Source organism: Ursus americanus, chromosome 9 (genome assembly GCF_024610735.1).
Source record: "Ursus americanus isolate L20-20 chromosome 9, mUrsAme1.1.p, whole genome shotgun sequence".
Classification (NCBI taxonomy): Eukaryota; Metazoa; Chordata; class Mammalia; order Carnivora; family Ursidae; genus Ursus; species Ursus americanus.
The window spans coordinates 56,089,061-56,161,149 of NC_142135.1; the positions used below are offsets into that span (position 1 = coordinate 56,089,061).

The 72,089-nt window shown below is 36.4% G+C and overlaps 1 protein-coding gene across 1 annotated transcript; it reads right to left on the reverse strand.

The window, feature by feature from the left end:
* Positions 1 to 4,367: 4,367 nt before the first annotated feature.
* PI15 (peptidase inhibitor 15) lies at positions 4,368 to 36,169 on the reverse strand. Its single transcript, XM_045810176.2, has 6 exons — positions 36,002 to 36,169; positions 35,109 to 35,449; positions 16,104 to 16,222; positions 14,529 to 14,661; positions 14,293 to 14,408; positions 4,368 to 10,372 (listed from the first exon to the last, which is right to left on the reverse strand). The coding sequence occupies exons 2-6, from the start codon at positions 35,379 to 35,381 to the stop codon at positions 10,237 to 10,239; spliced, it is 777 nt and encodes a 258-aa protein (XP_045666132.1). The 5' UTR covers positions 35,382 to 35,449; positions 36,002 to 36,169; the 3' UTR covers positions 4,368 to 10,236.
* Between the last annotated feature and the right edge of the window lie 35,920 nt (positions 36,170 to 72,089).

Genomic DNA, 72,089 nt, shown 5'->3' on the forward strand with positions numbered 1-72,089 from the left:
GTAATGCAATTAGCAGATCTTAGCTCAGTTATCATAGTGGTAGCTCTGTGGAGGCAAAAATAAAAAGGCAGAGTTAGAGAGTGATGGGGGTGGGAAAATTGTCAGTGGGGAGGGGAGTGTGGGGCAGATTGAAGGGATAAGAAAAAAGCCACATGACTATCTGGGGGGATGTCCCAGTCGGAAGGAAGAACACGTGAAAAAGCCAAAAGACTAGATGAATTTGCGAAAGCAAGCCTGAGTGGGCTGCCGGAGAGAAGTAGAGTAGTGTGGAGAATGAGGCGGAAGCCAGCCCGGTAGAAGGAAGTTATGGTAACGCCCTGGATGCACTGCACAGGAAAGTCATTGAATGTGCTTTACTTTCAAAAAGATCAATCCAGAAGCTGTATGGTGGTGGACTGTGAAAGAGCAAAAGTGGAAGCAGAGAAATACGTGGCGAAGCTGCCAGTGTTTTGACCTGTCGCCTTTAAACTTTTTGGTGTGTACCCTTACTCGTAAGAAGTTTTGGATCTTGCACACTCGCTGTATATAATATAAGTGATACCACATGCTAGTATACATTAGACATTATACCATGCACTGGTATATTGTGTTTGTGAAATAGAAATAACAAATAAAATATTTAGAATAAAATTTTTAAAAGTCTTCAAAAATATCTTATTTCATCGGTTTTTTAAAAACATTTGCCTTCACCAAAATATTATTTGCTATTTCTATTATTTTAATTTTAAACTTTATTAGTATTTACAATTTCTATCAGAGCAATATGACAACACAGGCTCAATCATTTTGAAAAGTTTTATTAAGTACAGCACTTCAAGCACAATTTTCATTTACGTCGGTTTAAAAATGTTTGCTAATTATGATAGCTTTGCTGTCACCAGCTAACATACCAAAGCAAATGTTCATTAATGAATATTTAATAGCATGGTCACTGATGTGGTTTTGGAATATAGGCGAGGTTCAATCGGGTGGAGTCTGGAGCCAATGACCAAGAAAGAATTCTTGAGGCGTCTTTGGTGCAAAATGGTGGTTTATTAAAGCACGGGGACAGGACCCGTGGGCAGAAAGAGCTGCTGACCAGGGGTAGCGAGGGGTGGCTGATTATATACTATGGGGTTGGGGGAGGTAAGGAAAAAGGGAGGTTGAGAAAGTACTTTCATATGTTAAAGAAGACTCATGGGATACCCAGGACTTTGCCAATGTCAAGTTAAGGTTGTTTTTCCCTCCAGCAAGGCATTAACATGAAGATAGTTGGGAACTTCCTGGAAGAATGTCACACATGTCCCACCCAGGAGTGGGGAGTGGGGGAAGGTTGCACGGTGTCAGCTTATGCTTTGTCTTCAGCTTGCCTTCTGTTCCCTCATGAGTCAGCATTCCAAATAGTCGTGAAAGTTTTTAACTCTTTGACCAATCTGTCACATGTGATTGGATCATGATTTTTCCTCATTATGTGGTTGACAGAAAGCTTGTTATCATAAGCATGGTAATTATGACTGTTAAACTTCCTTAGGGTTAACTTGTGCTTTCATTACTTAATTATTTTAAACCTTGGGGTTCTGCTGGAATTTTCTAAGAATATTCGTCAATGTTCAGTAAAATCTGGATTTCTCTTAGCTGAATCACTAAAATGTACTATGTGCAAAAGCTCTAAAAGCACACAGCTGCATGAGGAACATGGTAAGGCTGCCATGAACAGCTCACCAGTCCTTCAGGACACCCCACTCACCTCTGGAGACATGCTGCCCTTAGATCTGTGTGGGTTCAGGGGGGAGGGGCTGTCAACCCATTATCCTATAGAAAATCATAATAACTTTTTTTCTTTAGATAAAATTAAATAGAAGTAGGAGTTCTTGTTTTTTTTAAGCATTTTTCTTAATGGTTCTTCTTGTGTATCCTCTGGGAGCGCAAATTCCACGTTGGACACCATTAATCTATGTGAGAAACAACAGTGGCTTGGATTAGGCTGCTGGCGGCTGAGGTGATGTCAAGCAGTACTTCCAGTGGTGAATGGTATCAGATAACAATCTGGGCAATAAATGCACTTATTGTTATCGGATTGCCATAGCCCCTAGGGCTTTTTACCATTCAAAGCTGAACATATTAATTTTCAAAAAGAAGATATCTTGAGGTAATAATTCATATTTAATATTTCAAATTCATATTTACTATATTAGTGTTACTTAACTTTTTTGGAAATTATGCTTCTTTTCCCTTGCATTAGAAAACCTCGGTTCCTAAAAAGAGTACCCTAATTACTTATTTGCATTATTCTTCCTCCTCTTTTCCTCCCTAATACTACTACAGAGAGTCAACTGAATAAAGTTAAGTGTTTCTTTGTAGCTCTGGCTTTACAAGATATTCACTGAGGATATACACTCATTGTGTTTCAGAGTTATTTGAAATATTGTTATCCCCTCATCCAGTTCCCTTCTTACTCTCACAGGTAATCATTTTTATTCTTTTAAATTTATGATTCTACATCTCTTTTTGCAAATAAAAACAAATATATATTATAACTGCATGTGTGTTATTTCCACTAATATTTCTTACAAGGGGAACATTCTAGTTATATACTTGTGTACCATGCTTTTTCACTTAGTATCGTATCCAGGGAGACCACTCTCTACCAGTGTACCAAGATTTTTCCTGTCCTGTTTTTCATTTGCATAGTATTCCCTTATGGACAACCATTAAGCCAATTCCCTTTGTAACTTTCCAAACATGTGGATAGGAAACTGGAGGCTTGAAAGATGAGGGAGTGAAGTGAAAAGGGAGGACTAGTAGGAGAAAGAGAAGCAATTGGCAAGACCCCCAGGGCTCCTGGGAAGACCCTCTGAAAAGGTTCGGGTTAGGGAGGCTTTCTTCTCTTGGGTGAAATATGGTAAATTGGTTGTGGTAGCAATTCCAGTGTGTGTGTGTGTGTGTGTGTGTGTGTGTGTGTGTGTGTTTCAGGGGCTAGGGAACTTCTCACAGATCACCAAGCAATTCTCACACAGGCAGAGTGTCCCGGAATTCAACTCAATTCTGACACTATCTATGCAAAGATAGCATCAGATTCCACAGGTCTAGATTCAGTCCTACAAGACTGCTGCCCACCTCGGATGCCAGCCGCATGCCCAGGTTATTGGCTGTGCTTACCACCAGCTATAGATTGGGGTTCCCATGACTCCCTCCTTGGAGTTCAGATGCCAGTCACAGGTCTGGGTTTTACCTGTACTTCTGAGCAACTGCCTATAAATCAGAGGTTCCCACCACTTCCTCCTTGGACTCAATGAATTTGCTAGAGCAGCTCACAGAACCCAGAGAAACATTTTACTTATTAGATTACCAGTTTATTATAAAAGGATGTAACTCAGGAACAGACAGATGTAAGAGGTACACAAAGCAAGGTATGTGGCAAGGGCAAGAACTTCCATGCTCCCTCCTGGTGCCCCACTCTCCTACACCTCTGTGTGTTCACCAACCCCAAAGCTTTCAGAACCCTGTGGGTTTTGTTTATTTATGGAGGCTGCAATAGATAGGCATGACTGATTGTATCATTGATCACTGCCTATTGATTCAATCTCCAGCCCCTCCCTCCTCCCCGGAGATCAGATGGTGGGACTGAAAATTCCAAGCCTCTAATCACACGGTTGGCTCCATTGACAACCGGCCCCCATTCTTAAGTGCTTTCCAAAAGTCACCTCATTAGCATAACAAAACACACCTTTCTCACTCTCAGTCAACGCTTAGAAATTCCAAAGGTTTGGGGAGCTGTGAGCCAGAAACTGGAGGAAAACCAGATGTGTATTCCTAAAAAAAAAATCATGATATCACATCTGGTAAGGAGTCCTAGATTGAGATCCTTCTCAGTGCACTGGCCTGTGAGATCTCCATTTCACCAGAGAGAAAGGAATTACTCTTCTACAAGTCAGAACCACCCTATGAATCACTGTCCTTGGGCCGACAAGTGGCCTGAGGTGTGCCTCTCCCCCAGGAACATCTGTAGTTTCTCTTCAGGCTCTCTATGTGGGGAAGCACGAAAATACTTATACTCAACTGCTGCAACTTTCCTCAGCCAGAACTTCTTGAGACATTGATCTTTTCCTCTTCCTCCATGGGAATGTCTTTTATATTTGTACTTCAAAATATTTTTTGGAATTGCATAGAAAAAGAAGGAAAAAGGAAAGAATGAGGCAGGGAAGGGAAGAAAGAGAGGGGAAAAAAGGAAAATAGATTTTTGATGTATTTCAGTGATGCATTAAAGATATAATCATTGTTGCTTTAGAAAAATGGTTCATCATACCTCATCAAAATTATCCTGCCATCTAGTTCTAAGTCTGCTTGAAAACTCTATTGAAAATAGATATAATTTTAAAACAAAACAATTAATTATAATATTTTATTGAAAGAAAGAAAATACAGCAGAGTTCAAAAAGCTGCACTTGTTATGCTTTATAAGGACAGAGGTCTACACAGGTTTTACGTATGTACACATTCATGTCATTATATCGCAGAGCACCTTTCACTGCCACAGTGTTAGGTAAGGAATAAAACTTATCCAACTTAATCTTTAAAAAAATCTAAAACGATATAGTATATTTTAGGATTATGTACATATTCAAAATATTTAGATATTTTAAAAACGCATGATTTTCATATGTGCACCACAATTATCTCCAATTCTCAAACTACTCTGGTACCAAAATTCTGTTTGTCAAATAACAAAACACAAGATCCTGTAATCTATCTCCAAGCACCAGTTAAAGTCAGCATTTAATTCTTCATCAAACCAGAAGCTTCTAACACATGTAAAGTGAAGTGAGTATTGAAATCATTTAGTCCCTCAAATTTTTTTCTTGCATTAATTACCTGATTATTTTAAGAAAAATGGGGGAAGGGGAGCTGGATGTTTTAGATCAATATTTTTCTGTTTGATGGAATCCTAGGGCTCTCAGAAGAAACTTCCCGCGTGCTGGGGAAGGTTTGGGGTATGACCAGATGCATTTTGTTTGTAGTATATGTTAGAGCTTAGAGCTTTATATATAATTGCGATCATAAAAAGTGTTCTCTTGCTTTAAAGTCAGTTTGAAAATACTAATGTGGAAAACTGCTTCAAAATATATTTCATTTGGTTATGCTAACATAGTTAAACATTTCCGTCAAAACAGATGATCACAATTAGGTGATACATACACATAATGTCAATGACATACATCAACTGGAAATTTACCTAAGAATTTCGTCTTTATGAGTTATAGCAGCTGATATAATTCTAAGTTTTTATGTACATTTGTTAGGCTAGAAGGACTTTGAATGGCATAACACAATTTTATCATTAGCTAAATAATATGACCAAAGAACATTATCAAATTTTAGACCAACAAGTAAAAATGGAGAGGTAATCCTTTTATATGAAATTAATTATTTTAACGTATCTCCTTTTAATCTTACGTACTATGTTAAATAAAAATAATCACTTCTGAAAATGAGACACACGATTCTATTTGCTAATTTTAATTCTAATCGTATTTATGATGTAAACCAAATGAAAAATATGCTTTAGTGATACCTAGTTAAAAAAAACCAAACACTTCGATAAGCACCTTAGAACTAAAATATTACAAAAACATTATTATTTCGGAAAGTGGATGCCAAGACGTAATCCCTTTCTTATCCTCTTTGAAAATTACGTCAATAGAGTCAAGCATTTTCAAATGATGTCAGATTTAAGGAGTACCCAAGAGTTCCAATATCGAGGAACTTAATTTTTTTGGAATAAAAGAAACGGCTTTTTTTGCAGGCCAAGCAGCCACCAAAAATTTATTTTCACAATCACCAGAGGGCGCCAGTGCCCGTAGCATGGTTGGTGTAAGTGTACTCCAGCCTTCCGGTGGTAATGAGTTTGGACATTGCCACGCTAAAAAATGCCTTAAAAAAAGAAAACTGATAACCTCTAAAAAATATATTTACATTCTGTAACATCTAAATAATGTTGGACTGTTAGACAAAAAAGGGAGTTCACTGGCCTATTTCTGGGTAAGATTAATTTAACAGGATTTTTATTAATGTTTCTGAACCAGGAACTGAGGATATCACTTTTAACAACGAATAAAAAGAGCATTACTAAAGCTATTAACACTAACAATTCATTTAGCACCACATATTTAGCACCAGAATCCATACTGATAGTTCACACTTAGTAAAAACTTCAACTGAAAAGAAACCTCGAAATTGTAGCAAGGATATTATGGTTGTTGTAATGCATTTTCAGCACCATCAGCGAGTGAATTAAGTTTTTGATTGACCTCTTATAAGTCAAAATTATATCATGGCATAATTTTTAAAAATCATTTTGCGTGTGTTTAAATATGCCTTTCCCCACGCATATACTGATAATACTATATATATATGTATATATATATGTATGTATATATGTATGAAGTCAAATATACTGTTAGGCACTGATAGAAATCTAACTTTATTCTCTCTGCACACTTTGGTAGGTAAAAGCTTCCATTTCTGTCAAAATTTGCATCCTGTGATACTGAGGAACGTAGGGAGCGGTGTTACACAAAGGGAAAGACATAGACCACAGCCTGAGCTTTGCTTTTCCTTCCTGGACACATTCAAATGATCTGTTTAGCTTATATATTCATTTAATAAGCTGGGTATGAACACAAAACACTTCAGCTGGTCTAAATGTGTACATGTCTGTTTATGTGGGTGTTATAAGTTGATTCAACGGAAGCATGTATAATGAGAAGAATGCACGCTGTTTCAGTTCAAATAGTCTGAGTGAATTGTATTGGGTGCACCTGCCTTCGTGTTTGGTCAGCTCTGTGCTACAGCAGCACGGAGCTTTCGAATAAATGGTTCCACAAAGGTTTCAAGTGAACGTTAGGGCGCGGCTGCCAAAGGAAGCCGGTAGGGAAACCCCGATGGACCCCAGAAATCACGTTGCGTAGGCTACCGAACAGAAGCAAAAATGGTAAGAATAAAAATTGTTTCCACCACATTGTAAAAGCAAGCTTATCTGTCATAACCAGCAACATTAAGACTGTGCCTACACAACTTAAATACATTTCTATAAAGAAACCCATCAGTTTAACAGCTAAAATTGTAATTTTTCCAGTCTTCTGACGACGTGGAAGCAAAGCAAACTAAAGTGTTGTATTGTGACAGTAGTGTTTTACTTTTTTACTGAATAAAGGGTGATCTGAAAACTCCATGCTGTAGAGAGAGAATCAGTGCCGTGGAATATGGAGAATATGGAAAATACACTTTCTTTTGAATGATATGTTTTGAAATGAAAACCTCAATATTGACTGTTTTTAGCTGCTCTTAAGAAATATCTGATACCCAGCCAGACTCTTTCTGCCCCTGGGAATTACAGTGAGAAGTAGCTATCCTAGCACCATGGTTGAATGCTGTGAAAAACAGGACACACTGATATCAGCAAATTTTCATTTGCTTTAGCCTGGAAAATGAAACATTTCACATGCCTACCTTATATTACTAACTTTAAAAAGTACACATAGCATAACAAAAATACCCGTTATATTTTCAGGTGAGTAGTTAAGTTATAAATAAATGCATAGCTCTAGTTGTGATTTGGAAAGGACTGTGGTGTAAGTTATTTGTGGCTAGATCCTAGTCTTAATCTGATATGTTTGATGATTTATCAGGATTTTTGATGCATTCAGAGCTTTATATTTAAGAGATTTTTGTCTTAATAAACATGGAAAGGTGGGACTCCTCTAAATTGTTACAATTCTAGACTTTTTAGTTAATTCTAAAAATATATTCATAGACACATGTATTGAGCACTCTGCATTACAGCCACTATATAAGAAGCTGGGATGAATGCAAAGAATCAGACAGAGTTTCTGCCAAAGAGAAGCTCATAAAACTTAATTTTTTCCCAAATAAGTTTCACAACATTAATGATGCATTTAATATTCATAAAGTGCTATTAATATGGTAACTCTAGCCTCATAGGAACCTCTGTGAAATATGTAGCAACTACTATTATTCTTTTTTGGCACTGAGAAACCAAGCCACACAAGCAATCCAGCAACAGGGCTGGAACTGAGAACAATCATCTCTGCTTAATAGTACTTTTGCCGCTTCCATAGAATGAGTCTAGGAAAATGAAAGTTGGAACTACTTTCTAGAGAAATCAAGTAAACATTCCACTAATGAGTTTTCTCCTCAATTGCCCACAGTTAGATAAAAGACTGGGGCCCCGATCTTACAATGACTTCTGTTCTCCAGTTTAGTCCCCCCAAATACTTATTTTTTTATACAGTCTATTTATGTGCCCACAAAAGCAGAGTAGTATGATACCAAAACATTTGGTCACCATATTCAGTTTGTAAAAGGAATCAGTCCAATTGTTTGTCATCATGTCAACCTAAACTCCAGATGGTAGATTTTTCCCTCATTGACTGGATTTAATTAACTGTCATCTTTCAGTGTATCCACCCTAAGAAACTGCAAATGTGTAGAGAATTTTAAACAAGTAGCTTCCTTCTGTTATTTGCACTCTGGAACTAACACTGTTTGCTTATTCTGTAACTCTATGGAAGCATTACATAACTTGTGGACACTCTCTTTCATTCTCTCTCTCTCTCTTTTTCACTCACACGCAAACACAAAACATAATATAAGTGTCTTGACCCAGATGTTGACTTTTCCTCTCTAATAGCAATTTCCCGAAGGAGGAAATGTTGCATTTCCAAAATCACACGAGTGAAATTTTCATAGTGACTTTGATTTGACTTCCACAATCAAACTTAATGGAAAACTGAAGATTATTCTCCTACATAGACATGGAAATAAGATTTGCTAATTAGTCCTTAGCAGATCATCTGAAGAAGGCCACTTTGCCAAACCCTACCTGCGGTGTGCACGCACCATCTTTAATGCGATGCTCAGAGGCTCATGATGATGATTGGGTGGACGCTCACCAAATAATGGTGGGAAGAGACGGAAGTGTCCTCAACATCTCACGTGTCTCTTTCTGGCATCCTTTACCCTCTGTTGCCAGGCCTCAAGATATACCAGACTCTCAGGATAGACCCTTCTGAAGCTCTCCCCTGTAATTTTTTGTGCGGTAACCCTATTTCTATGGCTCTTCATACCTGTCTCCTAAATCTTAATTCTCCTGGGCCTTGTCAGGTTTTTTTAGTGTCTTGCTTTCTGCTTACCAAACTCACAACTATTTACTCTAATACAGTAATCCCTGGGCAGTTAATTCTTTTCGGCTTCTCTTAGTTCCAAGTGGTGTCCCTACATTTTCATGCTAACCAGAAGCCTTACGTGTTACCCAGTGTCCTCATCACCTATTTCACCTATAAGGGGCCATTATGGCAGCCATTTCCTCAAACTTACATTAAAACCAATTTGTCAAAAAACTGTAATTTTGCAGCAAAATCTTAAACTGCATTATTTCCTGAATATTTTTGTGAGCTTCTTGAAGGCAGGAACCGTATCTCATTATCTTGGCATTATCAGAACACAACTAGCAGAGTGCCTTACACATAGTAACCACTCAACACATGATTACTAATTCAATAAAAGAGATGAAGCAAAAGGCATGACTTGAACCTTCCATAAGTTGAGCATATCCTTTGGTGAACCCAAATAAGACAAAACACCTCCAGAATGAAATCCTTCGTTGCTTAATTAAATTATTATGTCCAGATATCACTGAGTGTTATTTTGCAAACTCTCATTTTGTAGGTATTACAGAAATGGGTGCTGAAGATGTCCCACCACCTCAAACATATTTCAAAATAGTATATTTTTAAATTCCCCTCAAGCTAACTACTGAATCACAATATTGTCTGTGTTACATCATCTGTTATATGTTTGCGCATGTACATATACATACACACATATGTGTATATATATCTACATACACACACATTAATTACAGGTCACATATATATTTTATTCCTCACAAATGTAGCAAAATTCCTTTGGAAAGCAAGGTTTAGAATTGGCTGCATCAACTATGTCAATACTATGTATCCAACATTTTAACTTGGGCTTAGAGGTCAGACGATAGAAATGGATGTTTTGATGACCTCAAAGATGAAAGAAACATACTAGACAAACACTAATTTATACAAGGAATAATAAAAGGAAAACAAGATTATTATAAAATATGTATAATATGTGCAAAACTCAATATATATATACGCCTATGATTCCCAGAAACCATTCTATTTCCTGGAGGAGAAGATAAGCTTATTTAAACCAGTATAGGTAGTTTGACGTTACTCCTGGAAAACAAAGATTATCAGTACAAGATCCTCCGTAACTTGGAGGGCAAGCTGAACATGGTACCCCTACTTTATAGGGTGCTTCTCCAATCCAATTGCCCCTAGAAAGAAAAAAAAAGTACAAAGGTCACATCAGTGCTACATTAATGCCCATTTAAAGAAATTTGGTTGTCCTCAATCACATGATCCCGTGGACTGAGATGTAATGATCCTTTTGAGAGTTTGTCAATTTAGAAAGGCACTGAAAATTATATCTATTTCTTTTTTGAAGATTTTATTTATTTATTTGAGAGAGGGAGAGAGCACATGAGGAAGCATGAGCTGGGGGGGGAAGGGGCAGAGGGAGAGGGAGAAGCAGATGCCCTGTGGAACAGGGAGCCCTCAGCTAGATCCCAGGACCCTGACACCATGACCTGAGCTGAAGGGAGACGCTTAACCCACTGAGCCACCCAGGCACCCCTCCATTTCTTATTTATAGATTAACTTATTATTCTATATATCTTACTTTTTAAATATTTCTCTCTGCAACAGTTAATATTATCTTTATTTACAGATAAGATGTGAAGCACTATGATGAACGGTGACATAATTAGTCATCTGATGCCAGGCTCGATGCTCATTCGGTCACACATCTGTCTCTGTCCTATAACTAACTGCCTTTAGACCACATTGGCACGACACATTCCCATTCTTAAACCTTCTGCTAATGCTAAGGACGGTAATATATACATGTGCTTAATATTTTCTGGGAGGCTTAGAAATGATGAAATGAGCAAGAAGTTGTCATAAGTGGTCATGGTAAGAGACTAAGGGGAAGCAATTAAAGGTGATTTCAAAACCTTTACCCATGCGTAAGCTCAGAGCTTTTGTTTCTAGTAATACTATTTGTTTTTTTGATAATGCTAAACACATTAAACTGAATTATTTTGTGTCATCAATATTTTTATCTGTTTTGATGGCCACGATCATAATACTACATCAAATTCATCGTTTACAGTAGTTGGAAATAGCCACAATGCCTTACTGTTCAATTATGAAGAAGATAATAGAGGTATTTTTAGTAGCATGATGATTAGGACTTAGAGTACTAAGAAATAGCAACAGAGCCAGCAGTTTGAAGGAAATTGAATGGTCAGGAGGAAATTTGGTTGTCAGTAGTAAAAAGTCAGGGTTGAAGATAAGACAACAGTAGGTAAGAGGCTAAAATATGAAACAGGTGGTTCTCATCTTCTTTAAGACCTGAAGAAAACAAGCAGTGGCTCTTCAAGTGTATCTACATAAAATATCTGCTTAGATCAGCCAGTTAAAAATTCAGGGTTTGGGGCACCTGGGTGGCTCAGTTGGTTAAGCAACTGCCTTGGGCTCAGTTCAGGATCCCAGGGGATCCTGCTCAGTGGGGAGCCTGCTTCTCCCTCTCCTTCCGCCTGACGCTCCCCCTGCTTGTGCTCTCTCACTGTCACTCTCTCTTAAATAAATAAATGAGTAAATAAATAAATAAATAAAATCTTTATAAAAATTCAGGCTTTGATCTATGAAATATTTATAGAGGAAAATCTACCTATAAAAATGAAAAACATGCTGATTAGCGATTCATGTTACAAAATGTCATCAGATTCCAAGAACGGACGTGCACCTCTATTTAGTTCACTCTATACTCTGCCCTCTGGATAAGCTTCCTCAAACGTAACTTGGATAATGACACATGCTTACCCCAAAACACACAAGGAGGCCCGTTCTCTTATGAGAGTAGCTCACTCCTGTACCCTAATCTCTCCTATTCTATATTCATCATCTTATTTCCCTCTATATCTTCATCTAAAGCTGTAAGTGTTAACTCACAACTCATGCTATTTTAATTTCATATTTTTCTATTTATTCTACCTAACTTTTTGAAATTACACAGCACATATTTTTGGCAACATAAACTTAGAAAAACAATTTTATTGTATGTAAAAAGTATTACATATTACATTACAAACTTTTACACAAATCGCAGATTCTTACTGAATAGAGGATAATTACATTCAAAAGTAAATCAGTCAACTAATAAAGTTACATTATTCATCCTTCCATTTTTTGTTCTATTCCATCTAATTAAATTCTCCCTCCCTACCTCTTTCTCTCTCTCCACTTCTCTCTTTTTCCCCCCTAAGAAACAGTTAGGCTTGAGCTAACTCTATATTGGCATTGGAAAATTCACACTCAAATATCAGTCAAGATTTTAAAACTTTTTTTCATTGCCTAGGTTTCAAAATAATGGTTCTTTTTTTTTTATAACAAATAAAGCATATTAACACAGTACCTTCATCTCTTGCATAAAACAATCAGATATCTCATCGATAATATTAGGAAATTCAAATCAGTGTTTAAAAACAAAACAGCTAAACAAATGAAATAAAAATCTCTTTCACCATTCAAGTACTACTTGGCCTATTTATGTCAGGAGGAAGGGTAAAGGCTTAACAGGAAAATATGAAGTATGAAACTGAAAATACCAAATAAATGCACAGTTTTAATGCTTTCTGTAATGCAGACACATTCTACTTTCCAAACCTTACTATTCTAATAATTATGAAGGGGGACCATGGGGAAAATCGCTATTTTTCTAACTTTGCAAAAACACTGCCACTGGCATACTACCATATAAATGAGTAATGTGGTTATTTGTGAAACGTTTTCTCATTCCCTCCCCATATTGGCAAAGCTGGGGAAAAATCTTTGTTTGGGACTTACTTTGGAAGACACCAAGAGTGTCATAAATCCTTTGCACATTTTGCTATTTACTCCAAATGGGAACAGACTCATGTATAAATATTGGAACATTTTATCATCTCAAGAATTATTGTTATCAAGAAGGCATTTTATCAAATGTTAACAAATGCTTATTTATACTCATAAAGAATATTTATAAATATGCTATTTTTATAATCTTTGCTCAATTTTCACAGTACATTTTTATGTATGCCATAAAATGGAACTAATGAAAAAAAATTCTGTTTTATTTTTATTTTTTTAAAGATTTATTTATTTGAGAGAGATACGGAGAGAGAGAGAGCACATGTGCACACACATACATGAGGGGGAGGGGCAGAGGTAGAGGGACAGGGCTAATCTCAAGCAGACTCCCTGATGAGCAGAGCCCCATCCTGAGATCGTGACCTGAGCCAAAATCAAGAGGGGGACTCTAAATCAATTGAGCCACCCGGTTGCCCCTGGTGAAAAACTTTTAAATTTTCAATACTGAAACTTAAATCACGGCAAAGGTTTAATTTAAAAAGAAATCATAGTGGGGCACCTGGGTGGCTCAGATAGTTAAGCGTCTGCCTTCAGCTCAGGTCATGATCTCCAGGTCCTGGGATCAAGCTCCAAGTCCTGCTCCCAGCTCAGCAGGGAGTCTGCTTCTCCCTCTCCCTCTGCCTCTTCCCCTGCTTGGGTGTTCTCTGTCTCTCTCTCTGTCTCTCTCAAATGAATAAATAAAATCTTAAAATAAATAAATATAAAAAGAAGTCATAGCATTTAAATTTTCCCCTCTGGTGATTAATGACTCCTTAGCCATCCATAAAATTAGAAAACTTTAACTTTTAGCTTTACTCTTAAAAAAAAGAAGGAAGAAGGACCCTGTTTTGTTTTCCCCATGAAAAAAATAAGCCAATATTCTAGTACTGATTGATGGGAACATTGCAGTGTTGATAAATTCTCTACAAGATTCTTTTCTGATAACTTTTATAGAACTATGAAAAACCTGAAAGTACAATGTTTATTTTACAATTATCGTGACTAAAGAAAGGTGAAGGAAATGTAGTGAATTTCTGTATCTCAAATTGGTTTGCCCACAATTTTAGCCCCAAATACTCTCTTTGTGAAAAATAACTGTTCATCTCATTATTTTTCGGGTATATGGGGTCATGGGAGATTTGAGGATTAGAGTCTATTGTAATTAAATCTTATTCACATTAAAATAACTACCAGACTGGAGATATTTAATAGGGTTCCAGGAAGTATAATCCAGCCTCGTACTTACTTTGGGGCATAGTTGCATACCAGGTAAACTGCACGTTGCCACACAGCTCCCCAGACATTCATGTTTTGGCAAGTATGAATTGCACATCCTATCCGATTGGAGGTGGCCCAAACCATCTGCAAAAATAAGCCAATACATCATTATTGAAGTTAAAGCTAAGAAAATGCATATTCCCCAAAATAGTAAGAGCATTTTTAAAACTATGAATCAAAAATTAACAAGACAAGTGAAATAACCTGCGTATAATGTGTGCACATGGGGCCAAAACATCTCATAGGACATCTGGGGTTGCAATCCTGAGGATATGGAAAAGCATAATCTTTCACTTCATCATACCATGGCTTGACCAACTGGAGAATAGAGCGATATCTAGATATCAAGAAAAACAATGAGAACTTAGAGTACAACAGTGGTAATTTATAGTGGAGTCATATTAAATTGTAAGTTAACAGTTCTTTTTGCAGGTTATTCATGATGAATCAAGAGCAAATCCATGCCTCACAATCACCATCATCACCTATTCCTCCAAGTAGGGCCAAGCATGAAAATGCCTGGGACTAAAGCAAGTGAGCCTAAATTAGTTTAAGTATATGTCTGGTTGTTTCAAAAAGAGAAATGCAAATATTTCAAGAACCTTCATCTTTATCTTGTTTTATCTTATCAAAAATTTCTCCTGCCAGAATCATATACACAGTAAAAATTAAATATGTAAATTATAGTTGTGATACTAGAACTCAGTGTGTTTTTTCCCTTAAACTTGAATCACTTTAATTTGAATAATAGCACACCTGATTTTTCTCCTGTATATGGAAGAGAATAGGTCTTTGGAATGTTGGATGATGACATTCCTCAGTGGTGGAAAAATTATCCTATCACTGAGAATGGCCTTTCCATAGTTGCACATACTTTGCATATTTATGTGTGTGTGTGTTTGTGTATGTGTGTGTGCGTGTATACACATATATGTAAATATATAACTCACACAGACATATATAGATATACATATATGCAACCATGAGAAAGTTACATAAACATAAGAATAGCTTCTGACACATTGAAAAAATTTTCCTGAGGTGGGAGAATCAGGATATAGGATATAACATACACCTAACACTTTCAAAGGCTAAGAGACGGTGTTCCAAGGGTGAAAGGGGAAACTGGTCTTATTAGGACCTTTTTTTAAAAAAAATTATTTATTTATTTATATATTTTTTTATTATGTTATGTTAGTCACCATACAGTACTTCATTAGTTTCTGATGTAGTGTTCCACGATTCATTGTTCGCATATAACACAGTGCTCATTGCAATACATGCCCTCCTTAATACCCATCACCAGACTAACCCATCCTCCTACCCCCCTCCCCTCTGAAACCCTCAGTTTGTTTCCTGCAGTCCATAGTATCTCATGGTTTGCGTCCCCCTCTAATTTCCCCCCCTTCATTTTCCCCTTCCTTCTCCTAATGTCCTCCATTCTATTCCTTATGTTCCACATATATGTGAAACCATATGATAATTGTCTTTCTCTGCTTGGCTTATTTCATTTAGCATAATCCCCTCCAGTTCTATCATGTCGATGCAAATGGTGGATATTCATCATTTCTGATGGCTGAGTAATATTAGGACCTTTTAACCAATTAAATAATCCTTGAAGACATCTGAAACAGTCACAGACCAAGCATCATTGCCTGACACATAGTGAGCACTCAATAAATATTTGCTGATATTATTTGAAAGTGGTGTCACTCCCGCCTTGGGATCCATAAGTAATAAAGTGTGTGGATGAACAGTATCATCGAAACTGCTTCTTACCTTCCAGTTCGTACAGATAGATTTTGGCCCAAAAATCTCAGTAAGTAAGAAGGTCCATGGTCCCAAATGCAAGTAGCTGCCCAAGCCTCTGCAGATTTTGCAAGATTTTCATCCCAAACCTGTGAAGGGGAAAAAACCTTCAGCTTTACCAATTTTGTTAGTAACTGACAAAAAGTAAGAGGAAGAAATGGTACTACTATTTCCTAAAGTTCTTTCAATTCTGGTTCCTTAGACTATTTTAACTAAAGAAAGCAAATTCAGACCATTGATATTGAAAGTTCTCTAATATAATATCACAGAAAACATTTCTGTTTTTACAGTGTCATCCAAATCTGAAGTCCAAACATCAGTTTAAAGGTAGGCTAACAAAAATACCACATCTAGATGGCTTGAGGACACCTCATACTGACTACTGAATTTTCAATCCACCCAAGTCAATTGATTTTCCTAGAGGTCATCTTCATAGCAACAAGGAGTCATGCTATTAGTATATCTTAAAAACTAATATCATCAAATTATTTATTCAAATCGATTTACCAAAATTAATAATGTCTAATATTACATTGCAATTTTTAAAAGTCAAACTATATTGTAGTATAATAACTCCCAAGGAAACTTCATATTTTTTAACATTTGAATCTTTGGTAGTAATAATAATAATAATATGAGAATTAAGTTTTAGTGGGTATGAACTAAATACCCACTAAAACATATCATATTATGGTTTAAAACATGGCATATTATGGTTCAATTAAATAAATTAAGAAAAATAGTAATTGTTCTCAAAAAAGGAAGGTGTTTAAATTGATAAGGATATTATTGACCTATAATAAATTTTCTTTAATTGAAAAAAACTGTGGGACAAAATTTGAATGAGCCTTAGATTTAATAGATATTTATATTAATTACCATACAGATTGACATTTTCATCTCTGAAGCTGTATGGGGAAATGAAGCCAAGCATTTGTGGACCTGCTGATAATAAATCAACCTAAAATGGTGATCTATTTTATAACAAGTTTCAAGGTACAAAAATGCAAAATAGAGAGTATTTACAATTCTTGTAAACCAATATAGAAAAAAATGCATTCAAAAATTTCCCCTAGTAAAAATATAATTTAGTGGAGTATTTTTCTTTTGTATGGAATGGCTTTAATTGAATTTTATAGTTTGTATCATGACATTATTTCCTAAGTTATTTAAATATTATTCCAGCTCTCTGAAAAAAAATTATTTGAATTTTGACTAGACAGTAGTATATTTTAGAAGGTAAGAACTTACATGAAAAAGTAAGTGCCAATTTTATAATTACTCAAATTCACATGAACATAGATGTTCTTCTACTGATCATTGTTTTCCTGTTTTCATAGTCTCCTTATTTTATCATTCTTTTGGTGACTTTCTCCTCTACCAGGTTGTATGGAGCTAAGAAAACTCACCTACATTAGGGTTGATGGCCCTGAGTTCACTGTGAGTTATAAACTTTCAAGCTAACTCATGAGACTGCTTGACTACAACACTAAGAGGGTAATTTTCCACAAGCATGATGGGATACATATATTAATATAACAACGTTTTTAAGTGGAGAGAAATTATTTTAATGACTTTGAAGTAAAATAGGCAAAAACCAAAATAATAGATAAATTCTTCCAGAGACACTTTCATCCCATGAGGCCATGGCAGCCACCTTCAACAGAAATTTGTTAGTTACTCCAAAGTTGTTTTAAATTAGGAAAACAAAGTCATCTTACATAAACTCATCTTGAATTACATTAAAATAAACTTACAAAGTTTGTATAAAATGAGAATTGTTTAGAAAGGATCTGGAGTAATTCTATGGTGACAATGGCCACATCTTCTTAAGGAGATATAGCAAGACACACTTTTCTTAGTTATCCAGAATATCATCTGCCAATTTTGAGGATTAAATGGAATGTGACAAAACATTACATAATGCCACTTTAATCGGTGAGTAATCAATGTTAAATACAGTATCAAAAATGTAAAACACTCTATCATAAGAGATTTTGTACTACGGTTTTCACAGTTACTTAGGTCAGACATAAATTTTATGAATTATTGTTTCAAACTTCTCCTTTATTTTATCTGCAAAAATTTGAGCAAAGTGTATTAACAGTATGAAATAAATTTATAATGAAAGTCGTAATATCCTAGGACTGGAATTAACTTTTAAAAGCATTGGGGTGCCTGGGTGGCTCAGTCGGTTGAGCATGGGAATCAATTTCAGCTCAGGTTATGATCTCAGTCTTGACATCAAGCCTCAAGTCAGGCTCCACACTCAGTGGGGAGTCTGCTTGTCCCTCTCCCTCCCCCTTGCCCTCGCCCCCACTCTCTTTTTCCCTCTCTCTCTCTCTCTAAAATAAATAAATAAAATAAAATAAAATAAAATAAAATAAAAGGTATTTATTTGGCTGATAATGGATTTATCTAGTATTTATTCTTTTGATGTTTTTTCAATGAAATATGGATTTATGAAATATAAATTACAGTTCACTGAAGTACAAAATAGCATAATTAATTCACAGAGGAATTCCAGATGGAATGGCATCAAAAAATTATGTCCCCTGATGGGTTCTTAATTAATTGTAATCACTTGGGGGAAAGAATGCATCTAAGTATTATTTACATATTGAACTAGAATGTAAGCTCAGATCAATAACTGCTAAAAACACTTTATTATAGTCTTGTCCTAAAATACAAGCACAGCATGCCACAAAGAACACTGATCTGAAAATAAAAACCTTGTGTTCTAACCCTAATTCTGCTGCTAAGATCGTCTGTGACTGAAGACATTTCAATTATTCTTTCCCCTATTTAATTCATCTGTAAAATACGATTGGATGAGGTCATTTCTAGGGTACCTTTCATATTCACTTCTCGTGATTTAATATACCTGAGTACTGACAGCTTCAAAGCCAGTAAGTTGTATGTTATATTGGTCTATGACTTGCTCAATTCTAGCCCTTTCCATTCCATAGAGAGAATAAAACTAGATTCTTTTCAAAATAATTAACAATATTTAAAGCTGTTAAGAATTTAGAAGTAAATTAGCATATATAATTCTATCTTTATACTCGTTCATATATTTTAAAACTTAATATTGCATATGTTAAAAAGATAAACCATATATTGTTCATATACAAGATATAGATTGGTAGATTGATACAGACGTATTTAAATCTCAATCTATATTTATCTGAAATATTTCCATCAAAACATCAGTTTGGATATACAGATTAATCCTTTATGTATGGCTAAAAGTATTTTTACTTAATTAAAATGTTGGTTACAATTGGGGGGGAAAAAAAGAGAAACCAAAAAGTTCATGCCTGAAAAAATATCTTATATGAACATACCTTGTTAACCATGATAAGGGATTTTGATAAGAAGACAATGTATTTGTTACTGATGTCTACATTTGTAGGCATGAGTTTCTATGTATAAATATTACAATGAAAATTTTGGGGAGGATGGTTATGGAGGAGAAGGGATAATTACTTTCTTTCTCTCTCCATGTTTACTTTTAGGGAACTGATGGGAGGGATTTCTGCCTGTCTCTATGTTCCTGGAGGAAGATACTGGAGAGACTGATGAGCATCAGCTAAGTCCCCCCCCCCCCCCCGAGAGCTGGTCATTTTGACTCCCTGTGGGAGACATGGTCCACTCTCCCTCTGATACCCACTGTAGAGGATGTCAAAGGTACTATACTCTTTCTTGCCTCTGTCCTCAGGCAAGGCTCACACTCATCCTGTAGAAAGGAAGACCCAGCTTGAATAGGGAGCTCTGAAATTTAGGAATTACATCAATAACATCTACTGGTAAAGTTAAGAGCTGCATTTGCTGTCTTTCTCCATTGGTTACAACTTCCAGGAGAAAATGGGTATATTATTTATCCCCTCAATATCCAGCGGTATTTAAATTTATTAATATGGTGAGAGGTCTTTGAGGTTTGAAAATAGCAAGCAATGATAACTTTATTTAATAACAATAGGAGATTTCAACAAAAAATTGGAGGCTGTAGGGAGTGGTCCAATATGATCTATTTTTTCCTATTCAGAAGCTCTAAATTGCAATGAATGTGGCCAGTGCAACCATGTGAAAGAATTTTTACAATTTATAAAGTTCAGGAAGTGAAAATGTAAATTGCTTAAGCATTTAACTTAACATATACATTTCTGGATGCTTGATAGGCAATCTATCTGTTGAATTTTTCTAAGTATGTGTAGCATTTATTTGAAATAATTTTATTTTATTTTTTAAAAGTTTTATTTGTTTATTTGACAGAGAGAAAGAGAGAGAGAGAGAAGCAGAGAGGAAGAAGCAGACTTCTTCGCTGAGCAGGGAGGCCAACGTGGGACTCGATCCCAGCACCCAGGGATCATGACCTGAGCTGAAGGCAGACATTTAACCGACTGAGCCACCCAAGGTGCTCAGCAATAATTTTAATATTGGATCTTACAAATATAGCAACAGAAAAGGGCATACCTGTGCATCCTATGGAATGCCTAGTAAATATGAAACACTATTTATTACCTTTTGTTGAAAAACTAAATATCTGATACTTACTTAGCTTTTATTCAACCAGCTTGAATATTCTGTATTTCTGGTTTTTGCCCTTCTAAATAGGTAAGATGAGTTCACAAAAAATTTAGTTGTGAACACCTAAAGGGAACACCTAAAATTTGACCTTGCCTCCTAAAAGTGAGGCAAAAATTAGGAATATTATGCATGGATACCCAAAAACATTTAGAAGACACACTAGAACTTAAATAGTATGATTAAATTAGATAGTTCACAGAATAAAGATGGTTTAAAACAGTGTTAGAGCATTCTTATGCTTGTAGGTGTGCCCTATTGCTCCAACTGGTTTTCTTCCAGTCCTTGTTGTTTGAGCCATTTAGTTTGTCAGCTTATAAAAGGATTGATTTATCTTTGTACTAAAATGTTCACCATGAACTATTATTCTACTTGTAAATAAAGTTAGCATCTTGTCTGTGGAAACCACATAGTTGGACTAAGCCCTGAGAGATATCCAAAATTCAAACTGATGTCATTTAAATATCTAGAAGAGTTGTGGCTCCAAGAAATAGGAGGAGTATGAAAGGAATGTAGATTCCCATCAAGTTTAGTAGTCTTTAGAACTTGAGCCAAAGAAATACCAAATCAAATCAAAGAATGTTGCAGTATGGGAGAAGTTCGCTGACTTTGATAAGCAGACAGAAGAATTGGATAGCGCTACGAGACAGTCTAAGGATGAGGCTGTTTTGCCAGCCATCCGTAAGTTTTGGTATCCACAACACAGAGACAGCCAGAATCATGAAGCACATTGACATCTGAAGCACCCATCTTAAATTCCAGTCAACATCTTGGATAAGAAATGTACTCAGACTGGAAGGCAAACCTAAAAATTACTTGGGAATACATCCTCAACATTGTTTGAAATGGAATAACATTGAAATGGAATAGTGCTTTTTAAAAAATGGGTAAGATCTTTTAATTCCACATGTAAGATTTAAATGTTGGAGTGTTTGAAAGAATCACATTGAAGGTATTAGAAAAGAATTTACCTGTATACACTTGATATTAAAATTAGTAATGGTTAAGAAAATGTGTCTATTAAAGCAACAGATTAGCCTTGTAATTTCAATGTAAGCATGTCAGTGAATAATTATTTACCTCGCGATTTCAAGTTGAAAATTACAAGAAAATCTTAAATTTTTAAAATAGTGTTGCAAAATTTAGAACTTAAGAGTCACTGTATTTCTTAGAATTTTAAGACAATTTAATATATGAAAATTATTTCAATAAATCAACTGAAATACTTTTAAAACTCAAATCTATTAAATGTATACATGGAGCTTAGGAAATTTAATTAATTAAATCTGCTGGCAATAAATATGAAACAAACGTGTTTGTCAGAATCCTGGATTCATGAATAGAACAAAAGATTCATCAATAGCAGCTAAATTAAGGAAGAACCAGGAATATTAATTTCGGCCTCTTGAAAAATCTATTCTGCTCATGGATATTATCTTCAAAGACATAAGATGATAAAAATAAAAATTTCACACTTTGAATTTTTAGAGACACATTTCTAAATTGGTTATTGTCATGGACACTATGGTTAATGATGCCATTGGAGACAGTGCGGCATCTCCCATAGACATGTATTCTTTTTTTTTTTGACATTTATGTTGTCGTTTCTTGTATATTCTGATAAAAAGTAAAATGAATTTAGATAAACAAGTTTTGAGGTTTTAAAGAAATAAGTTAGCTAAGACTGTTTGATCTTTTCCTCAGTTGGTCAAATTAGAAAAGGAGTACTGACTTACAAAAGTGAGAACCATTACAAAGAAATTAAGTGATGACAAAATTATTTCCTCTGAGGGCAGCCAAAAGCTTTTAAAATGCTTCACAGGCATGATTGTGGTTCTGATTTGAAATTGGTTGGTTTGTCCCCATTAAGTAGAAATGCCTATGAAATGGCCAAGAAAGGACACCGAAAGCGGAATACACCAGACCCAGTGTTAAACCAGACAGGACCGTAGGAATGAACTTTGGTAAAGCTAGAGAGGGATGGGGTGAGGTTGGGTAGGATGGGGCAGAGGAAGAGAAAAAGCCTTCATATGGGAAATTCTGGGCATTGATTAGACTAATGAAACTCATTCTACTTTATAGAAGAAGTAATTAAAAGAACTTGATTAAAAAAATTCCCTCAAGCCTCAAAAATAACTACAAAGTATGGGAACATATTATATCACAAAATACCGAAGTAGGGTCCTAAGCATTTTTTTAACGCTTTAAAGGAGATAATGAAGACTTCCCTCAGGTAAGATGAGTACTTTCAAGTAGGTGGGAAAGGAAAACTTCTATGAAGAGATGATATAAAGTGGACTTTTTTTAAGACGCGATCATTGCCAATGACATAAATTTATTAACAACAAACAAAAAAAGGTCTCCTTGACCCGTTTTCATCTTCCAATTACTGCATCGTTCTCTCCTTTTTCTTCCAATGAAATTCCCTGAGAGTTGTCTTAACTGAGAATTCCCAATTTCTCTTCTTCCCTTCTCTCTTGAGACCACACCGGCACACTCCCCACCCCCATCTCCACTCCACCCAAACTGCTTTTATCAATGTCATCAGTGGTCATTTCCTGGTCACCATCCTACTTGTTCTATCGGCAGTGTTTGGCATGCCTGACCACCTGCTCTTCCCGGACACACACACCATGTCTTGGTTTCATGACCCTACACTTGCCTTGATTTCTTCTGGTTGCTGCTTCTCCTTATGCTCGCCAACCCTACATGCTGGAGGGTTCTCAGGACTCAGGCCACATCCATTTCTCTCCCCCTCGCCTCTGATTCATCTATTTTGACTGCTTAGGTAATATCATCCAGTCTCACAGACTGAAATACCATTTATATGCCTGTGGTATTATTCTGAATTTTATCTCTAGACCACTCAGTTGAATACCAGACTACTTTATCTGCCTACCTACTTTAAGCCTCGACTTAACAATCCCAAAATTGAGTTCCAGATATTCACAACCCCACCCCATTCCTTAGCCCCTTACCAGCTACTCCTGTAGTGTTCCTTCTACCAGTGAATGGCATTGCCCATCTTCTCGTTCAGGGGTCACCAAATCTGTCCCAGTGCCTGTTATATTGTCTATGGCTGCTGTGCTACAAAAGCAGAGCTGAGTAGTTGCAACATACACTATATTTACTATTTGATCCTTTACAGAAGAAATTTACCAACTGCTGTTGTAGTTGCTGAGGCCAAAAATCTAAGTGGTCATCTTTACTCTTTCTTTGCTTCATAATCTTAATCTGCTCCATCAGCAAATCTTGTTGATTCTAGCTTCAAAATACTGTACATTCAGAATACAACCACTGATCATCACTGCTTTTGCTACCACCAGGTCAAAGCCATCATCATTTGTTATCCGTGTTGCTGCAAGAGACTTCTAACTGAAGGAGTGCTTCATATCTATGAAGCCTTAATACATAAATTAATGAGATAATGGATAAAAGATAATACATCCAGAATTTGAAGTCAGAGTACTTAAATATGATTGGTGTTTAGGACAGAAAGTTCCAGTGCTTTAAATCTATGCATTGCTAAATCTGCACTATGAAACCGTACTTGACTCAAGTGCTTTGAAAATATTAGAGCTCTGTATAAATACGGTTGCACTCAAATGACTGTGTTGGGGGGATGGTCTAGTAAGGAAAATGAATAAAGTAGTATTGGGTGTAAGATGGTAAAGTGCAACTGCTGCTTGACCTCTGGACAGTTATGTGGGAAAAAAAATTCTCAGAAATGAACAAATTTGCCCCATCCAGAGAGGCTACTCCTCTCTAACCAATTGCTGACAATTAGGAAGTGGGTTCAATGTCTCTAGAACTTTCCTCTCTTGAGGATAATCTGGAAATCCTGATGTATGTGTGAAATGTATCAACTTTAACATTTGGCAAATAATTTTTAAAAATGTGAAATTCTGTACAGTTCAATATCATGCAGAGCAAATTAAATATGCCCACTAATTAGAATGGTTGATGGGCTACAGCTTATGAACTCTGATGTAAGGTACCATTTTCATCATTATGGTTACAAAGATGTGGTATCTTCCCTCCTAATATCCATGGATGGTGGTGGGAAAGAGTGTCCCTGGAGCCACCTTTGCCCCAAACCTCCTACAACAGACTTACCACACATGGACTGCTGTTTTGTCCTCAACAATGGAAAATGCAAGAAACAACATACATTTCCAGATTAACTAATAGGACCCCAGGTAATGCATTCATCTAGGCAGCCAGTAAATGAATATTCATTGGGAGGCATTGGGTATTGTGAATTCAACAGTCAGCAGGGCAAACATGGACTCTACCTTAAAGTTTAGGGACGAGATAGATAACAAAAACACTACCAAACAAATAAATGAATAATTGCAAACTGTAATAGCTCATATAAATACATTATTCTATAACACATTATACATATATATAATGTATATAATGCACTATATTAAAAAGCTCCAGAAGAATCATGTGCTACTTAGAAGTTTGCTTCTTTTAAAGTTTCCTTAGTCAATCCAGTGTATTCCCAAATGAGCATAGGTTCATGTTGCAGACCCACAGTGCTTACATGATATTTTGTGAAAGCAGGTGCTGAATAATTTCAAGTGAAATTTTGTGATAATATAGAGTTATTACTGGGATAATTCTTTTGGCTTAACCTTTTAATTTTTTAATATATAGTCTCTTGACAAACAAGTGGATCTTTAAGCCACATGATATTTTCCTCAGCTCAGTTTTGCGTCCTAAACCATGACTGAAGACATTTCTCACCTGGGAAATTACTCCGGGATCTCCTGGGGAACTTTCAAGAAGATAGATGCCTAGCCCAATCCTGGACCTATCAAATCAAAACGTTTAGATTGGGGATCTTGAATGTGTGCTTACAAAGTAGTTCTGTTCTCTTCTGATTAGAAATAATTGTCTAAAGCCTTGTTTGGTGGAGAGCCATTTTGATTGCAGAGAACTTTGGTCCTCCCCTCTCCTCTCCCATCTCTACTAACTCCTGCCACATCACATGGGATGCCTCTGATTTTCTATTTATTTAATAGTGCAACTTCTTACCTTTTCCAGTATTTTCAGAAGGCAAATATCTTTCTGCAACTTTCTCTGATAGGCTATACTGGCAACACGCTGCATGCAAGAGGTGCTATGTATAGACACTTAGCACAAAAGGGCTGAAGGCTAAGAAAAAGCTGGGTGACTTGAGGTCAAGTGTCCAAGACATTGATGTTCACGGCTTTCAAAGACTTGAAGCACTATCACAATGCAGAGTTTTCCTATATGGTTACCAAGGGTGGAAAGAATACTAGGAGCAAGATTTGATTCCATGTGAAGAAATACTTTCTAATATTCGAGGAGGTCCTCAGATCAAATGCATGTAGAGAAATACCTTAGCCAGTGGTCTCCAGAGCAGGAGATGCACACATGAGGGGGAGTGTGTAGCATATGGTCTTTCAAAGCATATAGAGTTATATTCCCATCATTTTGATTTACCTGCTGTGTGACCTTGGGGAAGTTATTTATGCTCTCCAAGCTCCAAGCTTCGTGTTTCTAAGTGAGAAAAACTGTCCTCATCTCTGAGGGTTAGACAAGATCGTGACTGAAGAGTATTTAGCACAGCCCTAGGAGGACAAGGGTGTACTTAATGGTAGACATTATTATCATGGGGGATGTAGGCACTGGAATGGTGGTGATGATAAGTGAACTAGAAAGCCACCTAAAATGCCAAGCAGTGTGAGGTGCACTTTTGATCATGTTATCTGGCAGCCTAAAGTTTAAGAGACATCAAGCTTTAATCTCAACAAAGTAGGCAATCAGATAAAGTGAAAACAGATAAACCCTGAAGCAACTAAATAATCAGAAACAGAATTGTGTATAGATAATAAGAATCTTGCTTCCAGGGGAAAAAACAGCAGACAGTGAAAGTTAAAAATTAGAGAATATTTTAGATGTCTTAAAACTTAATTCCCCTCCTTAAATCCCTCTTTAATATGTCTTTTATCTTTAAATTTTAAGATCATTTGTTGATGGATTCTAGTAAGAATTCTCCTTCCCAGGGAAATAGAATAGCCATCACCTATCTTTTGATGCTGGAATTATGAGACAGGAAGACATTTTCATGTGTGGCTAATTTTTTTCACCAACTCAGTTTGCAATAATCAAAAAACTGATTTCTTGATTGTTAAACTATCCTGTGATACGCATGCATACCCCAAATCTTGCCATTGCCCACGTGGCCAGAAGAATTCAAATGCCTTTCCGCCTACCTACTGCCTGTTGAAAACACGATCTCACTGGAATGCAGAGAGGCCGATTTGGTAGAATGTTCCTATTTAATGAAATTATGAAACATGAATTTGGTGCACTTTTTAGGAGAAAAAAATATTGTGTCCTGAAGCAACATTTCTCAACTGTTTCAGTTTGGAGTATGTGGTGTGAAATTTTTAGAGTCATGAAAAGTTTAGTCTAAAAGCTCAACTTGTTGGGCATTGTTCCATATTCTCGTCAAAAAAAAAAAAAAAAAAAAAGCTTGGTACCTGATTTAGACACTATGGGTAACGCAGACTGGAAACATTCGAATTCCATGCCTCCAAACCTCAGTCTGTGATGTATTTTATGCCAAGCATTTTCCTTGACCAGTTTAATCTGTTAGCCTTGATTTTCTCTACCCCTTCCTACATGATTCTTCAGAAAGTCTCGTAGACTGTTAAACATTTCAAGTTCATAACTATTTGATGGCCAATGACTAGTACATGCTTTTTAGATATGCTAAGTTCAGGACACCGGACCAGCCGGACTAGTCAACCTTTATTATTCTGAAGTTCTTTGATTAGTTTCCAAAAAAACCCTTATCCTGAACGTGTCAAAAGAACTAGGTGGGCCTGGTCTGACCCAGGCCCCTGAAACAGATTTGGATTTGTGTGGATTTAAGACTCAGCACTTATTTAAAAAAAGATACATAAAACTTTCTTGCAAAAATTCTTTAGTAGATTCCCAGACATAAAATCATCCATCCATGCTGTCTCTGTGACACCACACTACCCTTATTATGCAAAGTGGTCCATGCTGATTATCAAAGCATATTCCTATCCAAAAATTTTTATAATAGAAGAATGTTCCCTCCCACATACTAGCTACTTTTTTCAATCTTTGTAGATGTGTACCCTGGATGATAAACCTGCAGCCACTTAATGACTACCTGAAATCTGCTCTTGATTTTGTGTTCAACTCTGAGAAACCCAGCTGTCTTGGTCAAAAATGGAGGTATCCTCCTTGGCTGTGTCATCATATAAATCTTCATTTTATTTCATAAAGTAGATCAATCACTTCTTTTTTTTAAAGATTTATTTATTTATTTGAGAGAGAGAGCACGAGTGGGGAGGGTGGAGGGAGAGGGAGAGAGAATCTCTAGCAGACTCCACACTCAGCAGAGAGTTGGAAATGGGGCTCGATCTCATGACCCTGAGATCACACCCTGAGCCAAAACCAAGAGTCATATGCTTAACCAACTGTACCACCCAGGTACCCCAATCACTCACTCTTATTGATTTGGTCCCTAACTGCACTTTGTCACAATCTGATGGGCTTCGGTGTCAGGGTGCTCAGTCGTCTCTCACCCAGACGAGTAGAATAGCTTCTAGACCCTGCACTTGGACTTTATTTCTGCCCTTTCTAGTCATTTTCTTGCCTTGTAGCCAGAACAAACTCTCTGAAATGTAAATTAATTATATAATTTCCCTGCTTAAAACCTTAAATAACTTCCCTTGATTTTATAATAAAACGAAACAAGGTTTTACACGCCTTTTCCAGGCTCATCAAACAGCATTTTTTCTCTTATACACTATATCCAAATCATACTGAATTTTTATTCTTGCCTTCTATGTACCATTTACATTCTTAGAGCACCCTACCATACCTACTACACCTTCCCTACCTCTATATCTTAAGTCCAAGTCTGGGCTAAGTATGTCTCATGTAATTCCAAAGTACCCTGTATTTTTTCTACTTTAGCACTCAACTCACTGCTTTTGCACTTACTTATCTGCTCACAGTTCTTCCTATAAAAGAGTGTCTTTCCACTTTCCAGTGAATCCACCAGCACAGTGCCAGGCACATGAGTAAATATTGTGGAATGAGTGATTGAATAATGAATGACTCTTGCCCATCAGACCACTATAGCCACACGTTCTTCACATTGGATGCCCAGAAAATGTTAAAAGACTTCATTCAGGTATTCCACAAATATTTATTGAGTCTTCTCTGTGGAACAGATATGATGCTAGGTTCTACAAATACTCAGCAGGAATATAATAGATTTATTTTTCTACACCATTGTATGTAGTCAAATATCATTAGCCATCAAAAAAGCAGCATTGTAATACTAGCGAATATATATATATATATATATATATATATTATATATATATGGCCTTTATGTGATTCACAGCTTTTCTGTCTACCACCTAATGGTGAGGTTCTGAATCATACTATGTTAACATTTCCATCTGCACTTTAGAGCCTGTATTCAAAGTGGTCACAAAGAAAATGTTCTCAACCTTCAGCTGGCTCCATACATGAAGAATTGAACATTCACATATAAGTAACACTAAGTAAGTAATATTAAGCAACATGCACCTTGGAAAAAAATTCCTACAAAATGTGCCCAGTCTCCGTTGGAAGCCAAGACACTTAAAAGGCTCTACATCTATGAGAACAGGAATGTAGAGTTCCAAAAGTGCTGGAGAATTGCCTTCCTGTCAGCAGTCTCTCTCAGTTCACCGCTGGCTGGCAACGGGTCTCAGGAGGCTTTCTAGTAGTCACAAAAGCATTCATTGAAAAGATTTAGGTTAGACACATCAAATTTCTCATGTTTATAATGAGAAAATTGAGAAAATTGAGTTATCCCTCCCAAATGAGAGGAAATGTGCCATCTGGGACAATATATGGTTTCATTTAAAAAAAAAAAAAAGACAAGGAGAGACATCACAAGTGTTTGGTCAACTGTTGAATAGAGAAAAAAAAAGGAGTTTAACATCATCTACATTCTCTTCCACATGAGGCCCAAATGAACAAAATCAGCATTTTCATTATTCCTGAGTCATAAATTATTGTAGGCAAATAGTTTATTGGCTATTTCCAGGGATGGATTAATCTATTCTCCATTCATTCACTGGAGTCATGCTTTCCGTTACTTTACTACCTGCCCTGACTTGGTAACTAGTATTTTTCTCTTTTCCAGAAAAGTCTAGGAAGCCTTATCCTCTTAGCTCTGCAAATATTTGCAGACACCAAACAAATGAAATGGACCATATTATCAACATAGTGAAATTATATTACACTTTTTCAGCTTTAAGTTGTTCAGTTCCTATCTGTCATTATCGTTTCACTGTCCCTCACCTGCCTGTCCATTGTCGTATACCGACTACGAAGACTGCTACCTCATGCACCATGCTTCAGTTAGCTGTTCATACCTGTTGCTGTGTAGGCGCAGGTGTCCGACTCCTTACCTTGCTAAACGAGTGGCACTACTAACTCAATGATTGCCACTTCCCCAGCCAACTTCACTGGGAATCTAAACTCCATCAATTGCTAGGTCCATCTTTCTAAAATGCAGCTCTGATGCTGCTCTAAAACTTCTACAGTCTCCCTAATCACTTTTGTATGAAGCGATCCTCAGTATTTTCTCAAACTCCTCAAAAATACGGCCAACACATTATGCTCTTCCTCTCCTGGTGATTTTGTGCATGCATTGCTCTATCTGCTATAACAGTCAACCCTGCCCCTTCCTGAACATCTATCTCAAATGACCCTCGTCCAAAGAGCCTTTCATGATTTTGCCAACAAGAGATCATCACTTCTTTGATTTCTCCATGGTATTTATATGTACCTCATTGAATACATCAATCTTATGCAGCAGTATATTATACTGAATTATATGCTTACTGTGTTCTTTCTTGTTTGTTTTGTTTTTTATGGTTTTGTTTATACTTTAAAGAGAAGGATTCCTGTTATCAATGGATCTCATCCTCTTATGGGGGGGATCTCAATATTTTAAAAATCAATTTAATCAATTGACTTGAATTCAAGGAATATCTTATAAATTTTGGTCCATGTGTGAGTCTTGCAATTTTATTCTTCGGGAGATAATTCTTATTCTAAGAAACTAGTGTGGTTTGTGGTTTAGAGTCATGGTTTAAGCTGCCCTTAGAAGAATGAAAAACAGCTGGTGTCCAAGGAGCTCTGGAAATTTGTCAATAAACTAATTGTGGGACAGAAGCCAAGAGTAAAGAAGTTTGACTTGCATATCTATATTACCTATATTATTATTATTTTTAAAAAAGATACTGTGTTTAGAAAATTAAATATCTGAAATAAGTATTTTTTTTACTAAAATCATGGACAAAATATCCAAAGAAAATATTTTACAACTATAACATAAATGTCAACACTCTGTGTTCAAATTGCTTCTACTTTATTAGTCAAGGGCACAGTGACATAACCAAGTACTTAAAAGGAGATAAAATCATTTAATTTTGAGGGACTTTTAGAATTTAGGAAAAATTTTTGTTTTAAACTTTAAGTGCATGTGATAAAATATCATTATACATGATAATAAAGTTTCCATTAAAATATATATCAAAATTGATGCTACTTATAAACATATAACAATTCCCAGGGATTTCAACTAAGTCATCACATAAAGGTAGATCACTCTCTATACTCAAGAACTGGTTCAAAAAAATAGGGATACAAAGGTGAATAAACATAGATTTAGCACCTAGAAAGCTTGCAAGAACTATACAAATAAGTATAGATTGAGTTTGATATTGATGAGAGCAGAATAACAGACATAAGGGTTATTTATAACAGTTAAAAGAAGGAGAAATCGATAGGGTTCCTGTGTGGCTCAGTCGGTTAAGCGACAGACTCTTGATTTTGGCTCAGGTCATGATCTCAGGTTGTGAGATTGAGCCTGGAGTAGGGTTTCCTGCTGGGGGTGTGGAGCCTGCTTTAGATTCTCTCTCTCCCTCTGCCCCTTCCCTCCCGTATAAAAAAAGGAGAAATTGAATATGGTTGTGAGGGTAAAAAAATATCAACAAAGGACATAGCATTCTGTTATAGAACTTGAAGGTCAGAGTTGTAAATCATGCAATAAGCTAAGGAAGAGACAGACGGAGAGAGACAGCCTGGGAGGAAGGTTCGGAGAGAAAAGCTGTGGGTGAAAGTGACCCAAATCGGGCCAGCATGGTTAGCAAAAGCCCTGAGCTGAAGACCATCTTCGATGAGGCTCCCGTGACTGCTATCATGCACTGATGAGGATTTGAACACACGGCTAGTGGTCCTAGTGAGCTAAAGGTCCTACATGTTTGAGGTACATAGTAAGGGTTAGGCATGGAGCTCACTTTCAGACTGCTCACAATCCAAATCAATGATGAGCAAGTTAAAATAAATATAAGTGGTAAATTGAGATCTCTATTTTTCACCTGGCCTAGAGATTCATTTACAGTTTGTGCTCCAACCGCCAACCGACAGCCAATTAGCCATTATGTTGTACTTCTCTCAGTGTTTCTCTGAGTCTTCATGAGGGTTCCATGTGATTATTTCAGTGACTCCATTTACTCAAACAGTCCTTCTCACTTACGATTTCATTAAATTGAGCACATTTTTCTAACTGAACTAATCAGTTTTGTCCTTCCTCAGGACCTTTTCTGTTGCTCTTCCCTCCACCTGGGAAGCTCTTCCCTCATGTATGGTGGACTCCTTCACCTCCCTCCAGGACACTCTTAGTGAGGCTTTCTCTGGCCACCCAAAAATTTCACAATCTCACCACAACCTGCTTTATTTTTCTCCACAACCTTACCACCTTCTAATGCACTACGTACTTTATTTATTTATCTTGTTTATTGTCTGGTTTCCCACCCAGGGGGTCAAGGACTGTCTTATTTTATTCATGATGTAGCCCCAGTGTTTAGAATAGTGCCTGACATATAGTAAATGCTCAATAAATATTAAATGAATAAATACATGTGCAAATGAATTATATGCAGTATTTACATGACAACTTGAGACAGTCATATTTAACTTTATAGAACTTACTGTTCTAATTACTGCTTCTCATTAACTTTACTGAGTGAAGGAGGATTTATAAAGCATCTACTGATATAACCAGCACTGTAGCTGGTTCTTACAAAATAAATCATATCATAGCTCCTATATTTGAGAAATAATAATAGATTAGAATATGAATGCTACAGGATTTCAGCTGGCATTTTAAAGGAGGAAACAAAGACATCCTGACACCTCCACGGGTTTCCCCCAGTGGAGCATTTAATAAACCTAGCCAATGGAAAGATGCTTCCCAACACAAGCACTGACTTTGAAATTTCATAGACCTAAATTCTAACTCCATTAATACCATTCACTATCCATACCACCTTGGCCTAGTCATCAACTTTTGTAGGTCTAAGTGATTTCGTTCGTGCAATGAAGATCACAATCTTAACCTCATAGGGAGAATGTGAGCTATCAAATGAGATCATCTATGGAAACAATTAGCCAAGGCATTGGCACATAGAAAAAATTAAATAAATGCATGTAGAACGAATGCATTCTTGATCAGTGGGGAAAAATATAACCGAAAAATGCGGCGTTTTTCAACCATTTCTACTATGTTTTACCCCACCTTTACTCATGATGATCCCTCTGCCTTCAATATCATTAAAATAGTGAATAGCATTATATATTGGTTGGTTATTATCTATATTTTTATTGCCTAAATTTAAGATAAGGGAGTTGAGTCACACACATTAAGTAACTTGCACGAAGTCACGAAGTAAGCAGCAGTGTTAGGGTTTGAACTCAGAGGAGCTCGCCTCTAAAACACTTCCACTGTCTTGATCCTACTTTTGTCTGCATAGCGATGTGATTGGTACCAGGAAGTATTTCCTAAACCCACAGTCTATATATTATACTTTTCTGATCTCACATAGAATCTTATGCATATTTCTCCCATAATTTATGGTAACTAAAAAAACTTATTTGTTCATTTTTCTGCATTGATATATCACCTTCTAGAAAGTGCTAATGTTTATTGAAGGTCCATTTTGCTAGGCTCTGGTCTAACTGCTCAACCCCTCAACTCATACTTTCCTGATTACAACCCTATGCGGCAGGTACTATGTTTATCCTCATATAAGAGGTACTAAAAATGAAATAAAAAATTCATGCAGGTTATATTTCAGGACTGAGGTTTGAGCCCAAGCATTTAGATTCCAAAGCCCGTATTCTTAATCATGAGAGTATAGTGTTATTCCTACACCAGGACTGACTATATCTCCTTTACCTCTTTCTTTATAGAAAACTCCTAGGGAAGTGCATTTTCATAGAGTCTAAATTGTACTTCTATGAACTATGACTCTCTTATATTTGGCAAGTCTTTATTTTTCCTCTAACTCTGACATCTGCAATTAGTCAAACTTAAAAAGCTTATTTAAATAAAAGAGATGAATTTAGACTCTGATAGAAATACCAAACTTTAAGTCAGCACTTATAAAAAGTTGTTAGTGGTACCACCTCCCCACCCCAACTTAGAAAAACCAGGCTGGTGGTCTTCATTGCCTTAAACAGGCTTCAAGCTGTGCTCTTAGGAAGTACTGGACTCTAAACCATAGCCTTGCATAAATACAAAACAAAAAATAAAGTACCTTAAAAAACATAGCTATCCTTTCAATACCAACTCAAGGGTTTTGTTTTATTTTTTACTTCCTAAGTAGAGTGATTCAAACATAGAGTGCCTATTTTTAAAAGAGCAAAGAATGTGGTCATGGCAAGTTGGAACAGTGTGCAAGTGTGCTGGCCTCACTGTTATCGGAATGACAAAGCATTGAATCACAAAGAGGAAAAAGTCAGCATACTCTCTGAGAACACAGATCAGCGTCAGGAAGAGCTTTGTCCAAGAAAGGGAAGAGACACCTACCCAGAGTATAAATCATGTAGACAAAACCTATAATTTAAAAAAATTATTTTCAAGAAATATTTTAGCTGATAAATATGACTATTAGATAAACAAAGCACAGAAAAAGTTCCATGTGAAAAAATTTTAAAAAGTGTACCTTTCAAATGTGGTCAGTCAACAGACCCCATTCTTTATCTCTGCTCTTATGTAAGACCTGATTCCTCAGTGGTTATGGAACTCACAAAAGAAAATAAGAACCTCCTCCCCTCCCCTTTAATTCTATGATGGAACAAACTTTAAGCTTCCTAGGCACGTAAGGACCTTTCCTAAATTAAAATGGATAGCAGAGCTCCGTATCCCTTAACATATAAACACTCTTTAGGTTCTTCGACGAACAATTTAAATCCAGCGTCCTCACTCAAAACTCAAAGAAAACAAATTCCTCTTACCATATATTCCATGTTTGCTGCTGGTGGGAACACCTTGCCCCGAACTTGATTATGATAGTCAAGAATGGCGATCATGTCATTCTGCGAAATGTAGCGCTTCCGCCTGGCTTTGGGGATATCCGCAGAATCGAGTTGTGCTTTTAGTGCTGCTTCAATATCAGTGAAATTATTGGTTGGCGGGGATGAGTCAGTGGCATTGAGTAAGACGACGGCACTTGCTTCACAGAGAAGGGAGAACAGGAGTGCACTGCTGACTGCAGAGATTGCTATCATTTTGAGGGGCAGAGGAGGAGAGGCCACCGAGTTTACTTTGCTTTAAAGCAGAAAGGTAGAGTTAGGGTCTATAAGAAAAGAAAAAAAAAGGGGGCCAGTAAGTATGAATTTACAAAGTCATCATTTGGGAGCATTGCTTGATTTGATTTTCTCTGAAAAATGCAAACAAATGTTGAACTCAAGCCTAGGAAACAACCTATAGGAGTCGTTACACATTTCAATTGGTGTTACGAGGCAGATTCCTAAAAGAAACTTCCTATAGCTAGAGAAAAAGAAACAACATGACTACTAACCCTAAAATGAATGTGAACCATTTGCCCCAAATGCCTGCACCTCATAATGCATGACTGCATATTTTCAGAGGGAAATCCTGAGGAATTGATATTAATCTTGAGAGTGAGAAGGAAAAATGCATCACAGGTAACAACAATGTACTGATAATGTGTCCCAGGCATATATGGACACCAAGGGGTAGAATACAAACCAAAAAAAAAAAAAAAAAAAAAAAAAAAAGCTATAATAAGTCAATCTCATTTCTAAAAAAAATAAAATAAAATAAAAACGTGAGCTAGTATAAAATCAATGCATGCAAAATAAATTTGTTGAGCTAAAGAGCTTACCTCTGCAGAATGCCAAAATGAATATATTGTTCTTCCAAAAATTTAAAGTTCTTTGCTAGGTTGTAGCATGAACTCTTATAAGAGTGTGTCTTATTACAAGCTTTCAGAGAGCAAAACTCTGCAAGGTTTGAATGCTGCTGACTGCAGGAGCAGCTAACAGCTTTTATATGTCACAGTCTGCAACTTCCAGAAAGGGCAGTCTTTCTTAGGGTCTCTCCTAGCCAAAATCAAAGGGGAGGGGTTTTGGATAGAAAAAACAGTGATTGGGTGGCAACCTTTTTATGTGGGTGGTGAGGAAATTGAGTCACACCCACAGCTTACAAGTACAAACCATAAAAGACAAACCCCTTTTCTCTGGGCTTCCACCTTTTCTGTGAGTGGTTAATTTTCTTCATTAAATGCTTTCTAGTTCCTGGTTCCCATACAAAACGGAGGGAAAAAAAAAAAAAGAAGACTGAGTTCTTGAAAACACAGACGGCTGAGTAACAAGCAGTACATTTTTTTTTTTAAGACAGTAAATGACATGGGAGCTGAAAAGAGCAAGCTGATATTAAATCAAGAGAGCAGATCACATCATTAATCTGGGTGGCCACAAATATGATTCAAGAGGAATGCCAGGCAAATCAGTAGTAGCCAAACTATAGCATATGATATTAGGATAATAGATGTTCAAGTGGTTGTACTGTCTGTCTCCATGTGGCTTTATTCTTCTAGTTTATGTATTTATTCTCTCCTTTTGTCTTGTTTCACCCGCTCTCCATTTTTTTTTCTTTCTCCACAGAGTGAGGCAGCAAATTAGCAGCCTTGTACCTGACTTGTATACAATGCAAATAGAAGCTCAGGACAAATGACAGCAGCCAAGATAACATCTGGTTTAGGTTTAAAAGCATATAGCTGAAATCTAAGCAGAGTGGCTCAGCCTCTCAGGAAGCATATAGGAGGGCACAGCTCAGAGGCCATGAAGAATTTCACAGCAGCAACCAGCTGCCAACAGTTAGAAGAGCCTTCTCAGAAAGATGGCATTGGAGCAAAATCCATGTCCAGCAAGAACAAGAGCCAAGAATGTGAATGTTAGGGCAATCTACAATGAAAGGACCCTCAAAAATGCCATGTGTCATGATATCTCTAGTAAAATGTGGACCATTCACAGTCAGTGGCAACAGGAATCCTGGAGAATACACACTGTTCAGTTTAGGAACTTACTTAACATGCACTGACTTGTCCAGTTTACCAATGTGATTGTCTCCCACATATTTCAGCAGGAAGTGTACTACGTGAATTTACAGTCATCAGAAATGACGGTCATGTGGTTAGAAACACACCGGACTGGGAGCCAAGTTTCCTGGGCTATATTCCCAGTTGGGTCTTCAGCACTATGTGTGGCCTGATGCAGATAGTTTAACTCTTCATTGGTGCAGCCAAACCTGGGAGGAAAAAGGTACATATCCTATGGTGAGATCGACATCATCCAATTCCCTGCAAGAGCAGGAAGACATTGGAAACCAGAGGTTTTTCTGAATTTCAAAGTACAGTGATGAGAGGCAGTCTTAGATGTTAACATGTGTCAAAGTTCAAGTGTCACTAGATTTTAATGAGAATTAAGCTCCTAACTAAAGCGAAGTCATTTTAGGAGAGCTTATGGTACAATACTGAGAGCTGTAAACATAATTAATTAACACTGTAGAGCTGGAAAGGCAAGAACATAAAAGCACAGGAGGTGAGCAGGAAGAGTATAAAACATTAGAGCCGCTTGAGAGAATGCACGTGGCTGCTCACAGTTACAGATGTTTAACAACTGGAGCTGTCCAGCTAGGGTCTCACCCCTTCAGAAGGTACTCATGGCACCTTGAATGAATCTCAAGGACACAGTGTTAAGGATTCTTGAATTGAATAGGAAGTTAGGCAACATACTGTCTGTGGCCATCCAGTTCAAAGATCCCCGGACCTTTGAGAGTTAGTGCTAGCACTGATTAGCCTATATCTTTCAACATATCTCACATAGCTGTCCAGCATAAATGGAACTAATGGACTTTTATTGCCTAAACCACAGAGATGAGCTTTTCTTTCTCCAGGGTGGCTGAGCTCTTGCTTAGAGTCTCGTAAAAATCAACCATTGCTTTCAAGGTTACCTCTTTGTCATGTACACTAAGAGATATTGTCCATCTCTTGAGGTTCGAATTAAGGGACTTCCGTGGGGATAAAAATGCATTACTTGAGAAATGTGTCTGAACCATAAATGAATTTCCTCTAAAAGGAAATAGAGGGATAGAGGAGGAGAAAGAGAAAGAAGGAATTTCTGAGTTGGACCTGAACAGATTACCTCTTTGAGTACAATTACATGAGGACAGAGCTGATAGTTGCTTAATCCTGAGACCCTGAGGCATGTCAATGATTTCAGATGTCTTTCAACACACATGGATTATATTGTGGAATTTCAGACTATTAAGGAAATCCACAAGGCTATGGAATCATAAAAGAAAAGACCTGTGGGAGGAGAATTAAAAATTCTGCTTCCAAGCAGACGTTATTGCCAGAAGTATTTGAAATGCTTTGGAAGTAATTTTAATTTTAAAATACTTGCAAAATTAAGGGGCATACATCCAAGTTGCCAGTAAGAGAACTATTAATGACCAAGTAGCAATGAAGTGGTTCTTTATGAGATGTCTTCTTGAAAAAGACCACTAACATGTCTAGAAACCTTAGAGGAATGCTTGCCAACAGTGACAGAAATGGAATGTAGCTACATTACTGAAGAAAACAAAAACACACATATAACATATACAATTGGTAGCAACTATTATCTACCTTGAAACCTGTGAGAAAATGGTTGTGATTTTTAAAATGAAATAAGATATAAACATCCTAGAATGACACACCTGCTTAACCAAAAGGTACTTTGTGTGTGTGTGTGTGTATGTGTGTGTGTGTGTGTGTGTGTGTGTGCAACTGTATGCGTAGCTTTGGTCTAAATCCTTTCCAATCCAAATTTGTTCTGTGGACTAGTAACATTGCCATTGCCAGGCAGCCTGTTAGAAATGCAGAATTTCGGGCCCTACCACTGAATTAGAATGCATTTTATTAGGATTCTCTGATGATTCATATGCTTTTTTAAGGTTTGAGAAATACTATCTAAATCACTTTTTTCAGAGACACAGAGACACAACCATAAGACCATTAAATGAACTACTGTAAATGTCCATTTATCAGTAACATGGGGAGAAGCAAAGACAAAGTAGATGTGTGTGTAGTTGTGATATAGGGAACACAAGGCAACTTGTGCTTCGTAAGGAAGAAAGGTCACTGGGGAGAGTACCTACATATAGCATCTCCCAAAGCAATTACTTAGTAGTGGTCAGTCTTTTTAAGATTGTTATTTAATTCATATTAAATAGGTTATTGAAACAATGGAATGCAGTATACATGAAAGTGCTTTGTAAATTGTGACTTGCTATATAAATATAAATAGAAACTATAATTGTATTCTCTCACCTCCAGGACAGAAGCCCTAATCATACTTTGCTCCTCACTCTTTCTCCCTTGTTCCTTATATCCACTAGCTCTGTAAAACATGTGGATTTATTTTTATTTATTTTCATTTGAGCTTTGTTGACACACAATGTTACATTAATTTTACGTGTACAATTTAGTGATTTGACAAATTTATACATTTTGCTACGTTCACTTAAGTGTAGCTACCATTGGTCCCATTATGTCATCTCGTTCAATATCATACTGTATTCCTTATGCTGTACCTTTTATTACCATGATTTATTCATTCCATAACTGGAAACCTGTATCTCCCACTCCCCTTCCCCCATTTTACCCAAACTGCCACCCCATCTCCCCTGGCAACCATCAGCTGTGGGTTTTTATCTCTGAAATGTCTTACCGAACCACCCCCTTTTTAATAGCATTATCATGTCTTCTTTTTTTTTATTTCTCAGTTTTATTTATCTATTTATTCAGTTAGTTTTTACTTTAGTTCCCATTAGTTAACATACAATATTATAGTAGTTTCAGGTGTACAATATAGTGATCCAACAATTCCGTACATCACCTGCTGCTCAACATGACAAGTGCACTCCTTAATGCCCATCACCTAGTTCATGCATTCCCCACCCCCCTCTGGTAACCATCAGTTTGTTCTCTATAACTAAGAGTCTGTTTTTTCAGTTTCTCTCTCTCTCTAAATCATTATTATGACTTCTTAAAGTCAATCCCATTATCTTTTTCTAGGAGTATTCTAGTGTCTCTCCTTTCATTCATTACTTACATTTCTTTTCATTATCTTCTTGAAAAGCAAACGGAATCATTTCACTCACCTACATGTAACACTCTGTTGGTTGTCCATTGCCCATAGGGTCAAGTTCAAGGGTCTTGACCTCTTTAACAAGGGCTTTGAGAGTATAAATCAATTTACTTTGTAAGCCTTATTTGCTGTAATTTCTATTTCTTTCTGTACCCCAGCTCACCTTATACCCCAAATACAGTTAACCACTTTCTTTTTCCTGTTAGCTTCGGTAACTTCACAAACCCATGTGTGTTTGTTAATCAGGTAGGGTGGCAGCATTTTTGTCTCTAATAATGAAATTATTACAAATGTTATTATATATTATTAAAAAAGCTCAGTAAGCTATAAGATAGCATTGCATAAATTGTGTATTAATTTCTCTTTAATATTTTATTAAAATATCAATTTAATAAAATATTTTCTTAATTATGTCTCAATAGCATTCTAGAGTCATTAACATTTCCAGATGTCTTAAGTGAGCTTTTGAAAACTTTTTCACCAGATTAACCATTAATAATTACTAATCAATTTCAAATATACTTAGGTGGAAACAGATAAAGGATGGAGGCCTTGTAAGAATGATAAGAGTTTTGGGGCGCCTGGATGGCTCAGTTGGTTAAGCGTCTGCCTTCTGCTCAGGTCGTGATCCCAGGGTCTAGGGTTTGAGCCCCACATTGAGCCCCACATCAAGCCCCAAATCGAGCCCCAAATTGCGACCTGCATAGAACCCTGCATCAGACTCCCTGCTCTATGGGGAACCTGCTTCTCCCTCTCTCTATGCCTTCTGCTCCCCCTGCTTGTGTTCTCTCTCTCTGTCAAATAAGTAAATACAATCTTAAAAAAAAAAAAAGAATGATAGAGTTTTGGTGTCCAATATATATTTCTGTTATGATGTTGTAGAGGCTCATGAGTTTTTTGGATTCAGAAAATATGCAGAATAAACATACAAAATATTCTCAAACTTTGAACTAATTAACACTATATATAGATATATAAAATATGTAGTTCATGTTATGTAATTATAAAATATACATTTTATATATTATGTAATATATAATTATACATAATACTAAACACCGCGTTTTCAAAATATTTGAGAAATTCTATAAAATATGTATACTATCTGTATATAGTATAATTTATTTTACTATATTAATATTATGAAACAAGATTCAAGTTTCTGCATTTTAATTCACCATTACCTCTTTTTTTAATCTTTCTTACAAAAAGCGATTAGAAACTAAATGTAACATAATACTATTTGAATGATTATTCCAACTTCTGTGTGTTTATTTTTCTTCAAGTTAAAAAAAAACCAACTTTTAGGTTTTCTGTGTTTTAAAAGCATAAAAATTAACAATTTTAAGTATGACCAAACTTGAGCTTTCTCATTGGAAATGGTTGTGAAAATCAGAGTTCCAAAGTAGCCTTTTAAGTCCCTGACAAAACCTGATTTTAAAATAAACAAATAATACAAAATAATAAAGAACAATTGTTAAATGAATATTTAAAGTAAGAATAGAACACAATTGTTTTATATTCATACAAGATCTTTAAAACTTAGTCTTCATCTAAAAAACGGGAAGCTATTGAAGAATTTGCTCCAACAAAACAAAGCAATAAATAAAGATATAGATATGTAATCCAAGAAATAGTTTCTACATGAGAATTTTAAAAAAGGGAATTCCAATGATGATGGTGAAGGGAATTATCAAAATAAAAGCTTTGCGTAGCCTGGAGACCAGCCAGTCTAGATTGGAAAAAGAAGCACAAAGAACCCCAATGTAGAGTGTTTCCAAGGAAAAATAATTGAAATTGATGGATTTTATAATACTTTTTAAACATGCCGAGAGTATATTTATAAAATACGGTAGGAGGAAAGAAGTATAATTACAGAATACTATGTGATTTGCTGTGAATATTTATAAATGTATAACAATATAAACAATGAATAGTTCTATAACCCCAAAATATGAAATTATGTTAGGATGCAGAAAAGAGGTATGAATTTGTACGTTTATTGAGAAGGGGGTGGGGCTTGAAAGAGAGCTTAATACTCACCTTCTATTATAGGAAATGTTTAATTTACCAATTACTGCATAACACATTGTCCCAAAAGTTATAGGTTAAAACAACAATAAGTATTTATTATCTCACACAGTTTCTATGGGTTAGGAATTAGGGAGTAACTTAGCTGATACTCGGGCTCAGGGTCTCTGATAGATTGAAGTCAAGGTGTTGGCTGGGACTTAAATGGGGCTAGAGAATTAGCTTTCATGATGGCTCATTCACTTGGCTGGTAAGTTGGGCTATTGGCAGGTCAGCACATACGGACCTCACCACATGGACCTTTCCAATGAGCTGTTTGAGCATCCTCACAGCACTGAAGCTGGTTTCTCCAGAGTGAATGATCCAATTAGAAGATCCAATGTGTTTTATGCCCTATGTGCAGAAGTCATACGTCAGCATTTCCACAATATCTTGTTGGTTACGTGAGCTACTGAGACCTATTCAATATGGGAGGAGACTACAGAAGGCCGTAAACAGTAGGTGGTAGATATTAAGGGTCATCGTAAAGACCAGCTACCACAGAGTGTTTTTGGAAAATAGCTAATTCTTTTAAAATCAGAAGTTTGAATATTATTCAGAAATAAGGTGTTGACTACTAAAAGAAACAGTTAAAAGAGGTGAAAGTGTATGCTTCTGGGGAGGAGAAATGTAGGTGGAAATGAGGGACATGGAACTATTGTATTTTTTATTTTGATTTTATGGAATTAGAATAAAAATTAATTTATTAATAAAAATTCATTTGGTAAACAGTGCAGATCAAAGTACATTCACTGAACTAATAAACAAATGACAAAACCAGAGATGTCGATAAAAGGGAAACCACATTCGAGTTTGCTTAGGATCTCTCTCATTGAGTTTGATCCTGTTATGGGAGCTTCTAACAGACTAGAGCCTCTTATCTTAATAATTTAATAGCCATACTCCTAGAAAAACCCTACTGTTTTAAAGGGTCCTTCTCTACTTTTTTTGTTCTACTGAATTTGAGGCTATGCTTTCATCTTTCTATAATTCATGGAGGAAATGGTGTCCTGAATGAACATGTATGTAATAGTTGCTACTGTGGATATTTCATGGCCCTGGATAAGAGGGGTTAGCTTTACTCATCTCAGGGATTGTCTTAATTAAAACGAAGTGTATGAACATCACGGTCTATGTTTTCTTCAAGGTCAGTAAAAGACAAGGCACTCCTTCAGTTTTCTAATCAATCCTTAAAATAGGCACATACTTTTCTCTGCCTCCCTTAGACATCCTTCAGAAATCTCGGGTAATAATCTCAAGGTTCTTAAGACCCATGTGTCTGGTGGATAAAGAAAAATCTCACAGCTTAACTAGACTTTGTAAATTTATGGACTTTGACAGCCTTAAAGGAGGACAAGCATGAAGGAACTCTTCAAACAGCGAGTGTTTGTGTTGGTGTCTGCAAAATAGCCAGCTGGAGAGCTGTGTCATTCTTCACTAAGAGGCTTGTAGATACATTAGACTTTAATGGGTATGAAAGATTGTATAATTGAATTTGTAACTATTTGGCTCCAGGAGGTATGCAAAATAACATTCATGGTGAATAGATAAAAGATATAGTTACAGTGGTAAATTCTGGCATGAAATATTGGTTATATCTGGTGAAACACATGAAGAATCCAAAGTACTTTAAAGGCAAATGGTTGGCATTGGGGTATGGGTGTTGGTAATTTTGTGAAGGGAAAAGGGAACCAGGTGTTAGGATAATACAGAAATTGTATGGTTATCCCACAGAGATGAAAAGTCCTAAAGTCCTATTCTAATATATGTATTATATATATATACATATACATATAAATATATATGTATATATTTCCATCCCTATTCTAATATATATTATTTATATTATAAATTATATAAATAATTATGCATATAAATTATTTATAATACATATTAAAAAATATATATCTACTTCCATCCCCTAATGTTTAGGAAGTTGTTGCTAGAAGAGAAGAACAGCACTATGACCCAAAGATAAGATACTTGTGCCAAGAATATATCAAAATAAAACCCAAGAGGTTCATGTTGTGGTCAAGTAGACTGAGAAATTTTAATGCACTTATTCATGGCATAATTTCAGACTTTGCCTATAGTGGGCATTCAAAAGATGTTTGTTAAATTTGATAAATAAACAAATGCTATATCAGCATGGCCTTTTCCTAATCCAAGACCTCAGCACACAGCCAGAAAAAACTTGGGCTTTCCAAAAGCCATCTGCACCCCAGCCAGAGTCATCAATTCTCCTTGGTCCTTTCACTCACTATGAAGAAGGTCTGGATAAACTTTGTGGGAAAGTCTCGTTAGCTGCCCAGTAAAAATTTAGAAATGAACATATGGGATGGTTATATTAGGCTGTGTGGAGCCATTAGTCAGATTATATATCACAAAGTCCATCATTTATCAGTCACACAGACCATGATTAGAGGTGTGCAATTGGGCAGCTTGAGTGAAGAGTAACAGAAAGAGAATTAAATATGTGCCATTCCAGACATTTGATAGTAACTTCAGACTATCTGGTAATCAACAGTTTTGACAAATTCTTCTGAGTAAAATTATACAGAATGGGTTAATATTCCAAAAATAATAAGCTGAAAGAATTATTATTCTTCTTAAATCATGTTCCCACAAAGCCTCCCTGCCACTATGGCCCCAAGGAAGGGAATGGGTTAATGATATCTCAAAGATAAGGAAGCTATCACATAAGAGAGGTCTTTTCTAGACAGAAGAGGAATAAAAAGAAAGCATTTCTTGTTCCAGGGCACATAAGAAGAAAACCAGGAAGATAAATGCTATAGTTATAACTCCAAGTTGCTTTCCTGGGGAGATGAAGGGTGGATGGCAAAAGGTAGATACTTCACTTACACAGAGCAGAAGGCCAACAGTAGAAAGACTTTGACTATATTTGCCCCCCAAATGCAATTACCTAGCAGTGAGGGCTTTTGGAGAAGATTAGGGAAAAGAAAATCGCTGAACTGTTTTTGGAACAATCTTGAATTATGACATGTAAACTTTGAAATACTCTGTAGATGTTTACATAGGATTGTTTGGAGGACCCATCTAGATGGTCTAGATGTTATTTCTAGATTAAGCCAAATGTAAACAGAGAGCCACACTTTTGGACCACATTACTTTCAACCTGCTGCAATAATGCTTTGCCTGACTTGAATATTGGTACTATGCCTCAGGTGTTAAGAGTGCTAACTGAAAGGGAAATGGTGTTCCAGGGATATTGTTAAATATGTTGTCAACCACTCCTAGTGTTTCCATTAGAAATCTTAGTATAAAAAGCTTATTTCTTATAGATAATAGGAAAAAAATTATTTCTCCAGATTTTGTATGTTTTTTCCTTTCGACAATTTCAAACCTTGTAATTCATTGTGTTTCCTTCTCTGCTTCAGTTAACAGAATCTGACAGTCTATTTTAGTGTCTGCTGTTGACTCAAGGATTGCATATCTACATATTCATCTGGTTTTATATTCCTGGTCTATTTGTATTTTTGCCTGCCATGATTTTAAATTACTATCTTTATTTTAATGTTGTTCTTATCTATTTTTAAAATGTCACTTAATATTCCTTAATAATAACAAATAATAATTGCCATGACATATTAAGACTTCTTATAATAGAAACTCATAAGATAAAGTTTAATCCTCACAACAATCTATATAACCTATGGGAAAGTTTCCATACATCTTTATTTTACTGTTAAGAAAACAGGCTTAATGAGATTAGGCAATTTACTCAAGTTCACAAAGCTAGAAAATGCTTGAGCTGGTCCCATTAAAAAAGAGAAGAAAGTGTTCAAGCTAGGATACAAACCTATATCTTTCTGAGGGCAGAATCTGATCTCTTAGTTGCTATAGTATGCCATCATTTTGGAGCAAAGTGAGATTTATATAAATGAATTATCAATTATTAAACAACTACGAATTGTTTACTCAAATTTCAAGTCTCTGTTGAGCACTCAAAATAACAATAGAAATAATAATGAAGAAATCAGTCACCCTGCATTCTTAGGATCTTATCGATAAGTTATGGAAAAAAATTATAGAAGAGAATTTGTAATTAAATGTGTTCATGTATTAAGTAATAGAAGAAAGTCATTTGGAAATGTTTAAATGGAGGAAAAACAGCCAATATTAAGTTAATTGGGGATTTCTTATCAAGAAATGAAAATCAAACTGAACATAAAGGACGGTTAAGAATAAAATTGATGGACGCGAAGACAGAGCTTTCCTCACAAGGGAAATAGGTAGAAATCAGGCACAGGGACAAAAATAAAAGAGCATTTTTATGAGACAAAGCAATTAGATTGTAGTCAAGGAATAGGGTTTCATAAGTGAATCATTAATAAGGTTCAAATGTCTCAAAAAAAATTCTAAGCCTAGAAGCTTGGGGGAAAAAATCTGACAATTTGGGAAGAAAATCCCACTTGAGGAATAAAATGGGGAAGCTTAGTTTCCATGTGTTGAGTTTGAAATGATATCCACTTGGAAATATCAAACTGTGGGGAATTGGGTGATGGTCAGCGTTTATCACACTGGGATAGATGAGTGCTGGACACAGAATATACTGCAGGTCAGGTTCCGTCCAGAAACCAATCAATGCTAGAGAATTAGTTAATATGTGAATAAGTGACTCATCTTAGTCCAGACAAGGGAACAGGTGTAAAGTTTGAGAAGGTTATATAAATGAGAAAAAAAGGTGGAAAAAATCCCGGCACGGGGCTGGGGGGCGGTGGTGGTGGCAGGGAACCAGAATACGCGATCTGTTGTTTGAAGCCTAAGCTACATGTTGCTAGGTATAGATGGGTGGTTAGATAAGAGTGTGTACATCTGGAAGTAAACAAAGACTGAATTCCATAAAATTTAGTAAACTGTGATTACAAAAAACAGCACTAGACTTTCAAAAATATTCTGAGAAAACAAGAAATAAATATAATCTTCAAAATAGAGATGCAAGTGAGACCCTTGAAATTGTACTGGTTACTTCAAGTAGAATTGGTAGACAGAGAAATATGTCAGAGAACAGGCCTTGGAAAACAATATGTGTTAGAAGTAAAAAGAATAAAAATCAAAGGAAAGAGATGAAGGAATGATTAAGACAAGGAGAAGAAGAAGGAATTATGCTGGCTTTCTTTCAACCATTATCATACACATCGTATTTCACCCTAATTTATCTGCATTTAAAGATTATATAAAAATAAGTAAATACAAGCCATATAATGTAGCATTATAGAAAATAAAGGCCTTGATTAATTTGAAGGTGTCGTTCTGTAGAGCTGGTGTTCCATGCACATGTAAGTTACTGATTATAACATGTGTTTTGAAAAAAAAAATTGAAGAATCTGCTTGCCACTTGATACTTACCACTATCTACTATGGTGGAACCCCAAATCCCTTCTCTGGTGTGAATGCCCACATTAGAGTCTCTAATGAAATGGGCAACAAATGCAAGGGAAATGTGTACAAAACGCCAATGGTAACATTAATTTGTGACACCTAAAAGCAACTTTTTAATCTTTTATCCCTATCAGCACACTGATATCATAAGTTCATTTTGCCATATACCTTGAAAGGCATAGATGGCCTACCTCAAGGATCTCCCAAACCCCACCCAACCCATTCTCAACTTCTTATTCACCTTACCTTCCTAATTCTCTTAGAATGGAGGTTCTCAAATTTTAGCTTTATCAGAATCACTTGGAGAGCAGGGTAAAACATGGATTGCTGGGCCAGGATGAGAGTAGGCTCAAGTATTTGCTTTTCCTAATATATTTTCAGGTCATGGTAATACTACTGGTCTGGGAACCATGAACACTATGACTTAGGAGAAGTCTGTAGTTACTTGTATTGTTAAAGAGTCATTAGTTAATTTTGTACTTATCTCCTTCAGAAAATAATAAGGTAAAGAGAAGACTGTCTTGTTCATCTCTGAACTTCCACTGAGCAGCACACTACACAGTATAATAATACACATGGACAGAATGGACAGATTTACCCTCATTTCTATCGTTCAAGATGTTGTTTTTTCATGCGTATGCCTATCCTCTAATTTAGTATCCCCCACCGCACCCCATACTTAGAATAAGCACTACTTCCTCTCTCAAAAGTTAAATCTTCAAACTTGTGTCCTTAATTTCCTCCATTTCTGGAAGGGATAATCGTAGAAGTAAGACATTTCTGTAATTTTTCCTTCCCCTTCCAGGATTTCAGTATTTTGTCTCTACTTGTTTACCATTCCCTGACTCAAAATTCATACATGTCCTGCTTATTCTAGTTTTTGAATATTGTTTTCTAATTCTCTAGTCCACTCATCTTCCCTCCGCATTTACCTTAGAACTTTGGTATGCCTTCGGTCCCCAGCCCTGAGACACTTATCACTTCACAGTACCTCATCAAGAGTTGTCCAGAGGTCTTTGCCTTCAAACTGCATCTCTCACTTAAATCTCAATTTCATACTCTACACTGCTTTCTATTTGGATAACTCCAAACTCAACAATACCAGAATGATTATTATATAGTTCACAAAATATTTTCCGTCAACCTCTGTCTCTATTCATGTCACCATTTGTTGCCTGTTCCTAGAATGTAATGTAGCCCAAACCTACCACTTCCACCTTGAATTAGGTGCATATCCATTTTTCTCTCCCCATTTGAACTTCAATCACCCTATCTTAGGCAATCAGGAGATGAGATGCCCAAATACATGCTCAACTGACTACTTGACTTCAGTTTTTTCCCTAATTGCTATATAACTAACCCATTATTTACCAGAATTTCATAAATACCCTTGTCTTATGATTCCTCTGTTTAAAGTCCCCAAAGGCTCTTACTCCACAAATATAAATCCTTCTTTCTCTGTCATACTATCTCTTCCTATTTCCTATTAATACTAAGCTAGTAAGGTCAGTTGCCTGCATGTGAGATGATGCCTATCACAACCTTAGTGGTTTTGCTTAGGATGTGTCCTCAGTGGCATAAACTTACTTCTTCTTTACCTCTGCATATCTTCTCTATAGGCCTTCTAGATCACTTCTACAAATTGTCTCAAATCCTTTATCTCAAATCCTTTTGGAAACAAAATGAAGAAGTGCAAGCCAACATTTATCTCACCTGTAACTGATACCCTTTTATTCTGCATTTCATTATATGCTTTATTATTCCTTCTCTGTCATGTATAGAATTAATTCTCAAACTGTCACATGTTAATAAAATCCTTTTGGACAAGGACTGGATCATCTATAGCTTCACATTACCTAGAGAAGTTAGAAAAGTAGTTAGTACATAATATGAACTCAATAACTACTTTCTGGCTGTTATTTACATACTTAAAAGTTTAAAAAGAACACACCTTACCTTTATGAAAAGTACAAATCATACTATGAGTGAAAGAAAACTATATTAAAAAGTTTGAATTGTGATCCATATAAGCCTTTAAACATTTAAAAATTACCTTTAAAAAATGACTGCCCTTTAACATTTGAAGTGAAATTGTCTTACAAAAACCACTACATGCAATCTTTATCTCTGACTAACGGTAACTAAAGCAAAGAGAACAATTTCCCAACATTGTGGTGGGAAAATCATCCTGTAATACCCACTTTTCTTGCAATTTTCAGTTGTTTATTAAACAATGTTTTGATGTGTACATACTCCCACTACAGTGTAACGTCAGCCATGTAGTCCTTTAACTCCTCCAAGTTTGTGTCCTTGGCAGAGGGCCACGTCTTCCAGCCAACTTCTCAAGGATCTGAAAAGTAACGAGTGGTACCCAAAAGTTGGAAAACCCTATAACACAAAAAGTTATGTTTTTCTTTTCTAGAAAATAGTGGGAATTAATCCATAAGACATGCAGTGAGTCTTCTTTCTTCTTATCTCTTTCTAGCCCTAAAATACCCCAAGTTTGTACAAGCACAAGCCTCACATTTACCATAAGTTTTTCATGTACTATGGGGAGAAAAGTGAGAAATGATATAGCAGGGCAGCTGAGAGCACATACTCTGGAAACACGCAGCTGCCCTCCAGCACACATCCCACACTACTACTTCCCAGCTCTCGAACTGTCAGCCAATTACCCAACCCTTCTTAAGCTCAAACATTTTTCTCTTTAAAGAAGGGATAACAACCTACCTCACAAGGTTGTTGTGAGAATTAAAAGAAGTAACATATGGAAAACATTTAACACAAAAATTCATACACACACACACATACGCACACATGCACACACATATTCCACAGCACATTTAGGGTGTTTCTGCCTATGTCCAAAAACCCTGGGAAGAAAGGAAATTGTGGGATTGGGGAGGTGGACAAGAGAGAAAAGGAAGGAGAATGTCTAGATTGTTGATGAAAGGATAAAGGAAACATGTTCTTAACAATATTCTAATTTTCTTTAAGTGGTATGCAGTTGAGAAGATAATCACAGAGTGATAGAATTTAAATTTTAATTTAATGTATGTGAATTTAAAGTATGAATGTAATGTAACAAAAGAGAGAAGAAAGAGGGTCAAAGGAAACAACTCTACCTTAGGGACACAGTTTCCCACCCTGCTCATAAGAGCCATTCTCAGCCTCAGTGCGAGGTGTTCAGACTAACTGCTATAGAAGCATAAGCCAAATCCTGAAGAAGGTTTGGACTGAGAAAACTGGAGGACGGGACTGAGGAAGAGGGTAAACAGGAATGTGTAGAACACATGGCCTGTAACCAGCAGTAAAGTGATTCAGTCAGAATGTCTGGGAAAACCCAGATGGCTGGACCACCAATAAGGTCTTGGTGTCACACTGTCCTAGCACATTGAGTAACATTTAGAACGGAACAGATTCGAATGTCCTTTGGTCTTTCTCCTTGTTCCATTTTCCCACCAATACTGATGACCTCTGTGCTCATAGAGTATCTGTGCCTCATCTGAGCTACATGAGTCCATTGAATGATGCACTTGTTCAGAAAGAGATACATATGACTATCCAAATGTTCAGGCCAAGTCCAGCGGGTGCCAAGCAAGATCCACTTCAACAGATCATCATTTATACTGGCAGCTGGACAAACGAAAGCAGAGTGACGCATGAACCAGCTTAAGAAACTTGCCAATCCTCCACCAACTGCTTGTTATATTACTCTTAAGTGTTTCTAAATAGGTCAGTTAGAATAACATCATGTGGGCCATAGTAAGTCAGAAGAAAATAAATGTCACTTTTAGCAAGCTGAAGTCTTTCTTCAAATGCCTTCTCTTTGGTCCTTTTAGTTAACCATCGTCGGGTGAAGGGTAAACAACAAAATTGTCATGGTTTTGTAGTGGTCAGCTGTTTCGATGATTCACATTTCAACATGGCCCTGTGACAACTGTGGGTTTTTTCCAGGTGGTTTTTGGCATTACCTACATAGCTGGTCATACAATGTATTTTGCCTTGGAGACTGAAAGAATAATAACAATGACCCCATCTCTCAGGGAACCACAACTTCACTCTGGCAGAGGTTCTGAGCCAAAGCTCTGAGATCGTGAGTTCTAGGATGGTAAGGAGTTCCAGAGTCTTGGGTCACCCAGTCTCTCCTTCCTCAATATGCAAATGACAGGATAATCCCTGGAAGGGTCCCAAATCAGTTCTTCTGGCTGAGGTTGGGTCTCATGTCAAAAGTGATCTCTAATAAGATTTTAGCCAGATGGGATTGTGTTCATGGTTGTGCACATCTGGAAATGTAACCAGAGGAACTTTGTCAGCAAAGATAACTCTAAAGGGATGTTGACTTCTTTTGCTTGTATATACTGTTCTATCTATAATGGTTTTGAGGGAGAAAATTACCAGGGTCTAGTTTTGAGGGAAGGAAATAGCTAAACTAAAAAGGAGGAAAGGGGACCTAAAGTGGCATTTTTTTTCTTTTGATATATTAAGATGATGTATGATAGTCATACTCTTTTTTCAAAGTGAGAAAACAGACGCTCTAACAGTTCCTAAATACCACTAGTTCAGAAGTTTTACTAACAATTATTAAGTGTCAATTTTAGGGTGTAAAAAATTTTTATTCTACATTTAACATTTTTTTTGAAGATTTTATTTATTTATTTGACAGAGAGAGAGACAGCCAGAGAGGGAACACAGGCAGGGGGAGTGGGAGAGGAAGAAGCAGGCTCCCAGTGGAGGAGCCTGATGTGGGGCTCGATCCCAGGACTCTGGGATCACGGCCTGAGCCGAAGGCAGACGCTTAACGACTGAGCCACCCAGGCACCCCCTACATTTTACATTTTTGCGTTAGAAAGTAGTAGGAAAATGGATAAGGTAGACAAAAAAGAAAGTAAGAGATAAAATTCGTCCAGACAATAATGGGTTTAGGAAGATAGCTATATCAAAACAATAACCACTTAGCTGATGCTATTGAGTTTGCTTGCACGAAATTAAAAATGATAAATTATTATGCTTTCAGAGAAAAAGAGAGGAAATCTACTTTGCAGTCACCTTAAACAATTATATGTGAGAGCTGGAAATTATCTTAGAAATTATTCCATCTCATTTTACTTGGGAAAACTGAGACAAAGGAATATCTCTACTCAAGTCAGTTTAAACCTGTCTCTATAATATACAAAAAGCTGCCTTCAATGCATGCTTAATAATGTTAATAAATGGGGAAAAATCAACAACACCGATTTTTATGTATAGATGGACTATGAATAAAAAGGCATCAGGGCATAAACTGGATGATAAAGGGATAGAAGAAAACCTCAAGTCATGCATGCTAAAAAAAATAGCAGCTTTTGACAAAACAGTGTGACCTGAGAAAATGGAAGTCCAAGGTGCTAAGAGGAAACTAGATGAATTTGAGTGATCAGAATTTGTTTGATGTCATATGATGCTGAAGTTTACTCTAGGAATATTTTAGGAAGGATGTTAATTTACACACAATTCAGGTTAAGGAATTAGAGAAGATTTAGTGATAAGTTAAGGGGAAGATAGCATGTTTATGACCCAGATGGATGGAAATTAAGTGATGACTAGTGAACAATAAATTGCTGATCGTTGTTCTAGGTTAGAGTGTGAGATGGGACGCTACCAGATGAAAAGAAATGATTGCTACAGTGTCAATATACAGAAAGTACTAAGCAGATTATTGGATTAGAACTGGATATGAAAGTCACACATAAATTCTCAGCAGAGCCATATTATTTAATATGAAATCAGGTCCTCAGGATGCTAAAAATAGATCTACCCTATGACCCAACAATTGCACTACTGGATATTTACCCCAAAGATACAGATGTAGTGAAAAGAAGGAACACATGCATCCCAATATTCATAGCAGCAATGTCCACAGTAGCCAAACTGTGGAAGGAGCTGAGATGTCCTTCAATGGATGAATGGAGAAAGAAGATGTGGTTCATATATACAATGGAATATTACTCAGCCATCAGAAAGGATGAATATCTACCATTTACATCGACATGGATGGAACTGGAGGGTATTATGTTAAGTGAAATAAGTCAATCAAAGAAACACAATTATTATATGGTTTCACTCATATGTGGAACATAAGGAATAGTGCAGAGGACAATACGGGTGGGGGGCAACTGGATGGGAAGAAATCAGAGAGGGAGAAAAACCTTATGAGACTCTTGACTCTGGGGAAAAAAACTGAGGGTTGCAGAAAGGGAGGTGGGTGGGGGGATGGGGTAACTGGGTGATGGGCGTCAAAGAGGGTACATGATATGATGAGGACTGGATGATATACTCAATTAATGAATCATTGAACCTTATAGCAAGAACTAATGTTGTACTATAATTTGGCTAATTGAATTTAAATAAAAAAATGCAACTCTGCTAAGTACAGAAGAGAAGCGAATCATTGCAGGACAAAGGAAATGACCTATAGAAGGAGGCAAAAATAGAAGAGTAGAGCACTCTTAAAGGATTTCCAAGAAATACTTTGAATAAATCAATTAATAAAGAAATTGTTGAGACCTAGTGATAAAAGTTTATTTGGTTCAAAAACCAAAAAATACTTGGCTTCTCCCTTCATCACTGTCATGTTCTGACCTCCTGTTAACTCATCCTCAGCCATTGAGAAATCGCTTCTTGATGTATTGCCTTTCTTTCTTCTCAAATTTCTGATATCATCCTAGAAGAGTCTATCATTTCATAGAAAAATGGTCCTAGAATTGTTACTTTGTAAAGTATCTTTACTAAATTTAGTATCTATACTCTGTGACCTTAGCAGCTTTCACCTTCATTCCATATTCTACAACCCCCCATTCCCAGAGTCACATTTTGAGTCTTGTCAATTGCATGTCAAAAATCTTAATCTCCAACATCCCATTTTGTGATGATAATTTATGCAGTAAAGACCTCAAAATGTGTGAAACAAAAGTGTTGCTGGGAAAATAGAGCTAACAACCTTGGACTGAGCTGTGAGTAGCATTATTTCCACCCTGAGAAATATTAAGTTCTACGTATTCAGTAACTTAAAATTATTATTATTTTCATTGTTACTATTATTTATTGGTATGAAGCTAGTTTTGTGGCTAATTCCGGAATACATTTTTGGACTAACAATATCCCACTGATTATCCAAAGGAGGGGATCTAAATGGTGAGAATGTGAACTTAAAGAACTCCAACCTCAAAGGACCCCAAGAAGGATCAATATAAAGAGAACCACACAGTCATATCATCAACTGATGAAAACCAAAGGTAAGGAGAAAAATGTTAAAAGCAGCCACAGAGGAAACATATACAGTACTTAAAGGGGAAAACAATAATATTAACAGACCAAAAAATCAGAAATGACATCTTTAAAGTGCTGGGAATAGAAGATTATCAACCCAGAATTTTATATCTAATATAATCATCCTTCAAATATAAGGGGAGAAATAAAGATATTTTCAGATCAAACAACCGGGAAAATCCAACACTAGTGAACCAGCACTATGAGCAGTACTAAAGAAAGTTCTTCAAGATAAAGAGAAATGGTACCCAGTGGAATCTCAGATCCATAGGAAGGGATTAAAAATCACTGGATATGTTTGATATGGTTCTGGAGTTAAGATCTTGCAACAAACAAACATTTTCAAGCAATTTTCCTTGTAATTACTGGAGGTAGAAAGATTTCTGTTATGAATACATATATATAACCAGTAAATTTGATATGCAGATGTTCCACAAAATAAGTATGAAGTTTTAAAATAGACATTAAGACGTGGATGGGCATTTCTTTCTATGCAGATTGGGACAAAGCTGACCAAAATGATTCAGAAGCCCAAGGACACTGTTAAAGAGGATATAGGACTATTGCCTTCTTAAGTTTAGTGTAGGATATTCAATGTTTCCAGGATTCAGGCAACCAAAGGAAATAATTCTTACATTATGTAGATGTTAAAGACTGTAAGATATTTTATTTTGTGATTTTTGGGTAATAAGATTAACCTAAGTGCCTGTCAAGAGTCTATAGGAAAAGCCCAGGCTTGTGCAGGGACAATAGCAACTGTTTCTACTTTGAAGTGAGTGCAAAAGATGTCAGCAATGTTACAGTGACCATTAGGGAAGCCATTTGAATAGCTCTTGTTACGTAGAATAAATGGGTCATACCGCTTATTTACAGCAGACTGAATCTCTACTCCATCCCAACCCTACTTCATCTTATCGCTGACTATTGCAGACTGCACTCTATCCTAATCAACTCATACCTACCCACCACATGATTACAAAGGAGGATTATATGTTCTATGTATGTTGGGATGTATTCTGTGCTAATGCAGATATGTACTATGTACTAATATAATTAAACTAATTTATATTACTGTTTCATTCGTGTGTGGGAAAAGGAAAATATGCTCACTGAATAGTCTATTTACTAAATCACAGAACCTGATATTTATAAATTTTGAAGGGTGTCTAATGAATATAGTTCTTTAATCATCAAACTAGAGAGTTAATAGTAATATAGATAACAAAAAATATTATTATTGTTTTTTAAGATTTTATTTATTATTTATTTATGTATTTAGAGCATGAGTGGGTGGAGGGGAAAGGGAAGGGGAGAGAGAGAATCTCAAGCAGACTCTTCACCAAGCGCTGAGCCGAGTGTGGGGCTCCATCTCACAACCCTGAGATCATGATCTGAGCCAAAATCAAAAGTTGGACGCTTAACTGACTGAGCCACCCAGGCACCCCAATATTAATTATTATTAAAACAAAACATGAATATCCCAGAAAAAAAACTTTAAAAACTGCAACACATACTTTAAACAGAGAAAGGCAGGTTATGTTTGAATTTTGTTTAGACGGTTTAGTAGAAACGTCTTTGTTGGGTGCAAAGGCTCATCTTAGATTTTAGCAAGCCTATCAAGGCAGGTGGATTTCATGATGCAGTAATTGCCCAAGCAACTCAAGTCACTTGCTAATTATCTCCTTCAAATTAAACGGGAAATGGTCAGCCTAGTCCCACAAGCCTAATCAGTAGTGGGATTTAGAGTCATTTTTTCTGCATTGCTTATGCTTGTGATTCAGCTTATAAAATTGTTCCTTTAGAAAAGTTTTAGGTATAAAATATAGGATAAACACTTCCGATGTTTCCCACGAGTTAGGAATATGTGTATCATGTAATATTCCATTTCATCTGAACATCTTGGAGAGAAGGCAGAATGTATAAGGTGTGCAGTCGCTTTTCCCACCTTTCTTCTCTCTTTCATTTACTAACTAAATCCCAGATGTGGGTATTTAGTCTTGCTCTCCCTCCACTGGGAAATTACCTCATGCCTTCCCTGACTCATGAGCTGTATACATAGATACTGTAGGTCATTTCCCGCCAAAGTATTATATTTTGGGAGCAGAATACTAAGAAGTTTAAAATAACACAAGTACTACAGTCCAAAAGTCTGAAATTATCTTTGGAAAAGGCTGTTATATTTTATATTGAAAAAGTAGAGTGAGCATTTTTACCAATCATGACTTTTATTAAATAATTTATGTGTATTATTAAGTATAATACATATACATTGCATTTAAGAGGAGCAAAGCTAACAAACATAAAATAATAGTACAGTAATATACAGAAACATGTGACCAAGTGCTAAGTATACACACACACACACAGAAACACACACACACACACACACACACACACACACACTTGGTTTTGTTTCTCTCAAGAATCTGACAAATCTCGGACAAATACACATGGCTTTTTGGGTAATATGTTTTAATTTCTCTATCAGACTAAACAAATTGATAAAACCACATATTCTTAATCTTGTTGTCTCTGACACTGCCCAGCATGGTGGTAATAGCAAATGATTCAGTTAGTTTTGGAAAAAGAGTAAACCAGTGAAGACCCAAATTTGAGTGGCCCTAAGGAACGGACATAAATGAGAATAAAGAATATGAAAGAAGCATATGCTGTAAAAGTCAGTGCGGCGTAGAAATGTCTGTGTGTTTATTATTGAAACATTAGAGGAAATAGGAAATTAGCAGAAGGGAAGAGGGCAGAGAATAACAACATTGAACAATATTTGGAGTTCGATTAATTGGCTTCCTTGTTAATTATTCTTCTTTTAGTACAGAGGAGTGATATTGAAATTTTTGAGACAAAGAAGGAAGAGCAGGGGGAAATGTGTGAAGGGGAAAATGCAAATATTTGAATATATATCAAGTTAGTAAAATTTTCCCATTTGCTTCTTATGTATGCCTGGAACTATGGTCTTTTAAAATGGCTATTCATTCTTTTCAGTCTCAATAAATAAAACTGCCCAAATGCTATCTGGTGTTAGCAATGTGGCAAATCATGATTCTCACTTTATGATCTCATATAATTATCTTATTAATAATACTGGTCCATTTTTTCTGTCAACAACATAGATGTAAGAAACAAAAATTACTTAAAAGCTTCTAGAATTCTGGAAAAGGTAATGGAAGGTTTAAAGCAATAGAGGTAATTAGTCATCTATCCGGAGCCCGTGGATTTAGACAAAGATCAAACCAATGTTGACTATCCTTAATTCTACAAATCAAACATGAATAATGTTAATTTTGGAATAAAAATAATCTGGGGTATGTTTATTTTTATGAAATTTAATATTCCAGATGACTCAAAGTAAAGAATCAGTACATAAAAAAGGAGATTGCTTATTATCAGTCTTACCAGATATTTCCATTGTGTCAATTTAGCATCAGACTAAGATTTTAGATCTACCATATGTATCGAGCATCTAATGCATGCTAGGCTTATACACAAGGAACGTTCTGAAATCACGCTTTAAGGTAAGTAGTATTATCCTAAATTTACACTCCAATATACTAAGGTTTCAAAAGGTAAATTAACTTGTCAAAGATTAAATAAGCTAGTAAATTTGAAGCTGGGCTTCCAGCCAAATTCTTTTGACTCCAAGTCCAGTGCTTTTTCTGATTATGCTCTGCTGGATTGAGTATAACTTCAAAACTTTTTTAGATGGCTAGGCCTCTTTTGAGGCCAAAAAGACAGATTGTTTTGATATGTTTTAGATAAGTATGAGAACCTTGCCTATAAATGTACTCCAAATCATCTTTAGAACTCTGGACACCACTAATCCTAAATCTCTGCTATTGGGAAGCTGTATCTCCCAACTGGGTTTTGGCTGTGATCACAAACCCAGACAATGGCAGGGCCACAGTATATGGGTCGTCCCGGAAAACCTATTGGTCAAAGACAATTACTTGTTTGATAAATTATTGCCAGCTTTAAAAAATATAAATAAATTATGAACTTGGAACATTTGCAATTAATGTAGTCCAAAATGTCTGTGTAAGGTTCATTCTGCAGGGGTTTAGAAATAAAATATTAACGATAAACATTTACAATTTTCAGGGAATAATTGCACCAACTTTATAATATGGTCTACATGAAACATAAAGTCTTTTAAAGAATTGATGGTCATTCTATTCAACAGAATCTATGAGAACAATGAGATCTGTGTCTAAAAAGCCAACATAATGACCAGGCCACCAAGCTTACCTCAAAAATACACTAACAAAAAAATATAAAATAATTGAGCTTATCACAGCTTGTTTAGATGCATCAAGTTAATCAATTCATGAGGTGTTTTCTATGGATTCTGAAGATCAAATTGATTTCAGAAAATAAAATTGAATTTAAAAAATATAATTCAGAGACTATAGGAATAAATGACTATGGAAAAATAAGTGTTTGACCAATAAATATTTCCTCACTTTCAAAACCATTTTCACAGCTGAAAAACCAGATGATACAACTCTTAAAAAAGACCAAAACCAACTCCTAATGAAATATAGGGGAGAAGATCAATGCTACACTTGCTTAAACTGATGCTCTACTAATGTCGACCCATATGTGATATCATCGTTATGTCAGCATTAAAATGTGTCCTGTGTCTGACTCTTCCAACCCTTTCCCTGAGTTTCTTTCCCTCTTTTTCCCTTCAGTTGACTTTCTTTTTACACTTCTGACACAGCATTCTGAAAGCACTTGGGGGAAGGGAGTACTTCTTCCTACTCCAAAGTCAACTCAGCAACATTAAGAATTTTCTAAGAAATATTTTCCTCAAATACATGTGACTTGGGAAAGAGTTTAATACGAACATCACTTTTTCCTGAAGGGAGAACCATATATTTCTTTATTTTGAACCATATATTTCTTTATTTGATTATACCTATATTTGAGATACAATGCAATATATTTAATTCTGACATACATAATTGAAGTGAGATATAGTATAGCTAATCCAAACGGTGACTAGTACAAAAATTATTTACAGTGAGTTAATAATTTACATTTGTTTTTTGTTTGGGGAATTTTTTTTTTGGTAAAAGGTTTATTTTCTCATTTTTATTTCTTATGCAATTAATTACAGTGAATATTTGCTTCCTGAATAGGATGAGCCCAAATAAAGAACTCAGATTTTCACGTAGAAATATCTACCCAGTAAATTACTTCATGTGTCTGAGTTGAATGTGAAAATTTGATGAAATGGTGGTTGCAGAAGCTTTCAAAGAGCAAGCCTTGAAATCAGGAATTCAGAGAGAAAACCGGAGAGAAGCTATAGCTTATAAAGCATAGAAAACAGAATTCCAGGAAAGTACATGAAACCTCAAGGAATCAGAGAAAATAGGGAATCGAGAAAAGCTGGGAATTGTTTAATATTTTCAAAATCTAGCTTGCTCAACTTCTTCTGCGTTACTGAAAGTGCACAAAGGATTCAGGAAAGAAGATAAATAATGCATTCTTTTAGCTGAGTTACTTATCATAAGTGGATTAGCAATGCACATGGGAAACTTTGACCATAGATTTTAAAGAGTCACAACCAGAGTTTATCAACCCACAGACATCTGATGACAAGATGGGAAAGTTCTCTTGGATCTTAGATTAGTGTCCTTGTAAGCTTTTCAATGCTGCTCAGAACCAGGAAATTACACTAGTTTTCTTTTGGTTGCTTAAATTTGGCTTTTAGTCAGAGTTAAGGGCAATGTTAGGTGTAAATCACAAGAGTATTTGGTCCAACTAAAATATTAGTTTTGAACTGGGTCTTAGACTAGACCTTCATATATATCAGCTGTTCCCAGGCAGAGTAGCAAAAAACATCTGTTCAAAAAACTTTGTTTATTTTATTCTATCTCCTAATATTGTGCTTAAAAATGATTATAACAATACTAGGGGAAAGACCCGGCTTTTCTGGTTGCATTCACAGCAAGGAATATTTTATTTAAATATAAGACAAAGGAATATAGGATCAAAAGCAGTTCTCTAACTACTTAATTTCTAGAAGTTGTGGACTTTTGGTTTTAGGTGAGGGGAGTCTGTTACACATATTTCCTTATCTTTGATCTTCCTAAGACTCTGTCCCCTCTTCACTCCCTTCTCTTCATTGCTAGACCCACCATGTTTCCTTTCTTTGCCTAGTCAGGTCCCCTCAGTAGGCATTATTTTTCAGTTCTGTCTATGGACCCAGATGCATTCCAGACTGGAGCATTATATATATAAGAACTCACATTCCCTATCTAATGGGTCTTGAAATTAGAACTTGTTGCCCATGATGATGAATTCTAGTTTCTAACTCTATCCTTAGGTCTCAGGATTCTGAATAACTTCTCTCCACTCCACTTGTGACTCAGGGCACAGGTCTTGTCTTGTGGTCCTGACTAACAAGCTCATTCCCCTTAGGGAATGAAGACACCTTGAGCCCTGTTGGTTCCTGGGTTTGCTAACCTCCTACCCCAGGAGGCTGGATTCTATGTCAATTTTGGCTCCTTGATCAATAGTGGATTAAAAATACATGCTAAACTCTTCCACCAGAATGACTTGGTCAGTTTTTCCTCATATTTCAGGTTTGTAAATATTACATGCCACAAAGGAAAATGTACATTGTTAAGGAATTTCAGAGAAAGGAAAGACTAATCTGGCTTTCAAGGATCAGAGAATTCTTTGTGATGCTAGTGTCTCAGCTGGACCTTGAAGGACTGGCAAGTTTTTAGACATATGGACCTGAGGGAAAAGAATAATATGGAAAAGGGGGATAGTTTAAGTTAATACAGATATGGGTAATATACTGGTAACTGTAAACATACCTGATTTACTTAGTGGAAATGTAAGCTCTTTATAGAAAAATAATAGGAAATGCATTTGGAAAGGTAAATGAAAACTCGGTTACGCCATGCAAAGACAATAAAGTATTCTGAACAGGAAAGAGAAAGGAAAAAGCTACAGAACCAATATTTATTGAGTGCATATTATGTACTTGGCACTTCTGTGTTCTTTCATTTAATTTTTGTTCCTATGATGACCATCCATTCACCAAATATTTTTTTTTTTTACTTTCTTTCTCTATGAAAAGCAATATTGAAGGCAGTGGGGTTAAGTTAGCAGAGTACCAATAATCTCGTTATATAGCCAGAGATGAAAACTCACAAAGGGTAAAGAGAGTACCTAAGGATTCATGCCAGGCTTAGAAGCTGTAGCCATCTGATTTGAGCACTGGTTTATTGCATGCTGTTTTCCACTATAACATGCTCCTTCAAATCATGCTTAGAATTGAACTTCATGAAGAGTTAATCTCACAGAACAGGGTTAATTCTCCATTTCCTGTAACCCCTCCTTATTTCAGGCTCTTATTATTCCTTCCTATACCTGTGGGAAGCATCACTTCCTTTTGCACATTTCCTGATCCCCCATGTTCCCCAATGGAGCAGCCATATCTGAACTGCAATATCATAGATGGGCCACACCACTAACATGGTTAAATATTTTATAACTAGTTTCATGCTTATTAGCACAAATATTTAATTCTCCTACTCGATGGTAAGTCCCTGGAATTTGAGGCTTTATAAACCAAAGAAAATGTTTTGGGTTATGGAAACAATAAGTGGAATGGGCCCTCCCTTGTCTCGAATGAGGCCTTATCTAATAGAAAAGTCACATGTGTACACAGAGATACGGGAATAGGATGACTCCATAGAGCAGAAAGAAAGAAGTGGACCCTCTATACCCGCAATAAAACCTCATATAAACAGGTAAATAGTAACTATTTTTTTGGACAAAGAGATTAAAATATTCACATATTTCTTTATGACAGCATAATTTCTGATATGTTACTTTGTAGGTATTCATTTTAAAAATATGAAATGTGACATATTTCATTTTAAAAACATGAAAAGAGACATTACCTTACACCTTTCCTGTTGGAAAGCAGGAATGTTCTTCCTACTGTACTCGGCTGTGCTTACACCTTCCTTCTTCAGAGGTCTAGATTGGAGATTACCATAAAGTTGGCCTTCATTTTATTTGCTTTTTCCATGCCACTAGAAACAACATTTTCCTGGTATTTCTATTGAAAATACTTTTGGCTCATGGTATTTGGCTCTCTGGCCACAGGGTGCATGCATGGGGAGGGGCGGAGGTGGGGGAAGAAAAGGGGCAGCTCTACAGGCTGGCAACACAATCCTGGAGGAGAATGTATTAAAACAAACCACACATGGTATTTTCCCAAGCCCCCAAGTGTCTGGATTTCATCTCAACTGAGAATAGGGAAATAAAGACAAATGTCAAGACTGCTTGCCTTTAGAAAACAGAGCGCCTTGGTGGTCTCTTGGTGTAAAGAGTTTCTTTCTAATGCTTTAGAAAGCATCATCGTAAGTAAATACATTCAAGGACCCTCCCTGAATGCATTTAGTGACTATGTCCATTTATTTTCAAGTAGGTAGGACCTCTGAGTTTCACTGACTGGTTTCCAAGATATTGGTTTCTCTAAAAATTTGGCAGAGAAAGGGAAGACGGGTACAGCCAGAAAGACCTTTGTCATCAAGCTCCACCTTGTTTACACTAAGCGAGGCAGAACAAAGCAAATGAAACATAGATATCTTTTCTTTCACTATTCAAAATTTCTGCCATGGCTGGAGAAATATGCACCGGCTCCTCGACTCCTTTTCTCAGCTTTTAGAAACTTTTCTCCCTCCTGGGGAGTGTTTTTCCATTGGCCTTCATTTGTCCTCTAATTTGACAGTTACTCTAAGCCAACAATCTCAAATAGTTTAAATATTATTTGGTGACAAGTTGTTCCAATTTTGAAAACTTGAAGAAACCAAAAGCCAAAGATATAAAAGATCATATGGTAAGTTAGCATCAGAGCTACGGTGTTCATCTGTCTTTAGAACATTTTGTTCATAAAACTGCACGTAAAAATACATGTATATACATACATGAATATATATACATATATAAATATGTTTATGCACATACATATATGAACACAAACATATGTACATAACACATATATACATAAACATATATATACATACGTATATACATACGTGTGTGTGTGTGTGTGTGTGTGTGTGTGTGTGTGTGTGTATTCCCACAAAGCAGATCAGGGTAGTGTAGTTTGTATAATGAGATGATCTAGTATTATCTTAGATCCTTTACTTACTAATTATTGACCTTAGGCAAGCTATTTAAGCTTCTTAGCCTTACCTTTCTTATCTATAAAATTTGGGTAATGGTGTTCACCTAACTTATAATCAGGATAAAATTTTATATAAATCACCTGGCAGGAAACTTAGTTAAAAGCAGGAAATCAATATTATTATTTATGTTGCTTTTGTTAAATGTCCCAGATTTATCCAAGAAGATAACTGTAGAGGTTATTCTAGTTAAAACAACCCAAAAGGATACAAAAGCTTTCCTAGAAGGTTTCCACATGAGCATTTTTATTTCTTTCCCCTCCCCTGCCATGACTTCAATGTGCTCACCACTAGTACGATTCCAAAGCAAAAGATGGTTGGTCAGCTGTACACCGGGAGAATAAGCATGATTTCATTAGTTAAATGGTGTTTTTTCTTAATTTTGTTCTTTGTGTCTCCCTATATCACAGTCTTTGGTTTTATAAACCTTTCTCACAATGAAAAAGGGAAAGTTCATTTAGTTAATCTAGTTAACGAGTAAGTCAATTCCATTTTTAAAACCATCAATTCTATTGCTTTGAGGAGGAATTGGCTTTTTTGTCTCCCAGTGGACCGATCAATTAGGTTATAATAATACAATTTGTGTGGCTCAATTACAGAGAATTTCTCTGCTCTTTGCTGTCATAACAAAAGCTGTATTCTTTTATTTAACAAGTACGAAGAACTATTTTCTTCACTAGTTTGGTTTCTTAGTAGATGGAATCACGATTTAAGTGTTCACAGTAGTGATTTGATTTTAAGCAATTATTATTATGGTAATATCACCAAGCACGAGTTTTGGATAGAGGTCATGAACTTACCACTAACTTCCAGTAGCAGTGTAATTGGCATTTAGGAATTATCCTTTCTGACAGGAGTCTGGTCTGGTCTGTTTCCGTTTTAGAACACACTGCATCATCCAGGAAGTGTGAAAGCTCCTTGCCAGTTTATTTTAGTAACGAAGGGTTAAAGGTTTTGTTCAGCTTTTCACATTTGAAAGGAGGATGTTGGCATGTTTTTTTTCCCCAAGACTTGTGGAATGGTTTGATAAGGATTGGCCAATTAACAAAGTAAAATATTTGCCAAGACAATGGATATCTCCGTTTGCCTTGTATTAGAAGTCTCTTTATGAATTTTTCTAACATTCCATATTTCATCTATGCTGTGACCTAAAACTCTCATTATTTTTGAAGTGATTGCTTTTGTTCTCTCTGTAATTTCCGTACTTTAAATTTGATGTATAAGTTCAAAATTTGTAACTAGAAATCACATGCATCTCTGAGTTTATTCTAATGGCCTATGGCCAATCAACACAAAGATTAAAGCTTGAGATGTAAGATTTTTTTCCTTGTTAGTATAATTGGATATGCTCGAATGGTGGCACTAAATTTTCTACCTTCCCAACTTTTTCTTGGAAGAATAAACTCACTAAGTGCATTAGACATAATTAAGCAATGGTGCCAGCATTGTTGCTCTTGTTATTTCAGTGAGAAAATGCTGCCCTCGAAGAAGAATACTTCCAGGAATCGCCAGAAAATAAAACAATTAAAATGCTCCTGGTTTTTAGTTGGCTTAACTGGGTATTACCAGTAACTCCTTTTGTTCCTCTGTAATATACAACTCATCTTCTTTCTACATGTCATCATGGATGGCCAACATACTTTTATAATGCTTCATATGTAATAAACATTGTCCCTCACAGTAATGAGGGCTGGGAATCTATTGATTAAAATCTGATGCTTCCCAATCACACCTAACATCCAGAGTGATGAATGTCAAATTATGATTGCATTAGCTGGGCTAGTGGTAAGGATAAAGGAGGGAAGGGGATATTGTAAAAATTTTAAAATCCTCCTTAGTTGATTATACTTCCATACCCTATATCATTTACCATCTCATTCCCCAAATCACTAAAAACAACAGAATATCCAAAGAACATTGAGTTGCCTCATCTTCATAGAGGTCTGATTAGTTTTTTGATCACACAAGTCAATGTGGGATGTCGGAGGCCATCTTGAGGACTGCCTACCATAGTCTACAATCTGCAACGCAGTGTCCAACAAATCGTTAGTTGTCCAACTCTTTCAAGGAGCCTCAGCTCTTAGTCATCTAACTCTCTAAAGGAGCCTCAGGGTTCATATAACATCTTAGAAAATTCTGCTCATTTAATGAAATACAGATAGGAAATTTAAATAAAACATTTCTCTGTTAACTGTCAAGTGATTTTCTAGGAGGCTGAAATGGGAGATCCTTTTGGACTTGAGTAGTCATGGAAATTTTCATGTTTGTATTAAGGCATGAGTGAACACTTCTGGTTACCTCCTTGTCTATTGAATAGTTAAATGCATCACTTAATCTCTATGACTTTTGAGAGTCCATCACATACACATGTTTTATAATTACAATTAAACAGATGACATGACCTTGATGTGACAATTTATTAAAATTCTTAGAACAGTGGTTCTCAATGAGGGTGATATTGTTCTCCTCTACACCCGACCCTATTCCAAGACATTTGGCAATGTCTGAAGACACTTTTCATTGTTATAATTGGATGGGGTTGTGTTTCAGTCATTTAGTGGGTAGAAGTCAGGGATGCTGCTAAACATTTTACAGTGCATGAGGACATGCCCCTTATCCCCCAACAAAGAATTATCTAGTCCAAATGGCAATAGTGTTGAGATTGAGAGACTCTGAGATAGAGGTATCATAAAACAGGATAGGAAGCAGGAGGATTTGCTTCCTAAAGCTGTTCCACTCCTCTGCTACTCCACAGTCTCAGTAGGATCAATGGCCACATTATTTGTTGGGTTTCTATCACTCATCCAACAAGATGTTTTCTTGAACCTGTGATGTTTCAGACACAGGTCATATAATCATGAGTAAGCACAGACTGTGTGCATGCCCTTGTGGAGCTTAAGTCTTGTGGGTGGGCCAGATCACATTATTATATTAAAGAGTATACAGTTGCAAACGGGAGCTTTAATAGAATGGAATTTGATTCTATAAAAAGAAGTAAGATAGGAAACTGATAACATACATGGTTCTAGAGAAGGCTCCCTTTGGAAATGTGCTTCAGCTGAGACCCAAGGACTGAGTTGGTGAAGAGGTGGGGAGGAATATTCCATATACAATGCCCTTTGGCTAAAACACAGAAATAAGAGGGAGTGGCCCCAGGAGAAGTTGAAGAAAGAACAGATCAGACAATGCCATGCCCGTGAGCCTTATTAAGGATGTACTCTATATACGAAAAGCAAGAAGCCATTGGACATTTTTTAATGCAGGATATTGGCACCACCTGGTTTATTCCAAGATGGATGAGAAGTGGGATTCAAAAAAAGTTTGCTCAATGCCCCAGTGCCAACCTTGAAGAAAAATTGGAATGTCACAGTACTCTATTATGGTCTTTTCCCATTCAATACTTTATCAATAACTTGTATGAAAATATAGAGGATGTGCCAAACAAATGAGTAATCCTGGAAGGAAAACCTGCTATTATAGACAATAAAATACTTAAAACCCCAATTACCTCAATAAACCAAATTACTGAGCTAAAACTAAATGAGTGAAAGTAGGAGAGATAAATGTAAAAACCTCATTTTAGTCTTTTAAATAATTAAGTTTAGAGGACCAGTTACAGGACTGGCTCTGGTAGCTGTTCACATGAAAACATCTAGATGTTTTAGCTTATTATGATTCATTATTCTATGGTTGTCTGAAAGAGCCAACACAGGCTCAGGTTAAGTTAATGAAATAAATAGCCTCTGCATTTCCAGCCCACGTGGAGAATACCGTAGTCACGTCTGAGTGCCACAGAATAAGCAGGACATTTAAAAACTGTAACGTATCCATATAAAGACAAACTGTATAGTCAAGGAAACCAAAAAAGAAATTATTTCATGAGTCAGAAATCAAAATAAATCTTTTGGACAAGAATTGCAGAGGATTAGAATATATCATATGGCAGTGTGAAAAGTTCCTCATCATTTGAGAATCCAAGCAAAAGCTATAAGATTATTTATGTTCTAGAGCATTCTGAAGGAGATCTCTTGATTGGAAGGGGAGCTCTTAATTGAACTCAGCCGAGGTGTTTTCTTCTGATTCTGTCAGAGAAGTCTATGAGCGTGAGTCCTCATGTTCTGATTGCCAAATATCTGAAACCTCCTTCTATACATGGTAAACTTCTAACTTCATGAGTCTGTGGGAGACAGAACATTTTTCCCACTCGAAAAACGGAAAACGCTGTATCTTTATTTTTATGGTCACCCTTGCATGGGGGATATGGAATTCATAATCTTACCTCAGTCAATCAGAGGTACCTGCTCTGGACTTTGTCTAGTGAGCTGACAAAGCAAAAGATGAATCCTTTTGGGGAGCAGGTGTTTCCATAAGGTCCAGAAGAATAAACAGTGGGCAGTGGTGGCCATTCAGTTATGGGCAGTGGCAGCTGCACTGCTCCCATTTGCAGCCTCCTTTATGGTCCTGGCTGTAGCCCAGCTTCCCTTACTCCCACCTGTTTTCCAAGCTAGGTCCTCTAGCTTTCCTAAGATTCTATTTCTTTCTTCCCAATATAATCTTAATTAATATATTTTTAGCTTAAATCACACGGATTTGGTTTCTGTTCCTTGCAATGGCAAACCTCACTGGCACAATCTCAAATGTATATTTCACCTACTATTAAAATCCACATCTATGAGGTGTTTAAAGACAACTGGTATCAAGTTCCAAAGTGAGGCTCCTAATCGCCACATTCAGATTTGCAAAAGGAGTGGCCCCAAAGCCTGTGCAAACCTTGATCCAGATTAAGAATATAGAACTAAAACAGAGGGGAGAGGGTTTGGTGAGGATATTGTTGAAAATATTTACAGTTGATCGTTGTTATTCACAGATCCTGTATTTGCAAATTTGCCTGCTCACCAAAATTTATTTGCAACCCCAAATTCAATGTTTGCTGCACTTTTGTGGTCATTCCTGGACATGGGCAGAACAGCAAAAAATTTGAGTCACCCTATGCACACATTCCCAGCTGAAGTCAAACAAGGCAACACTCTGCCTTCTTATTTCAGCTTCCATACTGAAATATTTAATGTTATGTTCTCAGTTTTGTCCTCTTTGTTGACAATTTCGCTGTTAAAATAGTCATATGCATAGTGTCGTGGTACTGCCTAGTCTTTTAAGTGCAAGGGAGCTGGAATGTGCCTTATGGAAAGAATACATGTGTTAGATAAGTTTTGTCCAGGCATGAGATATATAGCTCTGATGAATGTGATTTCAATATTAATGAATCAACAACATATTTAAATAAGGGCTCTTTAAACAGAAACACAAGTAAAGCAAGGTTATGTATTGATGGTTTAATGAAAATATTGTGACAAGAGATGTAGAAGCTTAACCCCATATCTCCCCTAGTGTTTGCCGTGACTTTATGGAATATAACTACCACAGATCACAAGAATGGACTGTTTTGGAGACAACAGTTTCTGTACCTGAAATCCTCATCACACAGCAAAGGTGAGAGGAAAGAGTGTGCTTCTCTCACACTTAGGGGAAGGGCCCTTACAGGACGATCAAAAAGTTTTCTTTCTTTTTTTTTTTTTAAAGATTTTATTTATTTATTTATTTGAGAGAGAGAGAAAGAGAGAGAGCAGGAGTGGGGGGATGGGCAGAGGGAGAAGCAGACTCCCCACTGAGCAGGGAGCTCGATGTGGGGCTTGATCCTAGGAACTTGAGATCATGACCTGAGCCAAAAACAAACACTTAACCCACTGAGCCACCCAGGTGTTCTGAGGACCATCAGAAAGTTTTTTATGTGTTTTCCAGTTTTGGGGGTATGATGAACTGGTGTCTGACCCCAGGACATCAAGGCAACAGAGAAGGAAGGATGTTGACTGCAGTAGTGACATCCCAAGAGCTATTATTTGGAGAACAGCCTTCACTGCCAATGTGGCAAAGCATAAACTAAGGGAGTGTTTCCCTATGGACAAGTAGTGGGCCACACAAAAGAGATATTGCCAGGATGTAACTGTGTCCTGTCAGGACCTATATTAGGCACTGCCCAATAGGACTATCTGCAGTGGTAAAAGGGCCTAAGCAGGAAAAGGCTAAATACTGCCAGGAGCAGAAGCTGTGGAAAGATCTGCAAGTGGCCACACAGAATAAAGAAACTGGGAGAGAGAGGCCCAGAGAGGAACATCTGGAGGATCCATAAAATGTCATTGGACAGGAAGAGTCTATTTGACAGATCCAGATACTACAAAGCCCCATTTCCATTGCACCAGGAAGAATTATTTCTATCCCTTTTTATATCCTCCCTCTCCTCCCCTTAGCTTCAAACATGATGGGAGTTTGGAAAACCAGATGATGAGAGCTGACTGAGAAGCTCAACTGGGGAAACAGAGAAGCCAATATAATTTCCTTCTCCACTAAAATTTCCAGTCCAGAGGAGGGCCTAGTGGGGGAGGTCAGGTTTAATATCCAGTCCGTAGTTTGGTTTATTATACTCATAGAAATGGGCATTTCAATTTCTGAATCAAAGTTATGTTTGTGACTTCGTGTGTCTGTAGAACTATCATAGACCTGTCTCAGATTTTGTACAGGAACACCTGGACTGAGTGCGGGTGGTGGGAAATAAGGATGGAGATGTAGTTTAATTATGTCATGAGTTCTTGCTTGTGCAACCAGTGATCCATGCTCACACAAGGTTTTTTTGTTTTGTTTTGTTTTGTTTTTTATTATGATATGTTAGTCACCATAAGTACATCATTAGTTTTTCATGTTGTGTTCCATGATTCATTGTTTGCGTATAACACCCAGTGCTCCATGCAATACGTGCCCTCCTTAATACCCATCACCAGCCTATCCCATTCCCCCACCCCCCTCCCCTCTGAAGCCCTCAGTTTGTTTCCCAGAGTCCGTAGTCTCTCATGGTTCATTCCCCCTTCTGCTTACCCCCCCTTCATTTTTCCGTTCCTTCTCCTAATGATCTCCCTGCTATTCCTTATGTTCCACAAATAAGTGAAACCATATATACAATGGAATATTATCAGCCATCAGAAAGAATGGTTACCCAACATTCACATCAACATGGATGGAACTGGAGATTATGCTAAGTGAAATAAGCCACACAAGGTTTTGCTGCTACACTATTAGATACTGGAGTGCTGGCTCCAGTGTTGGGTTCAAATCCTGCTTTACCACATGACTGTGGTCAAAGTATTTAATGTCATTAAACTCACATTTAGTCACATATAAAGTGGCCACAACTCTTCTTCTTTTTCAGGCTCAGAAACTCAGAAACTCAATTCTTTTATCTGTTACTTTACCTGATTTTCCATCAGTTTATCCTTTTCTATTCTGGACTTTACACATTTAATTTTATAATGTGCTACCAAACTTGAATATAATACTCTAAATGTTCCAACCCTTGGGGTGCCTGGGTGGCTCAGTTGGTTAAGCATCTGACTCTTGGTTTTGGCTCAGGTCATGATCTCAGGGACGTGAGGTTGAGCCCCGCGTCAGCCTCCCTGCTCAGAACAGGGTCTGCTTGGTGTTCTTTCTCTCCGTCTCCCTCTGCCCCTCCCCCTGCTCTCACTGTCTTCTCTCTGTCATTCTCTCTAAAATAAATAAATAAATCTTGAAAAAAGCTCCAACCCTTCCTAAGTATAATGAAATAATTATTTCTTAGCATTTAAATAATGTAACACTTCGTACAATACCATACTGTACTTATTTTAAAAAATATTGCCATATTTAATAGTTATAACATTATACTATAAGATGGAATACT

Excerpts from the sequence above, each read along its gene's own strand:
- PI15 (XM_045810176.2), bottom strand. The coding sequence starts at position 35,381 with ATGATAGCAATCTCTGCAGTCAGCAGTGCACTCCTGTTCTCCCTTCTC. Across the intron at positions 16,223-35,108 it reads CAGCAAACATGGAATATATG|GTTTGGGATGAAAATCTTGC; the intron begins GTAAGAGGAATT and ends TCCCCTTCACAG. Across the intron at positions 10,373-14,292 it reads GTATGCAACTATGCCCCAAA|GGGCAATTGGATTGGAGAAG; the intron begins GTAAGTACGAGG and ends TTTTCTTTCTAG.